General features: G+C 41.0%; 2 protein-coding genes, 1 long non-coding RNA gene and 1 other non-coding gene across 6 annotated transcripts in view; 2 read left to right on the top strand and 2 right to left on the bottom strand.

Annotated features, from left to right (window-relative positions):
• Nucleotides 1-1,580, top strand: part of LOC131248676 (uncharacterized) — a 1,756-nt gene extending 176 nt beyond the window's left edge. Inside the window, exons 2-5 of one of the 3 annotated variants that reach the window (XR_009172333.1) lie at nucleotides 29-115; nucleotides 917-982; nucleotides 1,069-1,161; nucleotides 1,272-1,580. This is a non-coding gene — a long non-coding RNA (uncharacterized LOC131248676). Of the gene's footprint in view, nucleotides 1-28; nucleotides 116-647; nucleotides 792-916; nucleotides 983-1,068; nucleotides 1,162-1,271 lie in introns of those variants that run through there. The other 2 variants (XR_009172335.1, XR_009172334.1) reach the window with 2 other exon arrangements.
• Nucleotides 1,581-13,114: 11,534 nt separating this feature from the next.
• Nucleotides 13,115-13,221, bottom strand: LOC131250262 (small nucleolar RNA R71). Its single transcript, XR_009173188.1, has one exon. It is a non-coding gene; the product is annotated as a small nucleolar RNA R71 (small nucleolar RNA).
• Nucleotides 13,222-15,286: 2,065 nt separating this feature from the next.
• Nucleotides 15,287-17,323, top strand: LOC131248675 (uncharacterized; the record flags this gene model as incomplete). The annotated part of the gene is made up of 4 exons (XM_058249061.1): nucleotides 15,287-15,370; nucleotides 16,097-16,292; nucleotides 16,494-16,850; nucleotides 17,097-17,323. Coding segments are annotated over 4 exons (864 nt in total), but the record flags the coding sequence as incomplete, so codon positions are not given.
• Nucleotides 17,324-36,211: 18,888 nt separating this feature from the next.
• On the bottom strand, nucleotides 36,212-36,937 carry LOC131248677 (brassinosteroid-responsive RING protein 1-like). Its single transcript, XM_058249062.1, has one exon. The coding sequence runs from the start codon at nucleotides 36,831-36,833 to the stop codon at nucleotides 36,303-36,305; it is 531 nt and encodes a 176-aa protein (XP_058105045.1). The 5' UTR covers nucleotides 36,834-36,937; the 3' UTR covers nucleotides 36,212-36,302.
• Nucleotides 36,938-72,089: the final 35,152 nt, after the last annotated feature.

Genomic DNA, 72,089 nt, shown 5'->3' on the forward strand with positions numbered 1-72,089 from the left:
TTTTCTCCTAACACTCCATTTTTTTTAGGTAGTTATGATATGGAAGACAACTACAAGAGCTTACGACTTAGCTGCTCTTAAGTATTGGGGACGAGCAACTCACATCAACTTCCTTGTGTGTTTTGGTGGCAATTGGATCTGAAATTTTGAGATTTTGATTCATTTGTTTCATGGCATTTGGCATTGGAATTGGGATGGTGCAATTGGATAAATATTACAAAGAACTTGAGGAATGAAGAACATAAATCCTTCAGTAGACATCATATGACCCCTAAGTAGATTAAAATCTCATTTTTCCATACACTAGCCAATGTGGAGTGAATAAGTGTTTGTAGAAAATAGCTTGGTAAAAGCCAAGCCAAAAAAGGCCCTTATAGGACCGTAAAGGCTTTTACATAAAAGTAACAGCGGCAACCGCTACACGTTACATGGTTATAATAGCTGTAATAGCCATTATGAAAAAAATGACCCGTAATTGTGGTTACGATGCCCATAATGGCCCATTATACCCCCTGTAAAGGCCATAAGTGTCTTTTATTGGGTAGATATAGTTTTTTTTTTTTTTTTTTTTTTAAAAAAAAGAAACTGGAAAGTTTGTCACAACCTGTATCATAATGATAACGGTGGTGGCCGTTACAGCCACAGTCGAAATACCTTGAATCTAAGACCTTGCCCAAGAGCACCTTGCTTTGAAAAGGTGGAGGCATTGTTTGGTAAAATCAAAAGTCTTGAGGAACTCTGCAGCCTAATAGATTGAAGAAGAAAAAGGGGAAATATTCGAGCTACACTTTGTATGGATAATATTATCCATTCTTCAACTCATTTTTGGTTTCTATGTATCAACTCTTTGTACCGTTTACCAGACCTTATTTCCATTTTATTTGAGCAAAGTATGTATATTTACCTTATGTGGCAGTTATTGGCTGGTATGCATTCACTGAACGCCGTGTTTCTTCTTGGAGATACTACTTTGAATAGCTTGGTAAGATGTTTTTTGTTGGCGAGCATTACCCAACTATTGATTCGAATGCTCATTGACTTGGCCATTTGGATTTTCTTTTGTTTTAGAGGTTCCCATGGTTCTGGATCTCCTAACTTTGTTTTGTGGACATCTATATATGTCATTTTCCAATGGGTCATCCATGCTTGTGTCTTACTTTTGTAAATAGACTGACTCTCTTCTTCTTCTTCTTCTTCTTTACTTTCTTTTTGCATTTCCTCACTTGAGGATGTTTGAGCTAAAGATTTTTACAATCATATCTACGTTACAGGTGGCCATACCCTTTTCTTGACTTGTCATCCCCTTATGCTCCACTATGGTAAGTTATTGCCTTCTGAAATGTATCTCTAATTTTTATGGATTTTTACAGCATAATTTCACAGGAATTTTGATTTTGCCAAATAATGCCTCCATGAATTGAAATACTCGAAAGGTACTTTTCCATAGGAAGAAATACAAAAATGCCTTCATTTATTTATTTATTTTTCTTTGAAAAAGCAATGAATATGAGAATTGTGTAGTCCACGTGGTATATGTATGACATCCAACCCCTCCAATATAGGCATTTGAACATGATTATCGCCAAACTAGATTATTGTTTTCATTTGATGTATATGCACTTGTTTCTTTTATTGTTGAATCTAAAATTTTTATATGAATTGATCTATCAAGGCGTGTACTAACATTGGTAAGAGACACCATTATTATTTTTCTTTAAAAAAAAATAGGAAATAGCTACAGCTAGTTGCCATAGCTCTAGATCTAAACATCGTAGCCATTTCTCACTTCGGCCTATAGCTACAGAGAAAGTTATACTTTTAGCTATAAATATTATCTGTAGCTGTTTGTAGACTTTGTTATAGAAAATGTGTTACGGATTATATCTGTAGCTATTAGTGTCTATGGCTAATCTGTAACTGACCTATGGTTATTGCACCCATGACTACGGTCATGCTACAGACTATAACCGTAGCCATAGGTCTTTGGCTGCGGTTTTAAGCTTCTAATCCCTTGTTTTTTCTCCCCATTCAAATTCTACCCTACCCCTCACCCTTGACAACCTCAAAACCCTCCATTCCTACCCCATTTCAACTCAAAACTCCAAAATCTGAATCTCCTCTAACCTCTCTCGCTCTTCTAAACACCCAAACCCTCTTTACTTTGAAACACTTCACCATTAGGTCTGAAAAGGCCGAGCTTAAAGTTCTAGAGGGGGGGGGGGGGGTTAATAGGACTATGCCAAATTAACAAATAAATGCGGAATTATAAAGATAAACAAAGATAGCATAATTATAAGCAACCTTAAATGCACAAGTATTGAGAGGTTGATATAAACTAAGTTCTAAAAATAACCTTACACCAAAAACCAAGGTTTATGATAGGGCACCTGATTTCTAGAACGTTTGTAAGTATCAAAAACAAACTGAGAAGGAGGCAAAGGAAATAATCTAAATTATTACAACATTCACCACAAGTGCATAAAAGGAAATTACAACATTCAACACCACACATACATCACCATAAGCATCCACCAAACACCGAGAAATATAGTGGTTTGTGTGTGTATACCAACTGTTTGAAAAACAGCCACACAACTACTCCAATCCCAATATCCTCTCCCACAGAATATTAACTTTCACTATCAAATAAGGTTTTCCAAGGTTCACCTTAAAACCTTCACAATTGTGTTTTTAAGATGGGCTAACAAAATTACAAAAACCCCACACTCTGAGATTTTCTAGCTTACCTCAGACAATATAAAAAATGAGGCTTTCCTGGAAGAATCTCACAAACCACAAAAGATACACAAAATTAAATTGTACTTATCTGAAGATTCTCCTTCTGATGAAGCTCGGTAGAACTAATCCGATATAGACGAAGATGTTCAATGTCCTGTCTCACAAATAAAAGGGTTCTAGGTCTAAATGATTTTTAGATTAAATCAACCTGGGCTAGCTCGATTTGATTTTGATCTCGAAGAGAGTAAAATCACAATTCCTTTCTTTAATGAAATAGAATTGAATGGAGATCACAAAATCACATACAAAAAGCTATTTAAGAGAATCTAAAACGAACACAATATAACTTAAGAAATATAGGAACTTATCTCTCAGAGTTATGGCTTGATTATGCTTGGAATGAATGAAAAACTCTGACATTCATCCTCTATTTGTAGGTGAAAATGTTGTTCACTCGACTGGTCTAAGGGTCAGTTCGACTGGTCGAAGGACCAACCATATTTCAAAATTTCTGGCGCGATAAGATAAGATCGTTACTCGACTGGTCGAGCAGCCTGCTCGACTGGTCGAGCAATGCACTTGATTGGTCGAGTGGGACCAAAAAACCTTACTGGACTTTGAGTCGAGCCTGCACAACTGGTCGAGCACTGTTCACTCGACTAGTCGAGGGTCCAACAGAAAATTTTAAAAATTCACAACAAATCTTGGACTGGTCGAGAAACTTCTTAGACTGGTTGAGTCAATGTTTGGACTAGTCGAACAAAGACTAAGACCAGTCGAGGAAATGACCTATAAACTTATGTAATGACCCAAATAAAATATGCAATGAATATGACCTAATCTATGGTCATTCTAGGGTCATTCATACCTTGTATGTGAGTTTAAACCATCGAAACACCAATCGCTTCAGTAACTCATTCACTTGAAATACATGAAGCTTGTGTTCCAAATCTTGAACTTGTGCTTAAGCTTGGGCTTGAGTCTTGATTCTTTAAAGTAGCAACAATGAGCTTTCAACTTGAACTTGAGCCTTAAACATTTGTTCTTGCACTTGAACTTGTAATCCTTGAACTTCGACAAGATTCTTCAACTTGAATACGTAGAAAAGTTTGGCGATGATGAAGATGACTCACAATTTATGAAGTTGATCTATCCATCTCATTAAAACAAGATACAGATTCTAAGTAGTTTAGCACAACAAAAGTTGACAACTCCAGGTGCTAGATTTACAAGATAGCATTTACAAGGTCATCTTGCTACAGGATCCCTCAAAATCCCTCATTCTAGACCCATTTCCCCTCAAAATCGCCATTCTTTAAACCCCTCTCCTTGTAAGGAAGAAGAAACCCCATCTTGAGCAAGGCAAACATGAAATTCAACGAGGCAAACTGGAAATTGAGTGAGGAAAACTGGAAATTCAACGAGGCAAATATGAAATTTAGCGAGACAAACTGGAAATTTAGCTAGGAAAACATGAAATTCAGCGAGGCAAATTAGAAATTGAGTGAGGTAAACATGAAATTTAGTGAATATTAAAGGAAATTGAGCGAGGCAACATGCAATTCAACGAGCATCAAAGGAAATTGAGCGAGGAAAATAAGAAAGTGAGTGAGGCAAACATGAAATTGAGCAAGACAAATTGGAATTTTAACAAGGCAAACATGCAATTCAATCAATGAGGCGAACTTGCAATTCAAGCAGCATTAAAGGAGACTAAGCGAGGAAAATAGGAAATTGAGCGTGGCAAAAAGGAAATGGAGCAAGGCTACCATGAAATTCAACGAGGAAAACATGAAATTCAATGAGGCAAACATGCAATTCAACGAGGCAAACATGCAATTCAACAAGCATCAAAGGAAATTGAGTGAGGTTAACATAAATTGAATGAACTTCAAATGAAATTGAACGAGCCTCATGTGCTTGTCTTATCTTGTAGGAAATAGGGCTGCAACTTGGGTTCAGTTTGACCCGAACCCTATTGAGCCAACATCAATCTGGGTCAAGTTTTGTTAATGGTCAATGCTACTGTCAATGGTCAGTTCATCCTGGTAACCTGGCAAACCTGGTCTGATGTGGAACTTCATTGGACCCACATTTCTTCTCAATCTGTTGTTGCCTTGATACAAGTTATTTTTCGATCCATTACATAGTTGTTATTGTCTAAACATGGGTTCTTAACTGAAGGGCATAGTAGGAAGTGAACTCAATTTCCAGTTTATCTCGCTTAATTTCTAGTTTGCCTCACTCAATTTCCTCTTTGCCTCGCTCAATTTCCACTTTCCCTCGCTCAATTTTCAATTTACCGCACTTAATTTACAGTTTGCCTCCCTCAATTTCCTCTTTGCCTCCCTCAATTTCATGTTTGCCTCGCTCAATTTTCAGTTTTCCTCACTCAATTTTCAGTTTGCCTTGATGAATTTCCTCTTTCCCTCGCTCAATTTCCAATTTGCCTAGTTGAACTTCATGTTTGCCTCAGTGAATTTCTAGTTTGCCTCGCTCAATTTCTAGTTTGCCTTGCTGAATTTCATGTTTGTCTTGCTTAATTTCATATTTGTCTCACTCAATTTCCTCTTTGCCTCACTCAATTTTCAGTTTGCCTCACTGGATTTCCAATTTGCCTCGCTCAATTTTCTCTTTGCCTCGCTCAGTTTCCACTTTGCCTCACTCAATTTCATGTTTGACTCACTGAATTTTCAGCTTACCTCACTCAATTTTTAGTTTGCCTCATTGAATTTCCAGTTTGCCTTGCTCAATTTTCAATTTGCCTAGCTCAAATTACTCTTTGCCTTACTCAATTTCCAGTTTACCTTGCTCAATTTTCAGTTTTCCTCACTCAAATTACTCTTTGCCTCCCTCAATTTCCAGTTTGCCTCCCTCAATTTCATGTTTACCTCGTTGAATTTTCAGTTTACCTCACTTAATTTCCAATTTGCCTCACTCAATTTCCAGTTTGCCTTGCTGAATTTCAGCGAGGCAAACTGGAAATTGAGCAAGGAAAACTGAAAATTGAGCGAGGAAAACTGAAAATTCAGCGAGGCGAATTGGAAATTCCGTGAGGCAAACTGAAAATTGAGTGACAAAAACTGGAAATTGATCGAGGCAAACTGAAATTGAGCAAGACAAATATGAAATTCAGCGAGGCAAATTGGAAATTGAGTGAGGTAAAGAGGAAATTGAGCAAGGAAAATAAAAAATTGAGCGAAGAAAACTGGAAATTTAGAGAGGCAAACTGGAAATTAAGCGAGGCAAACTGAAAATTGAGCGAGGCAAAGAGGAAATTGAGTAAGGTAAACTGGAAATTAAGTGAGGTAAACTCGAAATTAAGCGAGGCAAACATGAAATTAAGCGAGGCAAACTAAAAATTCAGTGAGGCAAATATGAAATTAAGCGAGGCAAATTGGAAATTGAGAGAAGCAAAGAGGAAATTGAGGAAGGCAAACTGGAAATTGAACAAAGCAAACTTAAAAATTAAGTGAGGCAAGCTAGAAATTGAGCAAGGCAAACTGAAAATTGAGTTCACATCGTATTGTGCCCTTCAGTTAAGAAGCCATGTTCGGAAAATAACAAGTACGTAATGGATCGGTAAACAACCTGTATTAAGGCAACACCAAACTAAGAACAAATGTGGGTCCAATGAAGTTCCACATCAGACCAAGTCTGCCAGGTTACCAGGATGAACTGACCATTGACAAAACTCAACCCAGACTAATGTTGACTTAGTAGGTAGCCCTATTTCCTACAAGATAAGACAAACACATGAGGCTCATTCAATTTCATTTGAAGTTCATTCAATTTCATGTTAGCCTCTCTGAATTTCATGTTAGCCTCGTTGAATTTCATGGTTGCCTTGCTTAATTTCCTTTTTGCCTCGCTCAATTTCCTGTTTGCCTCGCTCAATTTCCTTTGATGCTCCCTGAATTGCAAGTTTGCCTCTTTGAATTGCATGTTTGCCTCGTTCAATTTCCTGTTTGCGTCGCTCAACTTCCTGTTTGCCTCACTCAATTTCCTTTGATGCTCGTTGAATTGCATGTTTGCCTTATTCAATTTCCTTTGATCATCGATGAATTTCATGTTTGCCTCGCTCAATTTCATATTTGCCTCGCTCAAGATGGGGTTTCTTCTTCTTTGCAAGGAGAGTTGTTTGGGGAATGGGGGTTTTGAGGGTAAATGGGTCTAGGGAATGAGGGATTTTGAGGGATCTTGTAGCAAGATGACCTAATGGTGAACCATTTTAAGGAAAAGAGGGTTTGGGTGCTTGGGAGAGAGAGAGAGGTTATAGGAGACTCGAATTTTGGAGTTTTGAGTTGAAATGGGGTAGGAATGGAGGGTTTTGAGGTTGTTAAGGGTGAGGGGTAGGTTGGAATTCGAATGGGCAGCAAAAATAAGGGATTAGAGCTTTAAAAAGGGGGTCCCACACGTGTAGGGGGTCCCCACACAAATTGGGTGCTGGTGGGGTCATGTTGGACTGGTGGTGGCCCCGCCGCCCTCTGTTTACGCCGGTGGGGTCGCGCTGATCTGGCAATGGCCCTACTGCCCTCTATTTGTCTACGCTACCAATGTCTACGGTTATAATCCGTGGCCATAGGTCTACATAATGGATAGTGCAACTGTGATGATGCAAGGGTATTTTCGTCTGCAAATAGTGTATTCGTACTAAATGATTTAGTTTTGAAAAGTAAAGTTTGGGGGCGTTTAGAAAAGACAGTGGGTACAAGGTGGGGTTTACAGTTGGAAATTTCTCAAATAGAATTGGAATCCCTTGCTTATCGTGATCAGAGATGTCTTGCTTGTTGCAATGTGATTAAATGATCACTACCTACATTTAATGTAGTAGGGTCGGGTAATGTCAATGATGACATGGACCAATCACATTGCAACAAGCAAGAAATTCTTGCTTGTGACAAATAGAGGAACCGAACTCTTTTAAATATAATTTTTGTCAAATCGATGGTTAATAAAGGAAAATACCAAATTTACATCAATACAAAACCTCTGTGATCAAGCTATTCTGACATGCAAAATTATAATAATTATGGTTTTTCAAGTGTTTACTGTTGGGGAAAAATATGACAAGTCCGGACACCCAGTTATGGAATGGACCAACTCTACTGACATGGCCCGGGATTCCGAGGCAATAAGCCTAACCGAAGCAAAGTGCTAAATGTCTTAAGGAGAGACTTATCTCGGAATGCAAGGAATGAAAACCCTGACCAAGACTTATAGAGTCACGAGCCAAAGGCAAAGTACATAAGATGCATGAAGTTGATTCGGAAGACGAGGCAACGACATCTAAAAGGCCGATTAAGGCCTGAAGCTTAGAAGCCACCTGACGACCATAAAACCGATCTAGTTGGATCGATTATAAGGTCAGCTATCGGAGAAAGAGAGGATATTGATTACGGATCGGCTCCATCTCGCCTGACAGATGGCGAGCAACTTATTCCATAAATCTGACCCAGACTAACTCATTATTATAGTCGGTTAGGACTAGGCCGAGCATGGAAAAGATGGTGTAAATGGAAACGCTGTCCTGAAAATCTCGTAAAAGGATCCCCGATCCCAAGGATCTCGAGATCGGATGGAGACCAGAAACGGATTGAAATTAAATCTCCAAGATATCAGGAAGAGAATCCCTGCATGACGGGACCCTCCCATTCCTATAAAAACAGGAATCTCTAAGCTAAAAGGTACACAGAAAACTCCTGTCAAAACCTTTCATATACTGTCCTATCACTGACTTTAGCATCGGAGGGTCCCCGACTCTAGCCACGGTCTCTTTTGTCTCTTCCTTTTGCAGGTGGTAGGACGGCAGAGGATGAACCTGTTTTTTGCATCAACAAATTGGCACCATCTATGGGAAATGATACAAAAAGTCATTTCCAGGCTCTATCCAGTAGCTTCAAGTGAATTCCAATGGCGAGAACTAGAAAAACTGCTCAAAACGAGCCTGTTGAGGTCATTACTAGACCACCAGCACTTGAAGGTCCGTCGAGTACGAACGGAGCCCAAGGGCCTGGGAACCAACGAACAACCAACAAGGTCCTGCCCCCCCCCCCCCTCCCCGTCCAGCATCCTCCATTTCAACCAGGCAAGACCAACGGAACTGAGGAAACGGTCAATTAGATAAGGAAGTCTAAGAGCTCAGGACCGATCTGAACTATATGAAGCAAATGTTGGAGCAGATCCATCGCCAGCAAGTTCTGCCCCAATATGATAGTGGTCGGGTGAATGCTCCATAACAATTCGCCAACCCTCAGCATACTGCTCTGCGATCAGTCCCTCAGTCAAGTCAGCACCAAGGTCCGGCCGAGCCTTCGCCCACTCATTCTGTGACTACTCCGCTGCCAGTCTCTGATCTACAACATGAGATAGATCGAAGGAGGCGCAGCAGACCTTTGGCTGAGGGTATGGCCGATACTACGAACCCTGGAAAGCCGACCTCCAGGACTTCAGGAGGGAAGTATGAGAAGAGATCGCTGACATGAAGCAAGACCGTGATGCACATCCAATAAGGCCCGAGGCAAAAGCATCTCCATTCGTATAAGAGATAATGCAGGGTCGGCTACCGGAACGATTCCGTCTTCCGCAGATTACGCCCTTCACCGGCAAAACCGATCCAACCGAGCACATTGAATCCTTTCGAACATATGTACAACTGCACGATGCCTCAGACGTTGTGATATACCGAGCCTTCTCCCTCACTTTAGCCGACGTAGGTCGACTTTGGTTCAAGTAACTGAAACCAAAGTCCATTAGCACGTTCACAGAGCTCAGTGATGCCTTTCTCACCAATTTCATTGGCGAAAAGAAAAAGTTGAAGCCACCTGTGCACCTGAACAAAATAGTGCAAAAAGAGGGAGAGCTGCTGAAAGACTATTGTTGAGGGTCGAATATTGCATATCAAGCCCCAGTTATTGCCAGGATTTACAAACATAATACTGTTTATCGGCCTGATTTAATCATGTTTGTGATGCAGGGCGTATTCACGAGCCTGGACTGGGAAAGGGTACTAAAAGCATGGATTTAACGGTCTTAAGTCACCAAGGCAAGCCACGGACCCTAGGAGACCAAGATTGGTGGAATTACACACCAGGGATCCGAGGAAATAAAGCCGTTCACGTCAAAGAGGCTCGAAACTGGCGCAGAATGCAAGATCATAGGGTTCTCGCCATCCGATTGGCGTGAAAATTTATACATGGCCTGAGAACCATAAATGAACCGTACACATCAACTTTCAGCTCCTGGATCAATGTGAAAGTGGCCCAACGGACAGATTAGCCACCAAAACAGTGATATGGGGCCCACCTGTTATCAGGATATGCTTCAAAGTTAATCTTGACGGTTTAAATGAGATGGGACAACAGATGGACGGATCGGATTTCACATATACATCAATATGGGACCCACTTTGTATGCCAGGAGTGCACGGGCGACTGTGCACGCGCTGTGCACTGAATTAACACGAGCGGTCAAAACAGCGTTTGACCGCAACTCGCTGTACGCAATAGAGAATTCTCTGTTTCAGAAAACGGGTACCTGCGATCTTGTAGTGGGCCACCATCTGAAGTCTTCACGTAGATCTGGACCCTTCAGTAGTTTCTAACAGCGCAGCTAATGCGGACCTAAGAGAGAGAATTTAAAGAGGACAGCTTGATCGGTTTTCAACCGTCCAAACGTAGGACGGACGGTAGGGAGAAAAGTCTTTGGGCCACACCGAAATCAGTCCAAAACTGACCATTCCCGACTGGTTTCTCGAGGGAAAACCGGTGGACGGCTTGGATCTCTCATTTGAAACAGATAGTGGACCCCACCATCATCACAGCGTAATAGCTACGCACCCTGTTTTGCGTCTGGAAAACCTAAAAATTCTGGACTGTTTTGCAGATTTGGCGAGGATTGGTCCGACGATCTGAGCCGTCCAAAACCTCTCCAAGGAAGTGCCGAATCGTGGCAAGAAGACTGAACGTCTTAGATTAGTTTTTTTTTAGCCGAAAAGATGAGCCGACGCAAGTCAGTTTCCAAGCCGGCTGACTGCGTGCTGCGGAAGGAGATGACGCACTCCGCGTCTGACTCCAACTCGGTCGGTTCCTTTCAACCGACCTATCCAGCGATGCCCTCTGCTGATATAAGGAGGAAAATAGAGAGAGAAGGAGGGTGGGTGGCACGTGAGCAACGGTTTGGCTTGGACGATTGCACAAAAGAAAGAGAGTGGAGTTTGGTATTTCTTTGTTTATTTCTTTTTTTCTTTTTATTTTATTTTACTTTGTTTAAAGGATCCAGCCGCATCATGCCTGTGTGCGGCTAAACCTCTTAGCTAGGGCTAAGAGGTGAAGCCTGTAGCGAGATGGGAGATTATATTTTGTGCCTTTAATTTAAAATTCATAAACTGAATTTGATTTTAGTTGATTATTAAAGGAATATTTTTCTTAGTCTTTAATGGTCTGTTGTGACTGAAATTACAATGGGTTTGCAATGGCTTTGAGTATTTCTTTCCCCTTTTTATGTTTATGAAGTCAGGAAGCCCTGTTGTTCATCATTATTTCATGGGCATGGTAGGATGACAGTACCCTTCCTGATCTTCATACATTGTTGGTTGGTTGGTAATTAGTTTAATTCTGTTGTTTACTTTGTCTCCTAGGCATGGTTTGGTGATGGAATCCATTCTAATTCATATACCTTTCATCTCTTAAAAACTATATCAAAGGAAGTCTAGTTGATTTCCATGATTTTTGAAGCAGGCATAAGATCTCCCTGATCTCTACAAGTGGATCCTCTGAATCCCTAGTTTCCTTCCTCTGAATTCCTTAAGTTTAGATTAATCTCTCACCATTATTCATCAATTTACATTGGATTTAGATTACATCTTTTTGCTAGTTCTATATCTAGTTAGTTTCAGATCACGTACAAGTTTCAGTCCCTGTGGATTCGACCTCGATCTTACCGAGTTTATTACTACATCACAACCCTATACTTGGGGAGTGAACAAGTTTTTGGCGCCGTTGCCGGGGACTGACGGCTACGTTTTTCTGAAATTAATTAGTTTTAGAATTAGGTTAGGATTAGGATTTTACTAACTTTAGGTTAAAGGTTTTTTACTTTATTTTATTTTATTTTTAGGAACTATTATTTTATTTTTAGAAACTAACCTGTTTTCTTGATTTTGTAGGACCCTGACATGAGTTTCTAAATTGGTAATTCCTTCCTAATTTCTCTACTTTTTCTACTCTTAAAATTAGGGCTTAAATTTTAGAAATTTTCTAATTCTCATATCCTCCTATTTGTAGGAAATAGTTTATTTTTAGAACTTTCCTCTTTTGTTTTTAAAAACTAGGTTAGTTATTCCCCTTTTTAGGAATTAACTTTCTATTTTTATTTTTAGTAACTTTCTAATTTTAACTCTTTTAGAATCTAATTTTGTTTCCTAATTTATTTTTAGAATTTTTATTTAGAAACTAACCTTCCTATTTTGTAGGCCTTTAAGATAGAAATTTCTAATTCGGTAAGCTCCCTCCCTACTTTCTATTTTTCTGTTCTCTTTTAGTAATTTACTTTCTAGTTTAGGACTTCCCTAATTTGTTTTAGAAATTTTCACTTTCTTTTAGGAATTCCTTCTTTTAGAAATCAGTTTACTGCTATCTTTCTTTTAAAGGATTGTTCTTCTCTTTTTTAGAATCTAACTTATTTTGTTTTATTTTGCAGGTTTTTAACTTAGGGACTCCAATTTGGTAATTTCTTTCCAACTCTCTTTTTCTTTCTAGATTTTCTTTCCCTTTCTTAAGATTAAGTTTTGAATTTAATTGAGGGCTGTGAGTGTTTCATGCCCAAGTGGGTCCGTGACAACACTCGACGTCTCTTGACTGAAGGAGGATTGGTTGAGGGGTTGACTATCCATCGCAAGACTAGACACCACTCGAAATCCCCTGAGTTAATTGAAGTTATGGCTGAAGACCAACCTCCTCTACTTCCGCCCAAGGTGAAGGATTCCCAAGATGAGAACGAGATGCATCAGGCACCCCCGCCTCGTACTTTCCGAGATTATTTACAACCGGCGGGAGTGAGTACGCCCTCATGCATGATTTTTCCTGAAAACACAGGACAAATGGACATCAAGCCAGGAGTTATCCAACTCCTTCCCAAATTCCATGGACTTGAATCAGAAAGTCCAAATTTACATTTGAAAGAGTTCGATGAGATTATAGCTACATTATGTTTTCCTAATGTATCTGAGGATACAATCAGACTGAAACTCTTTCCTTTTTCCTTAAAAGAGAAAGCTAAGACGTGGTTACATTCACTGCGTCCTTGATCCATTGGCACATGGAACGACATGCAGAGGGAATTTATAAAAAAATTCTTCCCACATCATAAAACGATTACCCTCAGAAAAGCAATCATGAACTTTGCCCAAAAGGAAGATGAAACATTCTTCCAACGTTGGGAAAAGTTCAAAGATTTGGTCAGTTCATGCCCACAACACGGATTTGAAACGTGGCGCATTACAATTTTTTTCTATGATGGACTGACATCTTCCATGCGCCAAATGGTCGAGACAATGTGTAATGGAGAGTTCATTAATAAAGATGTTGACGAGGTATGGGATTACCTCGATAGTCTTACTGAAAAAACACAATCATGGGACTATTACCCAAAGTCGAACACCACGTCTAGGCCGACTCAATTGAAGGAGAAAGGTGGATTATATCTCTTGAAAGAAGGGGATGATCTCAAGTGTAAAGTGACTACGCTCATAAGGAAAGTTGAGGCAATGGAAGGAAAGAAAGATAAGGTTAATGAAATTGTTTGCGGCATCTGTGATTGCAACATTCATACAACTGAAAATTGTCCTACAATACCTGCCTTTTGAGGAGTGTTGAATGAACAAGCTAATGCCATAAACAACTATCAAAGACCTTTTACTAGACCTAACTCCAATACGTACAATCCTGGTTGGAAAAATCATCCAAACTTTAGTTGGAGGAATGGACAAACAGCTACCCCTCAAGGTTTCTTCAATCAAAATCCAAATCAAGTGAAACTTCAAGAGGAACCGGTTCAAAATTTCATACAAGAGCTAGCTCAGGCAATGCAGGGAATTACAGATTTTATGCAAAAGATAGATTCTCGTATGACGGTTATAGAAAAGGGGATGCTTCCTGCACAACCTCTCCCCAATCCTAAACCGCAGTACAAGATTAATGATCCCAACTCTTCAAATCAAATGGGGCACGCTAAATCCATCACCACTCTTAGGAGTGGAAAGATCATTGATAAAACTCTTCCGGTTAGGCCCGAAAAGCCTCAAGAACCAGAAGAGGACAACAATGATAGATCCAGTGATGCCCCACAAAAATTAGAACTGGAACTTCTAAAGAAGCCAGTTGCTCGGTTCCCCCAACGGTTGGTTTTACCAAAACCTCTCTCTAACTCTCAGGATATCCTAGAGGTGTTGAAACAAGTGAAAGTCAACATTCCTCTACTTGATGTCGTGAAATAGATTCCCTCATATGCCAAATTTCTGAAAGACTTATGCACGACCAAAAGACGGCAAAGTATTCAAAAGAAAATTTTCTTAACTGAGAAAGTGAGTGCCATCCTAAAGCAAGACGTGCCACAGAAATTCAAAGATCCCGGTAGCCTAACCATATCATGTGTAATTGGGAACCATCGAATTGATCACGCACTTCTTGACTTAGGAGCAAGCGTCAATCTGATTCCCTACTCGGTATACAAACAGTTAGGTTTGGGTGAATTAAAACCCACCCTAACCACATTACAACTTGCTGATCGCTCTGTTCGTGTACTAAGAGGGATAATTGAGGATGTGTTGGTCCAAGTTGATAGATTTTACTACCCTGTAGATTTTATCATCCTGGACACTGAACCCATCAATAACATAAGCACTCAGATCCCCGTCATTCTTGGCCGCCCATTCCTTGTCACTTCAAATGCAATTATCAATTGCAGGAATGGTGTCATGACTATGTCTTTTGGGAATATGACATTAGAGTCAAACATCTTTTTCAATAACGACAGAAACTTAGAGGAGGATGACGATTTCCACGACATTAACATGATTAACTCTTTCGTGGAAGATACGACACCTCTAACCTTATCCTCCGACCATCTAGAGATGTGTCTGGCCCACTCCCATGATTTTGATGATGACATGATTAGGGAGACGTGCGCCTTGCTTAATACTGCACCGGTACTTGAAGTTAACCGGTGGAGGCCACAATTTGAAGAATTGCCACAAACAGATGTAGTGCCTCTACCGTCTAACCTCAAGCCGCCGAAGCTTGACCTAAAACCTTTGCCCTCTGATTTGAAATATGCCTATTTAGGTCAAGATGAGACATACCCGGTGGTGATCTCTGCCCACCTAGAGAAAGAACAGGAGAGTATGCTCATATCTACTCTCATTGAGCATAAAGGAGCCCTGGGATGGATGATAGAGGACCTCAAGGGAATCGATCCCTCGATTTGTACTCACCACATATATCTTGAGGATAATGCAAAAACCGCTCGGCAACCACGACGTAAACTAAATCCAAACATGAAGGAAGTGGTTAAGGCCGAGGTTCTTAAACTATTGGACGTAGGCATCATATACCCTATATCTGATAGTCAATGGGTGAGTCCAACTCAAGTGGTCCCTAAGAAGTCTGGAATCACCATCATAGCCAATGCTAATAATGAACTCGTGCCAACTAGAGTCACTACTGGTTGGAGAATGTGTATTGACTACAGGAAGTTGAATACCGTCACGAGGAAAGACCACTTTCCTTTACCATTTATTGATCAGATCCTGGAAAGGTTAGCTGGTCATTCCTATTACAGTTTCCTTGACGGGTATTCGGGCTACAACCAGATAGAGATAGCCCCTGAAGACCAGGAAAAGACCACATTTACATGTCCCTACGGCACCTTTGCCTACCGAAGGATGCCATTCAGACTATGTAATGCCCCTGCCACCTTTCAGTGATGTATGCTGAGTATCTTTTCTGATATGGTGGGGCAATATCTAGAGGTCTTCATGGACGATTTCTCTGTTTACTGTCCATCTTTTAGCAAGTGCTTGGAAAGTCTTAAATGTGTGCTGAAAAGATGTGAAGAAAAGAACTTGGTACTTAATTGGGAGAAGTGTTATTTCATGGTTCAGAAGGGAATTGTCCTTAGGCATATCATCTCGTCCAACGGAATCGAGGTAGATAAGGCAAAAATCAATCTTATCTCTAACCTACCTCCACCCAAGAACATTAGAGACGTGCGTTCCTTCTTAGGACACGCAGGATTTTACAGGCGATTCATAAAGGACTTTAGTCTCCTCTCTCATCCTTTATGTAATCTTCTTCAAAAGGATGCTTCGTACGAATGGACTGAGCAATGCCAAGAAGCTTTCACCAAGCTTAAGGGCACGTTAACCACTGCACCTATCATGCAGCCACCCGACTGGAGCCTTCCTTTTGAGCTTATGTGCGACGCTTCTGATTATGCTCTTGGAGCGATTTTAGGCCAGAGAAAAGATAAGAGACCCTACGTCATCCATTACGCGAGTAGGACTTTAAATCCGGCCCAAGTGAACTACTCAACTACGGAAAAGGAACTCTTAGCTGTAGTGTTCGCCTTGGACAAATTTAGGTCCTACCTGATCGGATCCAAGATCATTATCTATACAGATCATGCGGCACTGAAGTATCTTCTTTCTAAGAATGATTCTAAGCCCCGCCTCATACGATGGATCCTTCTACTCCAAGAATTTGATTTGGAAATTAAAGATAAAAAGGGAGTAGAAAACATTGTGGCCGATCACCTTTCTCGCCTTAATACCTCTGATTCCCTTGAGAGGACCCATATCAACAACATGTTCCCTGATGAACAACTGTTTAGAGTCTCTCATTCACCTTGGTTCGCTGATATTGCTAATTATCTTGCTACAGGTGCCATACCGACACAATGGACTGTGCAAGATAAGAAGAAATTCTTCACCGAGGTGCGCAACTTTTTCTGGGATGATCCTTATTTATTTAAATATTGCCTAGACCAAATCCTAAGGAGATGTGTACCAGACGATGAGCATCAGAGCGTCATCTCCTTCTGTCACTCACAGGCCTGTGGTGGTCACTTTTCTGCTAAAAAGACCACGGCCAAGATTCTGTAGTGTGGCTTTTACTGGCCCACTATGTTTAGGGACACTCATGAGTTTTGCAAAGCTTGTGAGCGTTGTCAGAAATTGGGAGCATTGTCCTATCGAAATATAATGCCTTTGAATCTCATCCTTATCATTGAAGCATTTGATTGCTGGGGCATCGATTTCATGGGACCATTCCCCCAATCGTTTGGAAATCTGTATATTTCGCTCGCCGTGGATTATGTCACTAAATGGGTTGAAGCGATTCCGTGTCGAACTAATGACCATCGCACGGTCATTAAATTCCTAAAAGAAAACATCCTTTCTCGATTCGGAACGCCTCGAGCCATCATTAGTGATGGGGGCTCACACTTTTGTAATAAACCATTTGAGAGCTTAATGAAGAAATACAGTATCTCTCATAGGGTGAGCACCCCGTACCACCCACAGACAAGTGGGCAAGATGAGATTTCTAATAGGAAAATTAAACACATCTTGGAGAAAACGGTTAACCCTGATCGTAAGGATTGGTCAATCCGATTGACCGATGCCTTATGGGCATACCGTACTGCTTTTAAAACCCCTATTGGAATGTCTCCCTTTAGATTTGTCTATGGGAAAGCTTGTCATTTGCCTGTGGAGCTGGAACATAAAGCGTACTGGGTGATCAAAAATCTTAATTTTAATCTGGACAACGCTGGATCGCTACGCAAACTTCAATTGAATGAACTTGAGGAAATCCGGAATGATGCGTACGATAATTCGAGAATTTACAAGGACAAGATGAAAGCATTTCATGACCAACACATTTTGCGAAAATCATTCACGCCTGGTCAAAAGGTCCTTTTGTACAATTCTCGATTACATCTCTTTTCGGGTAAGCTTCGATCTCATTGGACCAGCCCTTACATTGTTGTTACTGTTTTTTCCCATGGAGCCGTTGAGATAAGAGATCCCGATAATGGCAAGGAGTTTAAAGTCAATGGACATCGATTGAAACCATTTGTTGAGAAATTTGATTCAGAGGACATGTCCATGACCCTGACTGCTCCTGTTTACCAGGATTGATTCCCTAATCTGATGGAGGTATAGGTAAGTTTATTCCTTTCATAGGACTAGGGTAGTTGCTTTATTTGTCTAGCTGAAGACGGTAAACTTAGCGCTCCTGGGAGGCAACCCAGCTCTTCATTTCATTTCTATCATTAGTTAGTTCAATGTTTGTGGGTAACATTACTACAAACCCTCACGAGACTACAACTCGTCCACTAGGGGCAACCTAGGGGTTTAAAGACTTGTTGCATATGCTAAAAGCAATCGAGAGCACCTACGAAAGTGGTATAGGTAGGATTTTATTTTTTTGTTATTTTTATGTTGCCTTCTCTTTCGTGCTGACCGACGCCCATGCTACGATCTCTTGAAAAGTGTCTCTCGATTCATCATCCAGGTACTATCTTCCCATCACTTCATATTTACTTTTCGTTGTCCCAAGTGCATTGCACGCTCATATCTTTTACATTGAGGACAATGTAGATTTTAGGTTGGGGGTGGGAGATTAGGTGACCTAATCAGCATTTTCTTGGTCTTGAACAAAAATTGTGAAATTTTTTTAATTTTTCTGGACTTTCTTGTGAATTCGAAGGGACTTTGACAGTCATCTAGGGCACTTGGAATTTCAAGATACATGATGTTGGAAATTTAAGATGCCTGGATTCAGTGTCTATTGGATTGCATAATTAAGTTTGAATTGTTAATCTAGAATTAGAAGTTGTACACATTGATTGAGTTATGATCTCACATATCACATCTCGCTTTCACATTAAGGTTTCAGTTTGATATTGAAGGATTTACTTGGTACTCACTAAGCATGAAAGGAACCGGCCTGAGAAAATTAAAAGGATTGGGTGAATAATCTTTACCATAGGTTTGCTCCCTATAGGTGAAGGTTCAACTTCCCAAAGTAGCCAGCGGAAAGGGGTGGGCAATGGTCTTCATCATAGGTTTGCTCCCTATAGGTGAAGATTTGATTCCTCCCCTTAGCGGTATTTTTATGAAACAAAAATACATATCAAAGGTCGATTAATGAAAAGATGATCCGTGAGGAAAGTTTGAGTTATTATGAATTATCTTAGTGTTTACCGATAATATTATGAAATTAAGAAGTGAACCTTAATGATAAGCTGAGATTACACGATACACCCATGAAACTCAATATTTAGAATCGTTCTAATTAATGGATTAATATTTAAGCTTGATTATGAAGTTTACCGTGAGCTTGATTTCAGGAGAAAGTAATGCCAACATTCATGAATCTTAGAATTCGAGTATCTGAATTGTTTTTCATAAATCTCTTGAGTTGTAGAAATTGTCCTGTAATTCTCAATTTATTTTTCGCATACCTTACTCGGGACTAGCAAGATGCTGGTTGGGGGTTGTGTTGAAGGTCGAATATTGCATATCAGACCCCAGTTATTGCCAGGATTTACAAACATAGTACTATTTATCGGCCTGATTTAGTCATGTTTGTGATGCAGGGCGTATTCACGAGCTTGGACTGGGAAAGGGTACTAAAAGCATGGATTTAACGGTCTGAAGTCACCAAGGCAAGCCACGGACCCTAGAAGACCAAGATCGGTGGAATTACACACCAGGGATCCGAGGAAATAAAGTCGTTCACGTTAAAGAAGCCCGAAACTGGCGCAGAATGCAAGATCATAGGGTTCTCGCCATCCGATTGGCGTGAAAATTTATACATGGCCTGTGAACCATAAATGAACCGTACACATCAATTTTCAGCTCCTGGATCACTGTGAAAGTGGCCCAACGGACAAATCAGCCACCAAAACAGTGATATGGGGCCCACCTGTTATCTGGATATGCTTCAAAGTTAGTCTTGACGGTTTAAATGAGATGGGACAACAGATGGACAGATCGGATTTCACATATACATCAATATGGGACCCACTTTGCATGCCAAGAGTGCACGGGCGACTGTGCACGCGCTGTGCACTGAATTAACACGAGCGGTCAAAACAGCGTTTGACTGCAACTCGCTGCACGCAACAGAGAATTCTCTATTTCAGAAAACGGGTACCTGCGATCTTGTAGTGGGCCACCATCTGAAGTCTTCAGGTAGATCTGGACCGTTCAGTAGTTTCTAACAGCGCAGCTAATACGGACCTAGGAGAGAGAATTTAAAGAGGACAGCTTGAACGGTTTTCAACCGTCCAAACGCAGGACGGACGGTAGGGAGAAAAGTCTGTGGGCCACACCGAAATCAGTCCAAAACTGACCATACCCAACTAGTTTCTCGAGGGAAAACCAGTGGACAGCTTGGATCTCTCATTTGAAATAGACAGTGGACCCCACCATCGTCACAGCGTAATAGCTACACACCCTGTTTTGCGTCCGGGAAACCTGAAAATTCTGGACTGTTTTGCAGATTTGGCGAGGATCGGTCCAACGATCTGAGCCGTCCAAAACCTCTCCAAGGAAGTGCTGAATCATGGCAAGAAGACTGAACGTCTTAGATTAGTGTTTTTTGGTCGAAAAGATGAGCCAACGCAAGTCAGTTTCCAAGCCGGCTGACTGCGTGCTGGGGAAGGAGATGACGCACTCCGCGTCTGACTCCAACTCCGTCGGTTCCTTGCAACCGACCTATCCAGCGACGCCCTCTACTGATATAAGAAGGAAAATAAAGAGAGAAGGATGGTGGGTGGCACGTGAGCAACGGTTTGGCTTGGACGATTGCACAAAAGAAAGAGAGTGGAGTTTGGTATTTCTTTGTTTATTTCTTTATTTCTTTTTATTTCTTGAAAACTATATCAAAGGAAGTCTAGTTGATTTCCATGATTTTTAAAGCAGGCATAAGATCTCCCTGATCTCTACAAGTGGATCCTCTGAATCCCTAGTTTCCTTCCTCTGAATTCCTTAAGTTTAGATTAATCTCTCACCATTATTCATCAATTTACATTGGATTTAGATTACATCTTTTTGCTAGTTCTATATCTAGTTAGTTTCAGATCACGTACAAGTTTCAGTCCCTGTGGATTCGACCTCGATCTTACCGAGTTTATTACTACATCACAACCCTATACTTGGGGAGTGAACAACTATATCAAGCGCTTCAATTTCAAATCGCTCCAAGTTTGAAAACATTCGGACGGAACAACACTCAACTCGATCATGCAAGGCGTTAGAGACAAACCATTTCTGGCATCCCTGGACAAGAACCCACCTACTACTCTTGTCGAGTTCAAGGCCCGGTCAGATAAGTACGTGGATGCCGAGGAAACCTGGATCATGCGCGAAGCCACCCAAAATGCAAAAGTCCCGGCCAAAGAGTCAGCAAAGAAAGAAGTTGACTCGACTAGTGAAAAGAAGCGTAAAGATGATTGAACGCGTGATGATCATAAGTCGGGTCAATGGCCCGACTGCAAGTTTTTGACGTATACCCCGCTCAACAAGCCGCAAGAGCAGGTTTTGATGAAAATTAAGGGCGAAGGATTCGTCAACTGGCCAGATAAGTTCCGAAGCAACCCGAACCAACGGAGCAAAAACAAGTACTGTCATTACCATCGCAATCATGGGCATAATACGAGTGACTGCTACCACTTAAAGGAAGAAATTGAGCGACTCATCCGAGAAGGTCGTCTTAGAGAGCATGTCGAAAGAATTGGGACAACGAAAGAACACCCGGGTGATAACCGACCTACGGAGGAAATCCGAACCATTGTCAGTGGTCCCTGAGGCGAAGGTGACTCAAACAATGCTTTAAAAAATCATGCCAGGAGCATTAGTCGACCTGAGTCCGAAATCCTAATCTTGGTTCGGCCTTCAAAAGAAAAGAGAAGGGAAAAATACTGCATTTCATTCACCGATGAAGACGCTTGAGGTATTTATCACCCGCACTATGACGCATTGGTCATCACCCTCACTATAGCGAACCGTAAGGTATTTCACATTCTCGTAGATACAGGGTCATCCGCCGATGTACTATTCACTCAAGCATTTGATAAAATGGGTGTTGAACGTTCAGCGTTACGGCCGGTTCACACCCCCTTGATTGGTTTCTCTGGTGGATGAACACTCCCCGAAAGAGTAATTTCATTGTCACTCACTGCTGGTAACTCTCCGCACCAGGTGATAGTAATGGTCTACTTCCTGATAGTCGACCAACCATCGGTCTACAACGCTATACTCGGTCGACCCTCTATGAGCCTTCTCTAAGTTGTGGTATCAACATACCATCTCTCTATGAAATTCCCGACTGAGTCGGGAGTAGGAGTCATAAAAGGCGATCAACAGAATTCACGGTGTTGCTATGCCACAGCTATGAAAGCTCCGGCCGAGGTAACCACAACTGAATCATTGGACCCTCGGGCCGAGACATACGAGCGAGGCCAGCCAGTAGAAGATCTTATTCTAGTACCCTTGTTCGAGATAGACGAATCCAAAAGAGTACAGATTGGCTCATCTCTGCAATCACCTCTGAAAGACAAGCTGATATCACTACTCCGACAATACGTTAATGTATTCGCATGGAGCCATGAAGATATACCAGGGATCAATCCTTCAATGATGACTCACCGACTCAACATCGATCCGACCTACAGATCGATCCGATAGAAACGACGTCCGCTTGGCCCTGAAAGGTACGCCATCATTGAAGAAGATGTCAGCAAGCTCCTCAAGGCTAAATTCATCGAGGAGATCTATTATCCGGAATGGGTAGCCAACTTCATCCTCATGAAGAAAGCCAATGGAAAGTGGCGAGTCTGTATTGACTATACTGACTTAAACAAGCCTGCCTAAAGGATAGCTTTTCTCTCCCAAGGATCGGTCAACTGGTGGATAGCATGGCAGGGCACGAACTTCTTAGTTTCATGGGTGCTTATTCTGGATACAATCAAATTGTAATGCATCAATCAGATAAATCTAAAACTACCTTTATCACCGAAAAAGGACTTTATTGTTACCGTGTAATGCCATTTGGTCTAAAGAATGCAGGAGCGATGTACCAACGGTTGGTAAACAAAATGTCCGCTCGGCATATCGGCCAAACCATGGAAGTATACATTGATGACATGCTCGTCAAAAGTATACATGCGGCTGATCATATTGCCGACCTAGAGGAGATGTTTCTCATTCTTCGCAGATACCAGATGAAGTTAAACCTGAGCAAATGTGCCTTTTGGGTCAACTCGGGTAAATTTCTCGGATTTCTGGTTAACCAGCGAGGAATCGATGCAAACCTAGAGAAAATAAAAACATTACTTAACATAGAATCCCCAAAAATGATCAAGGAGATATAAAGGCTGACTGGATGAGTAGCCGCACTTAACCGCTTCCTCTCCCGAGCCACCGATAAGTGCCTCCCGTTCTTCAAACAACTTAAGGGTTGGCAAACGGTAGAGTGGACGAAAGAGTATGAAGCAGCGTTCTAGCAGTTGAAGTCATACCTCGGATCTCCGCCTGTCTTATCGAAACCCGAGCCTGGGGAAGCTTTGTTGTTGTACCTGGCGATTTTCGACACAGCATAAGCTCGACGTTGATTCGCGAGCATGAAGGAAAATAATTTTCGGCGTATTATGTCAGCAAAGCATTGTTGCCGGCAGAAACAAGATATCCGCCTCTAGAGAAGGTGGCCCTAGTCTTAGTCGTCTCCTCGCGATGACTTCGGCCATATTTTCAAGCTCACACTATCGTCGTCATGACCGACCTCCCACTGCGTCAGATCCTTCAGACACCAGAAGCTTCTAGTCAACTAACAAAGTGGGCGATCGAGCTCAGTGAATTTGATATTCAATACAAGCCGAGAATAGCGATAAAAGGACAAGTTATGGCCGACTTCATCATCGAAGTTACACCACAAGCCGATCCACTTACCGAGCTTGGAACCGAACAATTGATAACTGCTTCTCCCGAGTCATCGCCCGTCCCAATCCCCTGGAAGGTTTATGTCGATGGCTTATTCAACTATAAGGCAAGCAGGGCAGGAGTCGTCTTGAAAACTCCCGATCAAACCTACATGCAATATGCCTTAAGACTTGGATTTCAAACCTCAAACAACACAGCAGAATGCGAAGTCTTATTGCTCGGCCTTTGACTAGCAGCCAGTTTTGGAGTTACTCATCTCTACGTATTCAGCGACTCGCAGTTAGTCGTCAATCAAGTCACTAGCGTATATCAAACATGCAAAGAGCAACCGAAAGCATATATGAGGAAAGCCAAAGAGTTGATCGATAGTTTTCAACAATGTATTATGACTCGGATCCCTCGAACAGAAAATGCTAAGGCCGATCTACTGGTAAAACCTGCCTCTGCCGATGAAGACGACATACACAGGTTCGTTCCGATCGAGTACGTTGCTAAACCGAGTATTGACGACCCGGTTAGTTCGACCGTACATTCAATTGATTCGGAACCTACTTGGGTCGACCCGATCGTCCAATATCTCGGCAGTGGAAAGTTGCTCGAGGATCAAGCCGAGGCCCGACGGTTGAAAATCTGAGCCTCTCGTTACACCATACTTAACGGGGTATTGTACAAGAAAGGATTCTTCGCTCCTCTGCTACGATGCGTAAATCCCGATGAAGCCGATTATGTGTTACGAGAGATCCACGAAGGAATTTACGAAAATCACTCGAGAGGACGATCACTCGCACATAAGGTCCTGCAACAAGGATACTACTGGTCAACTATACAGCACGACGCTCAGAAGCTCGTCTAGAGCTGCGACAAATGCCAACGATTCACCGCCGTTCCACGACAGCCTCCTGAGGAACTAACTCCTATGACCGGCCCTTGGCCATTCACACAATAAGGAATCGACATCATCAGACCACTCCCTTTGGGAAAAGGACAAACCAAGTTTGTTGTTGTTGCAGTAGACTATTTCACAAAATGGGCCAAGGCTGAGCCATTGGCTAGGATAACCGAACAGAAAATCACAGACTTTGTTTGGAAGAATATTATCTGTCAATTTGGGATACCTCAAACCATTATTGCCGACAACGGGAAGCAGTTCGATAATAAGCAGTACTGGGAGATGTGCGATAATCTCGGAATCAGAAATGTCTACTCGTCCCCCTATCATCCTCAGACGAATAGACAGGTCGAGGGAGTCAACAAGATCATTAAACAGGACCTCCGAACTAAACTCGATCAAGCTAAAGGAGCATGGGCCAAAGAGCTTCCAATAATACTATGGGCATACCGAACCACTGCTCGAACGGCTAAAGGAGAAACTCCTTTCTCTCTTGCGTATAGATCGGAATCCGTCACCCCGGTCGAGATCAGATTGCCTTCAGCCCAAGTCAGTTCGTTTGATGAAGAAGACAATGAAGAATTGCTAGCTCTCAGACTCGACCTCATAGAAGAACAAAAGGAAAAAGCTTGGGTATAGATGATGGCTCGGCAACGCCAAGTAGCTCGGTTCTACAATGCCCGAGTCAAGGTTAGACGCTTTCAAGTGGGAGACATGGTCCTCTGCAAAACATTCATAAATACTAAGAAAGTTGGTGCAGGCACACTGGGACCTAATTGGGAAGGACCCTATGTCATCTCAAGCACCATCTGACCTGGAACATACCGGTTGGAAGATCTAACCGGGCAACTACTACCCCATCCTTAGAATGCCGAGCATCTAAAGATCTATTATCCCTAGGTCGGCCGTTGAGCACTCGCGAAGACTCAGTTAAGCAAAGAATGAAAATCATGTAAGTTGAGCCAAATGAATGAGAAAGTCGAGTATATTCATTCGTCAGTATGCATTTTACATCAGGTTACATTAATTTCTACTTTGAAATTATATTGATGGAACCACAAAGATAAAGGTAAAAAGAGTCGGCCGCAATACGCTATGTCCGCTCATAGTTGCAGTGTTGTTGAGCCCGCCTGGTGTGCTTAAAGTGCTTGAAGCTTGGTGTGCTTGAAGTGCTTGACATCTTCAAACCAGTTCTAAGGTTCATCAGGAGCTAACACAGGAGGTGGCTAGGATTCAGCTGCTGCCGCCACTCGGAGCAACCTCTGGCGCCACGTCAGGAGTAGCCTCAGAATCGACCTCGATACCAGCCGCAGCATCAGAAGACCCGGCTGCCTTGGCCTCCGAACCCTCGGATCCAGAGGCATCTTCGTCAAATCCCGAGAGATCAAGGTCGGAGAAGGCTTCCTTCATCAATCCGACACACTTGGTGTAACCATCCTGATACAAGCGATCCTGTTCCTCTAGATACTCTCGAGATTCAAGAAAGAACTTTACGGCCTAGTCCCTGGCCTCCTCTTTGGCTTTCTCAATGGTAGCCCTGGTCTTAGCCTTGAGCCGAGCCAACTTGTCCTCTGAAGAGGCATGAGCATGACAAATTTACCGACTCTCCTCTTGGGCCTCTTTCAATAGCGAGGCCACATGAACACACTCAGCCTTACCGTCCTCGGTGGCCTTCCTGGCAAGCCCCATCTCGTCGGTCATTATGCCGATCCGAGTCACGGTAACTTCAAGTTTTGCTTCCACCTCCACTACCCATTTTCGAGCTGCTTCAGCCTCTGCCGCCTGACTCTGAGCTTTAGCCAAATCCATCCTAGCCCTGAGCAAACAAGGAACGAACTGCAAAAGAAAAAGGCAAAGTCAGATTAAAATCGAAGGAATTAGTAAGACAAGCGAGAAGTCCAAATCTTACCTCGAGGAGAATCTTTGCAGCATGAGAGAAAGTCCGCGTCTGGGGAGCTTCGAAGAGGGCAGCAAATTCTTTCTCACTCCCATGCGAAATCGTCCAAGGGACCATGTCCGACACAACCCGTTGGAAAAATGACGCCTCCTGTTGAGTCGTCTCCCCTCCTGAGGGTTCCCTCTTCTGCTTTGGAACCGGCTCTACAAAGGGTCCTAACTCAGGGGCCACCTGAGGCTCAGGAGCCACCGCGTCTGCCACTCCCACCTCTTCCTCTAAGTTGAGGATTATTACGATCGGGATCACGGTCGGGACAGCCGGTGTGGCTTGCCCCTTAGCCTTCGAGACCATCTTCGGTCTCTTTGGAGGGTGAGTCAAGGCCAAGTCTAAACCCGAGTCAAGAAGACGCTCTAGCTAGAGAAGTGTCTTCCAAGACCGCTCTTTCGGACTTAACGCCTTTCGGTGCTTGATCCGAGCTAAAGCACCGGCTCCGAGTTTCGGCCTTCGCTTGGGAATATCTACAAGACATATCCTATCAGACTCAAAAACATGACAGTATAAGGAGATAAAGGGAAAAGTGCATGCCGAGTCACCTGCTTTAGAGAACGCCCGAGGAATGCAAGGTTCAATAAGTCCTGACTCGACAGTCTCCCAGCGGCCACACGCCCAGAACCATCTATCTCGCCAGTGCTTGTTAGAGGTAGGAGGGTCGGTTATCAAAGGCCCACCCTTGTTCTGCGAAGCACACAAAAAGTACCAGCCGGATTACTACGGATTCAACCGGACTTGATACAAATGGAGAAACTCGTCGATAGTCAATGGGGGCTGCTCTGTCTCAGCCCACAGCATCGAGCATCCGAACAAGTTTCTCCACCCCTTCGGGACTATCTGTCCAGGCGCTATCTGAAGTCGGGAAAGCAAATCCTGAGCAATGCCTTGGAAGGGCAGACACAAGCTGCATTGTAAAGCGACCTGAAAGATTGCGACCATCCCAGCCGGGAGACGGTCGGGTAACTCACTCGGCAGGGGAAAGCGAAGGATGACCGAGTCCAGGGACATGTTACCCGACCTTAATCTTATCCATATCCGCCTCAGTTAAAACCAAGGGAACTGGACCCTTCTGCTCATCTCCTACCTCCCCTCCCTCGGCCGCTGACTCAACAGCTTTTGCCGATCTCCGGGTGGAGACTGACTCACTAGCCCCTTCGATCTCTTTATCCTCTTCCTCCATTTCCTCCACAGGAGGATTAGGTCTACCAGGGGCAGTCGACAGTGACGCCTCTCCACGAGAGGGACCCACCGAAGCAGAGTACTCTTTCTGAGTACTGAAAGGCCTCGTTGGCGCCAATGGCCATCTTCATTAGCAGCGAGGGCGATTTCGAGACATTCCAGAAATGTCTCGCTTCGCCCTCGTCACCGGAAGTTCCCTCCTGGGGGCTCTAGGAACCATGCATTGCCATTGAAATTCAAAAAGAAAGGGAGGGAGAGAGTTTGAAACTCACTGGAGATATCGATACAGACCAGAAAGGGAGCGAGTGTGAAAGCAAAAATCAAAGAGGGAGAATGAAAATGGCGAAAGGTGGGAGGACAATGAAAACGGAAATCGGAAGAAAAGAGGGCGCGTGTGAAAATGAGAAAGGGGCGTCCCGCTCCTCCTTTTATAGCCCTGCCACATGGCAAGGGCATTTAAGGAGTTGAATTGACGGCCGTTTCGACTCCCCTGCCCGACACGTGGCATGCGCCGACTGACGGAGATATCGCCCTTGCCACACATCCAAAGCTCATTAGCCAAAGAAACGCTCTGACGGCTTCTCGCGCGTGTGGCCTCGATCATTGAATCGACGCATGTTCAGGACAACACACGACTCCTGCGAACATTAAATGCTCCATCATGATATCGATCTCCGGTTCGAGCAGACACAACATTCTTTACTCCTTAACCTCAACACAGCTGATGCAGGGAGCAAGGGGGCTTACTGTTGGGGAAAAATATGACAAGTCTGGAGACCCGGTTATGGAATGGACCAACTCTACTAACATGGCCCGGGATTCCGAGGCAATAAGCCTGACCCAGGCAAAAGAGTTAAATGCCTCAAGGAGAGACTGTAACGCCCTGAAATTCGGGGGTCGAACATAACTCAGCTCCCGAGTTTCAAAACATCACTTATGCAACATATGTAATAATGAATGTATGTTGTCTGTATTAGTGCATAACACATGAAGTAGATTAAGCCAAAACTGTAAACATAATCCAGGAATAGGTGAAAGACGCAAGCAGAAGACTAAAGAAATATATGTATATGTATAAGTCCCTGTGATATGTATGCTCTGTCAGGTCATAATTATAAGTGTTTGTTTCAAAATATAAGTATCAAAATGAAATCATCCATTACAAAATAAACCCAGAATCTCCGTAACTCAGGACACGGCTCACATGAACTCGCCTGAGAACTGTATAAAAGAAAACGCGTCCTCGTCATCCTCATACTCCTGCTCTGCCTCGGGGGTCGCATCATCATCTGCATCTAAGACAGAGTCTGGTTAGTGTCGAAATACCGTCTCAGAATGTGGGAGTGAGTGATCAACTCAGTGGAACTATACAGTAAAAGTTAACATATTATCAATTCAATCAAGCAGTAATGATAAGGCAATACAATCAAATACGTCCTAATTACTCTTGTTAATGCAAGGATGTATGTAGAAATGATGCATGCTCTTGCCTGCACTCCCTCAGTATCTTCATCTTACGGTACACATGACAACCTCCCGCAGTGCTCCATGACGCCAAAGCACATGCAATGCGATGCATGAATATGATTACCAAGTTGTTATTAGTCCTTTTCATATAGCAGGATTGGGAAGCTAAGGTACCTTCCTCATATCAATTCCCAAATGGTGATCCATTCTAGGGTCGTTAGTCCTAGATAATCTCATACGATATTGTGGTTCTAGGTCACTGCAAAGGGCTCGTCACCAATCAATGCATGCCTATCATACCTTAGTTACTACCCTAAGATTCGTTGCCTCAACGCAGTATCAAGGTATGCTCAAGGTCACTACAAAGGGCTCGTCACCAATCAAGATAGGCCGACAGCACGAATATAGTATCCCATACCACCATAATCGGCTCACGAGTCTGAATTGCTCACTGGTCACTACGGGGAGGTTCGTCACCCCAGCGTAGGCCGACAGCTCAACCACGGTGTCCCATACCACCATGCCTGGCTCATGAGTCTTATCGAATTAAGGTACCATAGTTAACGGGATTGTACTGGTAAGTTTGGTACCCTATATTCAAACAATAGCGTCCATACATGGTGCACATCCACCGGGACAATCGAGTTACTTGATGAGCTCGACTAGCACGAGCACACGTTGAGTTGAACGACATGAAGTGCACAAACACTCCGTGTGGCCAAACCACTGCCGACAACCCTAATACGACTCGGGTTCGTCAAACACGTCCTACGTGGTGAAAACAACATCGGCCACGAACTCAAGGTTTGTTACCGATTCTCTGGACTATTTCATAATCCCAAACACATTTAAGTATAACAGATATTCATACCAGTAATTCAGAATAGTAATGGATCAACAATTCCAATCATACAAGCATGTGAGCATTTGTTGAATATCAACTTAACATGAATTCATACGTAAGTAACGTCTAAGTTAAACAGACAAAGAATATAGATTGCATCGAGGAAATCATACACATCATTAAGATAGTTGAGAATCTCTTCTCAATGCCCATAAAAGTACAATATATGACACACTTATTCATTCAGACATTTCTACAAACACTTAGGCTACATATTCCAACATACATGACGTATGTTGATGATAGCTCACCTTAGGACAATTCCTCTTGCCAAGGAGTTGTTACACATTCAACTAGCATAAACATGCGACAATTAATCATGGCAACCACATGCTCATATTGCATACGTATACGATACTTTCTACATATACATGGAATACACAAATCTTAATATAGTTCATATATATCAGAAACGCAATACAAACATCGCATTTGGCATGTGAAATTGCACCCACAACAATAATAAACCATTAACCGACATTGAAAGCCTTGAAAACCATAACCTATACGAATATAGTCCGCACCTTAAACCAGAAAGTGCGCAACAGATCCGATTCAGACGATAAGTCTTCGTCAACGGCGACTAGATAACCTAAGGTAGGATTGAAATGAGCTACATCAACACTTAGACTATTCTAAGCTCCAAAACAGGTTAGGGTTTGATTGACTTACCCAAGAACGAACTGAGAATCGCCGGAATAACGATTCAGATGGGATGGTTTAGGTACGTAGAGTAACAGGGAAAAATCTCAAGATGATTCACCAACTTCTCTCTCACTTTCTCTCTCTTTTCCTCTCTCTCTCTTAGCTAAGGTTTGGAAAATTCGTATGGAATTTGAGAGTGAGGGTTTAAGGTCTTTATATAGGCCTAATATTGATGAAAATAGCCCCAGGGCCAAGGTATACTTAGGTTATAACCAATTCAGGTCTATTTCGGTCCAACGGAGCACTTCTGGTGGTCCTTTTTCTACGTGCGGTCGGACTTAAGCTCACTGACCATGGATCTAGGTCAGGCTGAGTTTTTGTACCGATCGGATTTACAGATCAGCCGTGGCGGACCAGTTTCAATTTAACGGTCACCGAAACTCGATCAGGTCCACCGGCACTTTGACATGCATGGGCCATCTTCCCTGATCCGAGGATAAATTTAGGTCAGATTCTGACGGTCAGAATGCTTAAAATCGGCACGCAAGCGACACGACTCAGATTTCTTAAATTCATATTTAATTTCTAAATAATTTCACCTTTCTTACACTCCTCACTCCGGACTCAAGCAAATCATCTCAGGACATCATCTGGACTTGATCTTTGAGGTGATTGTCAAGCCCAACAAGGTGATCATAATTGTCTAAGATCATCGCTATTGGACTTTCGACGCGTGGTCCAAGTCCGATACAAAGTTTCCAAGTACTCCCGAGAGCAACTGAATTTAGTGTTGAATCCTAGATTTCAGGGTAACATAGCGCTAACGATTCTACAGGTTTTGGGTCTTACAGATCGAATTTAAAGTGATTGGTGCTAATTTCACAAGTAATCAAGTTTAGCGCTAGTTAACCCACATTTAATTCTAAAGAATTTGAGGTAGTACTCGGGTCTTTGCACGAAATTTTCTGGGTCATTACAGAGATTTATCTCGAAATGCAGGGAATGGAAACCCCGATCGAGACTTATAGAGTCACGAGCCAAAGGCAAAGTACATAAGATGCATGAAGTTGACTCAGAAGATGAAGCAGCGACATCTAAAAGGCCGATTAAGGCCTGAAGCTTAGAAGCCACCTAACTGACCACAAAGCCGACCTAATTGGGTCAGTTATAAGGTCGGCTATCGAAGAAAGAGAGGATATTGATTACAGATCGGCTCTATCTCACCCGACAGATGATGAGCAACTTATTCCATAAAGCTGACCCAGACTAACTCATTATTAGAGTCGGTCAGGACTGGGCCGAGTAAGGAAAAGTCGGCATGATGGAAATATTGTCTCGAAAATCTCGTAAAAGTATCCCTGATCCCGGATGAAGACCAGAAACAGATTGAAATTAAATCTCCAAGATATCAGGAAGAAAATCCTTGCACGACGGGACCCTCCCATTCCTATAAAAATAGGAATCTCCAAGCTAAAAGGTACGCAGAAAACTCCTCTCAAAACCTTTCTTATACTGTCCTATCACTGACTTTAGCATCAGAAGGTCTCCAGCTCTAGCCAAGGACTCTTTTATCTCTTCCTTTTGCAGGAGGTAGGATAGTAGAGGGTGAACCTGTTTTTTGCATCAACATTTACCATCACAACGGGCAAAACAAACATGCCTTAAGAAATTCTATTTAGGAAATACACAATAAAAGGCTTAATGAAAGGTTCATACAACTCTTCCTGGACCTGAACACATGGAAGTTGATAGTTCTGTATATATTCTTAGTTGGTGGGAGTCTTTTCAAAAATCAAAATTATTTTCGAAAAATCAGATCCACCTCATCTATATATTGAAAAATCCAAGATGCGAACTCCAACCATGAGACCATCTTATCATATGCTCCCTCCAAAAGCAATGCATGTTAGGATCTTCGGTAACAACAAGTGAAACCTACACGACCTTGACTACTTTTTCAAGGGCGCGGGCGGTAAAGGGGGTGAAACCGGCATCCTCCGGTTACCGACTTTGTGCATGCATCTAAAATACAATCCGACAGTGGAAACCTGCCTTGTATGAAGGCTGTGATAGGGACATTGTATCCACCAAAACCCGTGCAGGACGGGTCGAAGAATGACAGGATCCTTGACCAGAGACTTTGCACAGTCTACTCAGGTTTTAAGTTTTGAGAAATGGGGACCATGGTTTGGTAACTCAGATCTGGCCGAATGTGGACCACTGCTCTATTTCTCTTCTCAAGTGTCCGGTCATAGGATGCAAATTGAAAGTCATGATTCCATGTTACATGGTACATGCCTGACCGTGGGGCCTACCTTGATGTATATTGTATACATCCAAGCCGTCCATTTATTTTGTCATCTCATTTTAGGACATGAATTGAAAATTGAAAAAGATTCAAGGCTCAGTTGGATCATATCACAGAAAACTGGGTGACCATTAAAACTTATTCTGAGCCACAAAAGTTTTGAATCAAGCTGGCATTTATATTTTTTCTTCATCCAGATCTGTGTGAACTTATCAACCGGTTGGATGGAAAATAAATGGTGTGGCCCTTGGAAATTTTAATGGTAGGCACGGATGTTTCCTACCGTGTGATCCACGTAAGATTTGCATGTGCTTTATCTCAGGGCTCATGCAGTCTTAAAATGAGCTGGAAATACGGATGAGGACACGGATTAGGTACTGACAGGTTGAGTAGGGAGACTTGGCTACTCCCCCTGCCATCAGCCAATGGCTGATGGTCGGTGCTCTGTGGGCCCCACCATGATGTATGTGTTTCATCCATGTTGTATATCTATTTTTCTAAATCATTTTATTGCATGAGAGAAAAAATGAGGTATATCCCAATCTCAAGTGGTCCACGTTACAGGAAACAGTGTTGAATGAATTTTGACCATTAAAAACCTTTCGGGAGCCATAAAATTTTTGGATCAAGCTGATATTTGTTTTTTACCTTCATCTGGGTCTGTATGACCTAATCAACATATTGGATGTCAAATAAACAGTACAGTGGGCCTTAGGAGGATTTTAATGGTCCATATCCAATCACTACTGTTTTCGTATGATGTGGTCCACCTGGGATTTATATTCTTATCATTTTTTTGTATCAAGCGCTAAAATGATCTGTAAAACTGAACTGAATGGATTAAGTACATATGTCATGGTGAGGCCCACGTAGCACCGACAACCGACCCAAGGCTGGTGGCAGGGGGAGCAGCCAATCCGTTCCCGGAGACTTGCAACTGAAGTGACGTCACCAAGTTCGACGGCCAACCATGAGAAATGTGTTGTATCCACACCGTCCATCCATTTGGAGAGATCATTTTAGGGAACGAGACAAAGAACAAAGAATGAGGCAGATCTAGAGCGGTAGTGGACCCACCACAGAAAACAGTGGGGAGAGTGACTACCACCGTTGAAACCTTCTTAAGGTCTACCATGATGTGTATTTGAGATCCAACTGTTCATAAGTTAAAACAGACAAGAACGGAAAACAAAAATATCAGCTTGATTGAAAACTTTTGTGCCCCTTTGAAGATTTTAATGGCGGGCGTCACTCTCCACACTGTTTTCTGTGGTGGGGTCCACTATAGCTTTGGATCTAAATAATTCTTTGCATCATGCCATAAAATGATCGCTCCATAAAAATGGACGGTGTGGAAACAAAACATTCATCATGATGGGCCCACAGAACTTAGTGACGTCACTTCAGTAGCAGTCTCGCTACTCAACCTGTCAGTGGCTAATCCGCGTCCAACGGACGGCGGGATAGACATGCAAAATATACATCAAGGTGGGCCGCACCGCTGTTGGGTGAGGCAAGTAACGCTTCCATTCACAGAAGGCTACAACATACTTATGGTCTGGTCCGTCCGGATTGCCGAACCATACGCCGCACTCATCCGAACTGAAACCTTGACATGTAAAGCGTCTTATTGGTACCAAGCGCCTTCCGAAGCTGGTATGTATCAACCCATGCGTACCAATATTGGTGCTCTTTGGGCCCCAATGTATGTTTTTCATCCATGCCGTCCACCCATTCTTCCATATCATAAAGTGATATGATCTCAAAAATGAGGTTGATTTAAATCTTAAGTGGACCGCACCGTGTTGATTGAACGCTTACCATTAAAAACTTCTTAGGGACCACAAAAGTCTTGGATCAAGCTGATATATATTATTTCCCTTCATCCAAGGCTTTATGACCTAATCAACAGGTTAGATGTCAAATAACCATTACGGTGAGCCCTAGGAGATTTTTAATGGTGGATATTCAATCACTATGATTTTCCCACGGTGTGGTCTATATGAGATTTAGAACTACCTCAATTTTGGGATCAAGCCTAAAATTATTTTTCAAAATGGATGGACAGCATGGATAAAACACATACATCATGGTAGGGACCACATAGCACTGACCACTAGCTACCTCGCTACGCTGGTGGTAGCGTCATCAGCCGAACGGCGTCCGGGGACCTTGATCTACGTTCGCATAGGAGTTAACCTGGGAGATTGATTCTTTGCGAGTGGCCCACCTTAATTTATCAAATAATAATACCTCGTACCACATATTTCCAGTGGGCCATTGACCCACTGTACTTGATTAGACCAAAAGAGGCATGATACATTTCACTCAAAAACTCATAATAGATTGGGGACTTGGTAGGTGGGACCCAAATGCAATCATGCATCTCCTACCCTGGAAAGAAATAACCTAATTTCAGCCGATTGGTCAACCAGAGCAACCTACTTCTGACGCGGGTTCACATTAGCCAATCAGGCTCGGCCTAGAAATTTTGGCCATTTAAGTAAATAGACTAGCTTGGGTAGTCTTGCACTCTTGCCCGGGTGGTAGACTCTCAGGAGTTTCAACTCCCGGTCAAGGGTTCGAATACCCATAGGTGGTGAAATTCCACCAGCGTGAGTGTGTGGGGTTCGTGTGCGTGTGTTAAAAAAAAAAAAAAAAAAGTTATCAATGGGTTGGTCTGAATGATCGAACCCACACAAGACCTAGTCCCGCGGCTAACAATGTATCCTAAACTCATGGTTTTAAGACTCAGACGAGTCCCATTCGACTCGTCCAAGTCGACCTAGACTCCGTTGAACCTGATTCGGTTCGACGCCATGATCCAACCGAAAAATTTACCCTGATTCGAGACCCGACGAGTCGTCCAAGTAGCTGAGTCTTTTAATAACGCACCCATGAATTTTTTTTTAATTAAGCACATGTGCATGCACGTGGATGGACGCTTAAGGGTGCAATTTACTGTGTAAATGTGCGTGCCCCATGTGCTCGCATGTTCACACACGAGTTTACACGTACTAGACATCGATTAGATGGAAAACTAAATACAACTAAAAGAATTAGAATAAATAATAAAAAATTTCCATTGGAAGCGTTTGGCTGCCAGCATATGTATAAAAAAAAAAAAAAAAAAAAATTTAAAAAAATTTAAAAAATTTAAAAAATACAGATATTTACATGGTTTTTTTTCACCGCCACCACTACCAAACAGCATTGAATTCAATTCCCATCTCTCATTAAATCGTCACCAAAAAGAAAAGAAATCCTCTCCACCAACCACCAGTCTCCACCCTTCCTGTTCTCATCCTTCTCCGGCAACAGCTTAGATCTACACATGGGGCAGGTCACTTGCCCTTGGTCCACCCACTTATCCAAGCACCCCACGTGGAAAACATGTGTGCAATTGCACAGCTCTCTGATCTCATGGCGCATCTCCAGATCACTCAAGCAGACGGCGCAGATCGTCTCATCGTGCTCATCCATGCCTGATCGCTCAACGAAATCGGTGAATTCTACGATCGGGAGCCTCCTCTTGATCGACTCAGGTGTGATCGGCGGCGACGATTGCGAGAGGCAATAGACGGTCGGGTAACCGTGATCGTTCCAAGAACTGGATTGATCGGTCGGATCGAAGAGGCCAAGATAGAAAAGAGCCAATCTGAGCATGAGCTTGAGCTGGGCCCACAGGTCTAGAAGTTCTACAAGAGGTCGTGGCAGTATAATGCCATAAATAATAGAAGGGAAACCCATTAGAGAAATTGGAGCTAGAGATTGACAAGGAATGGTTAGAAGGAGAATAGAAGAAAAGGGAGAGACGTTCTCTGGCTTCTTAGTATGAGTAGGAGGGGAGAAAGAAGCGGGGTGAGTCGTATTTATAGACACTTTGGTAGGTTGGAATTATATTTATAAAATGCCACCTGTTGTTGTTGTTTTTTTTCCCCTCAATTAGACATTACTACCCTTAAAAAAATATATTTATATGTTACCACCTAATAAGCATGAGAAGTCTTTTTTATTTTATTAATTTTTATAAAAATTGTTAATTTATGTTTAAAAGTAATGAAAATACATCTAAAAAATGATAACGTTTTGATATGAGTCATTTAAGTGTAGAAGAATTTAAGATTAGATAATGATTTAAACCGTTTAGCAATATAGACCATTCAAAAGTAAGCAAGTAGTTCAAAAATATATAACTATTTCAAAACAAAAGGTTATAATCTAAATAATTGAAGACTAAGTTAACAATAAGCTTGACTATTTTAAGATGGTCCGCGACCAAACAAATCAAATCTTTCATTAATATATATATAGTGATACAATCACTTTTTAGTAGTATTTTGGGATTTTGACTGCATTGACCTCGAAGTTTGGTCAAATTACCTTGGGAGATACGACGTTCCAAATATCCTAAGAGTGGCCTTCTGACAACTTTTGGATAAAAATGCTCATGTCCTTGATTTAGAAGTCGTACGGTCATGGAGTGAATAAGAAGTTACCTTCTGTTTCAACCCCCAAGAAAGTGACGGATTGGCTACTCCCCCTGCCACCAGCTAATGGTTGGTGCTCGGTGGTCTGTGGGCCCCACCACTATGTATGTGTTTCATCTATGCCGCCCATCCTTCTTGCCATGTCATTTTAGGACTAGGGCCCAAATATCAGCTCGATCCAGTGCTCGTATGACCCACATAATAAAAAATAATGGTGACTATTGAAACTTTTCAGGCTTACCGTGATGTTTGTTAGGAGTGTACACTGCCCATGTTAGGACTTTTTAGGCCCACGGTGAGTTGGCTGACAAGGTGGATGGATCGGATCACCCCATTATGGGCCTTAAGCTATGGTACCAATGATTGGTAGAAAAGGAAGTGAACACGTGGATACCATGATCCATGCAACATGACAACCACGACTCATATAACATGACAACTACGACCCATGCAAACAACGACCCATATGGGCCCACATTAATATATGTGTATGATCCATGCCGCCCATCCTTTTTGTCGTGTCATTTTAGGGGTAGGGCCCAAATATAGGGCTGATCCGATGCTCGTGTGGGCCACAAAGTAGAAAATAATGGTGACTTTTGAAACTTTCTAGGCTCATTGTGATGTTTGTTAGAAGTGAACATTGCCCAAGTTAGGACTTTTTGGGCCCACGCCGAGCTGGCCAACAAGGTGGATGGATCGGATCACCCCATTGTGAGCCTTAAGTTATGATACTAATGGTTTGGTAGAAATGGAATTGAACACATTGACCACGATCCATACAACATAACAACCACGACCTATATAACATAGCAACTACGACCCATGCAAACCACAACCCAAATGGGCCCACTTTGATGTATGTGTATAATCCATTCCGCCCATCCTTTTTGTCGTGTCATTTTAGGGCTAGGGCCCAAATATCAGCCCGATCCAGTGCTTTTATGCCCAATAAAATAGAAAATAATGGTAATTGTTGAAAGTTTCTAGGCTCACTATGATGTTTGTTAAAAGTGGACATTGCCCAAGTTAGGACTTTTTGGGCCCATGCCAAGCTGGCCGACAAGGTGGATGGATCGGATCACCCCATCATGGGTCTTAAGCTATGGTACCAATGGTTTGGTAGAAAAGGAATTGAATACATTGAAAACCACAATCCATACAACATGACAACCACGACCCATATAGCATGTCAACTACGACCCATGCAAACCACGACCCAAATGGGCTGCAGTTGTATGGATTGCAGTTGTCATGTTATATGGGTCTTCGTTTTCCTATTATATGGGTCTCAGTTGTATGGGTCGCAGTTGTCATATTATATGGGTTTTAGTTATCCTGTTATATGGGTCTTAGTTGTATGGGTCCAGTTGTCATATTATATGGTTCACAGTTGTCCTGTTATATGGGTCGCAGTTATCCTGTTATATGGGTCGTAGTTATCCTGTTATTTGGGTCGTAGTTTCCTGTTATATGGGTCGCAGTTATCCTGTTATATGGGTCGTAGTTATCCTGTTATTTGGGTCGTAGTTTCCTATTATATGGGTCGCAGTTGTATAGATCGAAGTTGTCATGTTATATGGGTCGCAGTTGTCCTGTTATATGGGTCGCAGTTGTATGGATCGCAGTTGTCCTGTTATATGGGTCGCAGTTGTATGGATCGCAGTTGTCCTGTTATATGGGCCGCAGTTATCCTATTATATGGGTCGTGGTTGTCATGAGTCGTGGTTATCATGTTATATATGGCCCACAATGGGGTGATCTGATCCATCCACCTTGTCGACCAGCTTGTCGTGGGCCCAAAAAGTCCTCACTTGGGCACTGTCCACTTCTAATAAACATCACAATGAGTGTGGAGAGTTTCAACAGTCACCATTATTTTTTATTTTATGGCCTACACGAGCACTGGATCAGGCTGATATTTGTGCCCTACTCCTAAAATGACATGGCAAAAAGGATGGGCATTATAGATTATACACATACATGGCAACTACGACCCATGCAAAGGAAATGAACACGTTGAAAACCACGATCCATACAACATGACAACCACGACCCATATAACATGGCAACTACGACCCATGCAAGCCACAACCCAAATGGGCCCCACATTGATTTATGTGTATAATAATCCATTCCGCACATCCTTTTTGTCGTGTCATTTTAGGGCTAAGGCCTAAATATCAGCCTGATCCAGTGCTTTTATGGCCCACAAAATAGAAAATAATGGTAAATATTGAAAGTTTCCAAGCTCACTGTGATGTTTGTTAGAAGTGGACATTACCCAAGTTAGGACTTTTTGGGCCCACACCGAGCTGGCCGACAAGGCGGATGGATCGAATCACCCCATTGTGGGCCTTAAGCTATAGTACCAATGGTTTGGTAGAAAAAGAATTGAACATATTGAAAACCACGATCCATACAACATGACAACCACAACCCATATAACATGGCAACTACGACCCAAATGGGCCGCAGTTGTATGGATCGCAGTTGTCATATTATATGGGTCTTAGTTTTCCTATTATATGGGTCTCAGTTGTATGGGTCGCAGTTATCATGTTATATGAGTCTTAGTTGCCCTATTATATGGGTCTCAGTTGTATGGGTCGCAGTTGTCATGTTATATGGGTTGCAGTTGTCATGTTATATGGTTCGCAATTGTATGGATCGCAGTTATCCTGTTATATGGGTCATAATTATCCTGTTATATGGATCGCAGTTATCCTGTTATTTGGGTCGCAGTTGTCCTGTTATATTGGTCGTAGTTGTATGGATTGCAATTGTCATGTTATATGGGTCACAGTTGTCATGTTATGTGGGTCGCAATTATATGTATCACAGTTGTCCTATTATATGGGTCATGATTATCATGTTATATATGACCCACAATGGGGCGATCTAATCCATCCACCTTGTCGGTCAACTTGCCGTGAGCCCAAAAAGTCCTCACTTGGGCATTATCCACTTCTAACAAATATCACAATGAGCATAGAGAGTTTCAACAGTCATTATTATTTTCTGTTTTGTGGCCCACACGAGCGCTGGATCAGGCTGATATTTGTGCCCTACCCCTAAAATGACATGGCAAAAAGGATGGGTGACATAAATTATACACGTACATGACAACTACGACCCATGCAAAGAAAGTGAACACATTGAAAACCACGATCCATACAACATGACAGCTACGACCCATATAACATGGCAACTACGACCCAAATGGGCCCACAATGATGTATGTGTATAATCCATTTCGCCCATCCTTTTTATCGTGTCATTTTAGGGCTAGGGCCCAAATATCAGCCTGATCCAGTGCTTTTGTGGCTCACAAAATAGAAAATAATGACAACTGTTGAAAGTTTCCAAGCTTACTGTGATGTCTGTTAGAAGTGAATATTACCCAAGTTAGGACTTTTTGGTTCCATGGCAAGCTGGCTGACAAATTGAGCCAAACATAACAACAGGACATTCTCAATAGAGTTTTTTTAACTCGCTGGGTGCCCGTTGAAGAGAATTGTTCTTCATATTGTATTATAATTACAGTCATGGTTCTCATGTTATATGGGTCGTGGTTGTTATGTTATGTGGGTCATTGTTTCCCATGGAGTCGTAGTTGTTATGTTAACATGGGTCATGGTTTTCATGTGAATGGGTCGTGGTTATAATGGGTCGTAGTTTTCATGGGTCGTGGTTGTTGTTTTTATGGGTCGTGGTTCTCATTTTCATGGGAATAAAAAGTTGGGCCTGGGGTGAGCTGTCAGACAAGGTGGACGGAACGGATCACCCCATTGTGGGGCTTAGGTTATTGTACCAATGTCTATCCTTTCGTTTGATAGTAAAGGAAATGAACATGTAACAACAGCGACCCATATAACATGACAACCACGACCCATATAACATGATAACTACGATCCATGATAACTACAACCCATAAAACATGACAACCACAACCCATATAAGATGACAAGTATGACCCCATGGAAACCACGACCCATATAATATGACAACCACGACTTTTATAACATAACAACCACGATCAATGACAACTACAATCCATGTAACATAACAACCACGACCCATATAACATGACAACCACGACCCTTATAACATAACAAGCACGACCCATATGGGACCCATATAGCAATTACGACTCATATGGGTACTCCATTATAACCACGACCCATATAATAAGACAATCACGACCTATATAACATGATAACTACGACCCATGACAACCACGATCCATTTGACATGACAGCCACGACCCATACCTCATGACAACCACAACCCTTACCGCATTACAACCACCTGATGCGACCTATGCTACTATACAGATATCATTTGCACAACTATGGCGTGACTTGCACCAACTTGGTGAGTATATGAGATAAACGATATCTACTTATGTCATGTAATAACTTTCATATCGGTAAGGATCTTATGTGCACTAACTTGGTGAGTACATGAGATAAACGATATCTATGTATTTCATGTACTAATTTTGATGGATGGTAAGGATTTTACAACTACGACCCTTACCACATTATAACCATGACCCTCGTGGTTGTCATTTTATATGGGTCATGGTTCTCATTTCCTGCTCCCAGATTGCATGAAAACTACGACCCTTACCACATTACAACCACGACCCTCACGGTTGTCATGTTATATGGGTCGTGGTTCTCATTTCCTGCTCCCAAATTGCATGACAACCACGACCCTTACCTCATGACAACCACGACCCATATAACATGACAACGACAAGGGTCATGGTTGTAATGTGGTAAGAATCGTGGTTCTCATTTTCTGCTCCCAGATTGCATGACAACCATGACTCATATATGCACATAAGATTCTTATCGTCCATCAAAGTTAGAAAAGTAACATGCTCATTCGTACCAAAGCTAGTCTAGCATTTTTAGAATATAAGATGACTATTGATAGACTGCAGGAGCGGGAAATGCAGGCTATATGGGTCGTGGTTGTTATGAGGTAAGGGTTGTGGTTGTCATGTTATATGGGGTCGTGGTTATCATGTTATATGTGTCGTAGTTGCCATATGGGTCGTGGTTTGCATGGGTCATAGTTGCCATGTTATATGGGTCATGGTTGTCATGTTGACTGGATCGTGGTTGTGGTTTTTAACGTGTTCACTTTTTTTTTACCAAACCATTGGTACCATAACTTAAGGCCCACAATGGGGTGATCTGATCCATCAACCATGTCGGCTAACTCGCTGTAGGCCTAAAAAGTCCTGACTTGGGCAATATCCACTTCTATCCACCTTGTCGGCTAATATTTGGGCCTTGCCCCTAAAATGACATGGCAAAAAGGATGCGCGACATGGATTGTGGACAACATGGATTATGGACGACATGGATGCCTTACTCCTAAAATGATACGGCATGGATTATGGATGGCATGAATGCCTTACCTCTAAAATGACACGGCAAAAGGAATGGGCGGCATGGATTATGGACAACATGGATGAAACACATATATCATGGTGGGGCCCACAGAGCACCGAGCACCAACTATTGCCTGGTGGCAGGGGGAGTAGCCAATCCATCACTTTCTCAAGAGAGTAGCCACTACATCTCTCTAGGACCGTACGACTTCTGAATCAAGGACTGAGGCATTTTCGTCTGAAACAATATCCATAGCTTGTCAGAAGGCCACTCTTAGGATATTTGAAAGGTTGAATCTTATTAGGTAATTTTCCCAAACTTCGAGGCCAGTACAGTAAAAACTCAAGTATTTTCATCATTTTTCGAGATAAGTCAATGGACGTTATTTGAATTTGAGGAAAAGTATTAAAATAAAGTGACCTGTCAAAATATGGGCGGCAATGTCTACAAATTAGTCTTTGGTGGTTCTATCTAATTATTCATAAGTTCGGTGGAGTTTTACAAAACTTCCCTCCCTCCGACAAAAACACTTTCTTCGAAAGCGTCGAGCGTACGCGGAGTTGGGCGGCTTTTGAGCTTTGGCTGGAGAGCTTTGATAAGCGAATACAATGATGCCATAGAGCTCATGTACAACTCCTCATATGGACCAGCGTGGCATATAAGTCCATGATCAAATCCATCCATCAGGTTTTTCCGACCTTCTACATGTTTTCCAATAAATACGTTTGATCAATTCATCATATGGAGGCCCCACTATTTGGAAAAAGGTGGATGGGTTAGGAAGCTCTGCAGAGTTTTTCAGTGCCGTACATTTTTCAAGCGTATGAAGATATGATCGAACTGATTTTTGCGGTTTTAGGAATTAATATAGTGATTTATTTTGGATGGATGGAATGGATATTGAATCTATGGTGCTATTCTGGTACTTATATGGGTTGTACATAAGCTTTATTGAACACGTATCTGGGCCGAGGAAAGCTCTTGCCGCTCGAAGAAAGGAATCAGCTTTGTCTTTTTAAGGAAGCGGACTGCCTGTGACCCCGGGGAGACAGAGATAGATGCCTATGGCGGGGCTGTGTGGGGCCCAAATATATGTTTGTGAAAAATCCACCTCGTCCATCTGTTTTTAAATATCAAAATAGTTTGCGGATGTAAATATCAAGGATATCCAATACTCAGGTGAGGCACACCAAACGAAAACAGTGGAAAATGAAATTTCCACCGTTGTAAGCTTCCTTGAGCTTACCATGATGTTTATATACCATCCAAACCGTTCATAGGGTTATTTCCATTCAGATAAACTGTATGTACAAATATCATAATGATATAAAACTTCTGTCACACCCAGTAGTTCAATCCCCACTGTTTCGTGTGGTATGGCCCACATGAGTTTTGGATCTACCTTATTTTTTTACTCTTGTCCTAACGTGGTCTTAAAAAACAGATGGAAAGAGTGGATTGTTAACGGACATCTATGTGGGCCCACACAGCCCTTAGCATAGGAATATCTCTATGCCCGGAGTCACACGTAATCCGCTTCCTCTTTTTTTTTAAAAAAAAAATAGGAAATGTTCATTTGGCTTTCCCCACATCATGGTCTCTAGCTGTTGTGGGGGCCACAGAACCGTCAGGGCGGGTCATATAATAGAAAACTTTGTGAAAATGCAGAAAAACCCTCTAAAATCAAGTGCCCGGGTCCACATTATTATTTTGATTGGCCTGATTTTAGGGAATCGTCCACATTATTATTTTGATTGGCCTGATTTTTGGGGATTCCCTATCGTGACAGTGGGGAGATATTATTGAACCGGTTGGATTCCATACCCATATCACGTGGGCCTGATTTTTGCAGTGCATTCACATCATAGTTGGATGAACCCGTTGGACGGGTTAGATGTCATACACGCATCACGTGGGCCCACAAGAAGTAGCTGTTGCCCTACAAAAAGTAAAGGCTATGGTGTCCTCGAGATGATAAAATCGTTAGGGATTTTATTTATGCAGACGGTCCAAAGGGCAAGACCAGAAGCCGGCAAGACAGTCGATAAGTGACTATACCGATTAGTAATTGCACACACGAGTTTCCGTGGGAATGGCTGCATATGTGTACTAAATTTAGACTGCTCTTTCGGTGAGCCCAAATTCACGGAGAATCAGATACTTCACATGAACCAAACTTTTTGGTTTGAGCTGATACCAGAAATGGGCGGTCAGCATTTCTCCGAACCAAACTTTTTGGTTTGAGCTGATACCACAAATGGGCGGTCAGCATTTCTCCTGCAAATTAGCAGCTAGGTGATCCGAACTAGCCCAAACCAAGCTTCCTATACCTCTACCCTAACCCAACCCAACCCAACCTTTGGTTGGGAATTCTCAACCCAAGCCCAATCCAAGCGAGTTGGGTGAGGTGGATACATACTAATATTCCGTTATTACATTAGTTTATTATATTTCAATACACATCTTACTTTTTGTAACTATGATTTTATTAATTATATATATAATTGTTTATCATAAAGAACTTCATTTTTTTCTAAACATACAAGCTAAAATATATGACAACTACTCTAAAAGTCGTGTTATATAGCATGCAATCTATTTGGGACAAAGAAATTCAACATATCTTGTTAGCTTGAGTCATAAAAATAACGTGGACCAATGAGACCTGATGGTACTAGAACACTCAATTATAATTTAGAAGTAACTTATATATCGATCGGGTTTGGGTTGGGTCGGGCAACCCAAGACCTCAACCCAAGCCCGACCCAAGTTTCATCGGGTTGGTGTTTGTATAGCCCAAGCCCAAGACCGGACCCGATACATCCTGCCCGAGTCCAACCCAATGTCGGGTCAGTCACGAGTCGGTCAGGTTGAACCCACCCAACTTTCAGCCCTAACAACAAGATGTTCTACCTTGTTTATGGCCATTCCTAGAATAATCAATCTAATAATAACATGTGTTGTTACATAAAAAATATACATGTAGTATGCAGAAAGATTTTAGAAAATATTTAAAGTATATTTTACCGGAGCACAACTAATGTTGAGCTAGATATTTACACGTCATTTGATGATAGGGCACGGTCAAGAAATGCGAGGGACAGAAAGTAGTCAAACGAAGAAGAACATTTGGAAGAATGTAAAGAAGCAAAAGGACTTAAAAGATTGATGTGGTAACGATTCAGCTGCCATAATAACTAAAGTAAATAACAGAAATGGATGCAGAATATATGTGTAGCGGAGAAGCTTATTAATAGAATGTGAAATCAATAGAACAAATCATCTCATACCAATCAATTTATCTTTCCTTATCATAGCTTTAGCTCAATCTTAGGAGTAGCGATAATCTTTAACTATAATCTGAGTTTACGCTCATATGCTGGACTATTTCCATTTCCATACCAACGGTTCTTCATTTAAAAAGGATCCTTGCAGTCCTGCCCTGCGGTCGATTGTGAATATTCTTTTCTTTTTTTTTGTGATTGTTTCTGGTTGCCTAGTGTACCAAAAGTCCTTTCATACAGATGGCAAAGCGCAACCCATCTTTGGAAGAAGAACCCCATCCTCTGATAGTCGCCTGATAATCTCATAACAATCTTGTGCGAGTGGCTAAATAGGCGACCGATCTTCTTAGATCTCAGTCATATACGATCGCATTCGACATATCTGTCTATCTCGACGCTTGGTGTCAAAATTGTTCTGTTTGGATGGAGCTGCACTATCAATTCTGTCATGCCCGCACACACCACATGTGACCAAAAAATAAACAGAGAGCCAACATTTTTTGGCATGCCCGATGAGACAAAAATCCACTAGGCTATCGTAAATATTTATTATGCACCAATGCAAACTAATCCGATGAGGTCGTAACACTTCCGTGGCTACTAAACCTCCTGCACATGAAGAGGAAACGCAGGTGCAACCAGTGCTTGAATTCTTGATGAACCCGACACCTAACCTTCTAAATCTGGACATGGAATCTTCGTTTCGAACTGATCCTCTTGATATAATGCTGGTTGGGATATATGATATGCAATCGGGGATTCAACATATTGCAGAACAGTCACGAGCTTAGGCCGAGCAATCACGAATTCAAATGGAAACTTTTATTAGGTGGATGACTAGTCAGAGTAAGAGCTTGAATCGGATTATAGCTATTTTTATTGAAAGAGAACCTACTGTGCCTTAGAAATTTGTGCCGCAAATAATTGTTGATACTAGTTCTATAGAAAATCTGGCACCAATATTGCCAGCATCAATAGTACCACAAGCACATGTATTATAACGGAACATGCATCCTGCTCTAGTATAAGAAGTGCAAAATATTCCTCAGCTTGTTGAGGTTAGATGACCTAAATTGGAGAATATGAATTTTATTCATATGGTCAACAATCAGAAAATACATGAGGAACAACCTTTTCCTTAGAATATCCCTCACTATGGAGAACAACACCCTATAGGTCCTAAGCCACCTCTTATGGTCAAACCTTGTCATGTGGACCGTGACTAAAGTTTGCAAGTGGTCAAGGAGGTGGTAGGCCAAATTCTTGGCCAAACTACTACTCCCTTCTGTCATAAACCATATCCTGAATAGATCGACCGGTAATATACATTACCGAGAAATTATCAACCTGATTTTACATTATTCACATGTGACACTAGTCAATCGACCATAAAACACATGTCATTAATAGTAGTAGCTTTCACTTGGTACTATAATTTATTGTTAAATTTCGTTCAGAATTGGCAAGAAATGGAAAAGAAGCTTCAGGGCTAGTTCTTTTACAAGGATGGGGAAATTTTTATAGTCGACCTTTTAAGTTTCCGACAGTTGCCAGGAAAATCGATTGAAAACTAAATCGCTCAATTTAAACGAATCAAAAGCTGATGTAAAGTAGTCATGACTGAGGCTGAATTTGTACAACTGACCCAAGACGGTCAAGAATTTAAACTCCGTAAAAAGTTCATCGAAACAGAGTTTACTGATCTTTATGATTTAACTAAAAAAATATCCTGGTATGAAGCTGTTCTTCACGAAGGAACGAGGCAGAAAAATTCATCAGTCGGGACATACTATTATGACCCTAATTATGATGTGGCAGTGGCTAAAGTAGAGGTGAAACATCCATTTATTTGTTCGATGTTGGTTAAAATAGAAGCGACTGCACTGGCCACACAAAAAACTTAAAGGAAATACATTTCATATCATTCATGCTGGTGAAATCTTTGATATAATGCTAGTTGGAAAGTTCATTAAAAATCTCATCAATCATAAGATACCAACAACTGAAGAATTGAAAAAGACTGAACACTTGAAATGACATGAAACTCGGTCTCATTCTACTAACAAATGTATTTTTTTAGGAATGTTATCTAGGACAATATCAATTAAGGATTGCTAAAATTTTGTAAAAAAGGAAAAAGAGGCAATATTGATTGACACCTATTCTTTTCCATTGAACATGAATGTCCACGATCAATCCTTAGTAGTTGGTTCGACCGTAATAAAAAATTGACCTAGGGTCGAACAATGACCAAGATGCAGGACGACAACCTAAAAGCGAATGCAAGATGACATGGCGATCGGTAATGAGTGTGGAAACACAACCGAAAGCAATAACACGTACGTACTGTGAACTACACTTATTCAACTAATGCGCAAGACCAATTTGGCTAACCAAATAGTTTCCTTGACTGAATATCTAAGCAAATGACCGAACTAAACTATAGTTGAGGAAAGAAATGAAAGAGGTAGAATCTTGTTAGCATTCCATTAACCACCATCGACCAATTCCAACATTAGGATAAATGATGGTTACACATCTCTCTTCCTAGTAAGGAGTCTGGAGAAGGGTTAGTCATCATAAGTTTCTAACCATACCTGAAGGAATGACTGCACCCAGAAACAACATTGGCAAAGGCAACAAATTGCTCAGTGACGAGAATTAGTTTATGTGGAGAACAAAAACTAAAAAAATGGTAATGTAGGTAATGTGACATGACCGATGCCAAGGATTTCGCAATTAGAGGATGAACATATAACTGTGAACATAATAGACTTGACTATGCGGTTCCATCCTCACAAGTTGGCTGAGAACAGTCAACAACCTAACAAGGAATGTACTGACTTTGAAGGATTTGCCGAGTACATTAGCGCTGAATGTTTTTTGGGCGATGATCTGTTGATCAAAGAACTCTTGACAAAAGCATATTCGCTAGAAGAAACTTCACCAAATCTTCAGAAAAAAAAAAGAAAAAAGAAAAGAGAAAACCTCAGTCAACAATATAGAAGAACGACCAAATTTAAAAATGAATGGGGGGCAATGTCTGAATTCTATGATACAGTTTCGATCATTTTCACCAATTGTTTTGGATTGAAATATGGTACTTGTTTACCATTGAGCTTTCAAGTTAAACCTGCATAGCTGAGTAAAATAGAAGGAGAAGTGGAGCAACTTAGTCCTCCTATAATCATACAGCATAGTTCCTTTAACTTTGAAGAAAAAACTAGGAGTGTGTTGACTATTACGGTCGAGCCAAGCATACTGTCTGAGAAAATAGTGATAGAGAGACGCACTCACACTATGCCACTTAAATTTTAAAACCGTTATACATCTCTATCCATTTAGAGGGATGTGCAGTTACTAGAGTTTTAGTCAACAATAAAGTGGCTGTGAATATTCTTCCGACCAGAATGATGGCCAAATTGGAAAAAACTCCTGATGATCTAATTTTGACCAAAGTCATGGTCATTAATTTTGCTAGAGGGGTGACACAGGCACATAGTGTCCTGCCAATCAACTTGATGGTGGGAACCAAGAAAGTGTTGGTAGCCATTTTTGTGGTCCACACTTCATCAAATTATAATTCCTTATTGGGGAGGGATTGGATACATTCTTTCTCATGCATCCCATCATCTTTACACGAATTCCTAATTTTCTAGAATTAAGATAAATTTGAACTGGTGGTACCCATCAACAAACCGTCCTTAACCACATCCAATGCGGTTAAGGCCTATTTTTATGGAGACAACCTTGGTTCGGTACGTGTTACTGGAAGGGATAAGTATGGACGTCCAACTGGTATAAATGGAAGAACCAGTCCAAAAATCATAATGCAAGATATTGCTACTTTGCTACGATTAAACAACGATTTGCCGAAGGTTATAATACCCTTTCGGGTAGCTCCACGCTGTATTATTGAAGAAGTCTTGTGATGATTCAGTCATCAGTTAAGGGAAGAACGACTAAGATCACGGCTAGAATAAAGCGGCTTAAAGATAATCTGAAATAGTATGGTGACGGATGTTTCGTCAATATGGCCAAAATTGCAATACATGTCGATGAGATAACCAAGAATGGTATAGACTTAAAGGATCTTAAATGAGCCCTAGAAAAATTGGACACTTCTTAGGCTCAAGTCGGATTTATTTATATTCTTTTAGTTACTGATGTTAGATATGATATTTTATGGTTTATAGTTAAGATATGTTAAAGACGATATTTGATATTATAGTTGTATAAAAGTCCCAAATGGGTGGACATAATTGATTTTGGAGTTTTATTTTATAGTTGTGAATATGATGGAATAAGTGGCAACAATGGACGTGTAATGATGTGGATGTTTGTAAGTTTTTATGGTGAGAATATAGAATACACTAAAATGTGCCTCATAGTAACTATTTAAGTGAAATCATGTAAACGTGGTGTACGAGTCATGGCCCATAACTTGGGTCTGAGGGTGCGCACTTTGTATTCGAAGTGTAGAGTGTAACATCTGTGCTGCATGAATGTATTTGTGTATGTTAAACATGATGTGTAATATTTGATGGAGAGAGTAGATTTGACAATGATATTAAGATGGATCTCATAGGGTTAGATTGTTCCACATGGTGCCAAAAACAGGTGTTGCAGAAGATTCAAATCCCAGCATAGGTGGCTATGAAAGCTTTGATGGTGGCTTGTGGACCAATCAAATCCCAGCATATAGGTAATGACGTTATTTTATGGAAGCAGATTTCATGTGGCCTACAGAGCAATGAAATCCTACCATATAGGTGTAACACCCGACCCTCCGGTACTTAGGTATTGGATGTCCTTGGATGTTACTAGAGATTTTTTTAATTAAAATATACAATTGCATGTGTTCTTGTGCATATAAACTTGTAGGTTTAGAGGCTATGGGACAAAGCTTAACCTAGGAACTCGTGGCTTAATTGGAGTCCATATGAGGGCTAATCAAACCGTTCATTAGCACATGCATGACCTAGACCTTTGAATCCCCAGTTTATTTAACCTTAAGATTGATTCTAGAGAATCCACATGAAATCACTCAAAATTGAGCATTCTAAACAAAGGATTAACCCATAAAACACATAAGTTGGAACCTTAGAACCTTGAGACAATAAAGAATTCCATTTATGAGAAGCAATCATGGTATGTTGGTTCGACCTGTAGACCTGTTGGTCCAATCAATTGTGCAACCTTGGAAACTTGTGAAATTCATGCTTTGTTGGTTCCTGTCGGTCCGACCAACAGTCGCTAGATAGTTGTGTAATTGAAACCACCAAACCTGAGATTTTGAGCTATAAAAGCCCATTCGCTCTTTTCTTCTTATTTTCAGCTAGAGAGAGAGAAAATGAGAGAGAAAGAAGTAGAGAGTGAGGAGAGAGAGAGAGAGAGAACGGAAGTGGATCATCGCTCTTAGTTGTTTCCGCCCTTTAACTTTGTGTTCTCTCTTCTTCATTCCCAAATTCATAGCTGAGGAGAGTAAGGCAGTGTTATAAGGGAGTTGGCAGCTTGAATCCACCAGCGCAATGCATTGCATGCCTCCGATCGACGCGTGTATGTCGTGTAAGCCCTGTCCGGTGTGTGCATGTCGAGTTTCTGAAGTTTAAATTGTAGGTAGCGGCTGCCTAGCCACATGCATGGGTTGTGTGATGGTGTATCAATGTTAGATCGCCCGTTTGGGCTCAAGTTCGGGGCCATGCCGCCAAGTCAAGTTAAATCCGTAGCTAGGTGAGTGAAGTTTCCCCTAATTGACTCCTAAGTCGAGATTAATTAAAGTGAATTAGAACTAACTTTAGAGTTTTGATGTTAGAACATGATTTTCCCCAATCTTCAATCATAGGAGTCACCATAATCACAGCACTTTCTGATTGGATCACTTGAGATCCTAGAAATCCTAAATTGAAAGGTGAAGATCTACCCTTCAAGATTTTTTTTTTTTTTTTTTTTTTAATATTTTAGTTTGGTATTGATTTCCGTATATGCATTGTATTGATGTTTGTATGTATAATCTATTGTGTGCACTGTTATTTTCCCTACGTATCGTTGCTTGGACTTATGAATATGGTTTATAACTCTTAAATCCATGCTTACATGTGAAATTCATGCATAATCTCCTTGAATATAAATACTAGCATGCTTTCTTTTCTATAACATGTGCTAGGTCGTCAATATGCTTAGCATTATGGATATGTTGTTTGAATTTTTCTTTTCGAACTGTTTAGGTGGTTGTATTTTCCACTTTGATGAATTATATATGTAGTTTTGTTGACCTCTTTATGAATTGTATGTGGCTTTTGATTTCCACTTCATAAATTGCTTATGGCTTTAAATTGCCCATCTTCTATGAGTTTGATGGAAACAAAACTAGAATAAGTGGCTTGTCCTGTTTGATGAATTCCATCAATTTTATATAATTATGCCCTAAGTGGTTTTCGAGATGAACCCTTTTTTGTGTTCTTTAATTGGACTTTTCTGCTTAAGTGACTTTTCTCAGGTTGAACCCTTTTGTGTGTCCATAATAAGACTTTTGATGGAAAATATCATTGCATTATTATGTTGCTATGTATTTGGAATGGCCACTAATCAAAGGAATTACTTGCACATTTGATTACTTATAAATTGAATTGCTTGTAGATTGAATTACTTGTAAATTGAGTTATTGTAAATTGAATTGGTTGTAGAGTGAATTGATTGCAAAATTAAATTGCTTGTAATTTTGGTTGATAGTGATTGGGCTTGATACGCATCCAAGGCATGAGGATATTACCAAACAGTTGGTCAGTATGTGCATACTGTTGTGTATTTTACTGACTCGCTAGTCACTATGGGCCTTCCTTTTGCATGGATTTTACTAGGTGACTAGTCACTATGGGCGTACCTTTGAGTACTATGGGTGTCCTTTAGCGTGGATTTTACTAGGTGGCTACTTTATTATGAGTGTCATTTTGCGTGGATTTTACTATACGGCTAGTCAGTATGGGTGTGCCTTCGTGTGTTTTATCGACTGACCGGTTTACTGTGGGCCATTCTCGTGCCGACTGGATGTATGTCTCCATCTTTAAGACTAGGTCATACATCCAGGTGTTTAGACAAGACTTAACTTATGAATTATTTGATATATTACGAGAATTCATTTATATATTGGCTTAACATGTATAACTTGTATGCTAGAACTTAATGTTTCTGTTGAATTATATACTTGGCTATCATATTGCGTATGCAATCTTGCATGTATTTCTTCACTATGTTGGCCTCTAACACCTTTTATTCGACATATATAGATGATCCAGAGTAGCGCAACTTAGTGTAGCGTTTGGGTATGCCTCATGGAGCCTTATGGAGAGGTAGGAGTCGAGAAGCCACGAGATAGGATGATTGGGTTATGCGAGCCTGCCAATAGATTTTAGATTTCCCTTTGTTGAATGTGTTTCCTTTTCACTATTAGATTCTTTGACATCCTGGATATTGTTAGTTGTGAGGTTCCTATGGGTACCTTTTGGACTCATACATTTTGAATATTACCCTGATATTTTATGATTTAGTCATCTTTGCTTCTTTCTTGATACCTGCTACTTTGATGTTTGCTACTCTGATTTAGTAATCTTAACCGAATGTAAATCCAACTATGAAGACACGTAAGAAGTAGGCCCATGTGCTGAAATTGTGGTAATGATCGCTTTAGTAGAAGTGGGAATAGGTCAAAGTGTCCTAGAGGGGGGTGAATAAGACTTTATAAAGTTTATGATGATTTAAAATCTCATTATCATAATCCTAATTTAACAAACACTTATCAAGATGACCTCAATTTAACTCTAATGGCTTCCAAGCCAAATAGAGGATTCAATCATAAGACTATCCAGTATTTAAGCAATATGCAATCTTAGTCTATGATGAATGAATGATACGACTGTATGGGTGTGCGCGATGTGATTCTTATCAGTTCTAAATAATCATGTTATCATGTATTATGAGAACATTCAAAGTAAACACAAATAGTAAGGCTAAAATATCAATCCCCAAACACAGTCGTTTATAGTGGTTCGGCTATGTTCCTACTCCACTTCCAGCGGAAGCACTCAACCCTTGAGTGTACTGGATCTCACTAAAGGAGGTTTTAAATCAGATTCACCTCTAACCTTCACAACCTACACAAGGTTGACTTTATGACCTACATAAGGAACCTAAACATGTCTCCATGAGACACAAGTTTATGCCCCACACAGGAGCAAGGGTCAACACATAACACCCGGGTTTTATACTCTACACACGAGCAAAGGATCCACATAAGGAACCTAGGGTTTTAGGTCACACAGGCCAAAGATCCACATAAGGAACCTATAGTTTATGTCCTACACAAGAGCAAAGATCAACACATGACACCTAAGTTTTAGGCCACATAGGCCAAGGACCTACACTAAGAACCTAAGTTTATGCTCTACAAGAGCAAGGGTGAACACACAACACCCACACATACTCTCCCGTCGGAGGCCTCCTATGAGGACTTGAAAGGGGTGAGAATCACTTGTGACCCAATCCTATATAAAGGAATGATCAGCAGGGTCTCTGGACTCTAATGACTTACGGATAAGTAGATGAGCCCCGTTCAGCACGTTGAGGAAGATCTCCTCCTTTGATGACGAAGAATCTTCAGCTCCCTTGAACCGCAACACTTGAAGATGTACCAATAGAGGTGACGAGTTGGGTCAAGGTTATCTTAGAATCTACTCTTATAAATATTACCTATTAAAGCAATGGAGAGATTCCAAGGTTTTAGGCATTCAAGGGATCTCAACTTAATGATTTGTCATTAAGGTGGTAGCTGGAAGATCCTTGAAGACAGAAGTTCATTCCCCAATCCACTCTATTGAATATCAATGATGAGGGTGGATTGAAGAATGACCTCCCATGAAAAAAAGGACTTAGGGTAGATGATATGAGTTACTCTCTCAAAGCTCTCTCTATTTTTCTCAATAAAGCAACTAATAGCAAGCTCTCCTTAAATAGGCAAAGAGATCCAATAGTAATAAAACAGTCAGTTTTTGACAGAGTTCGATATCATCCAGCCATCTTTGATATCATCGAACATATACTTTCGAAGACATCGAGAGAAAGATTGATGATATGAACTCTACTGACAATCACAATTGAATCTCTTATACACAGCTCGATCATATCGAACATGCTTCAATGTCATCGGATTTCAAACTCTGATTTTATCGAACCACGGTTCAATTCCTCGACAATGAAAACATGAGAGCAGGTTAAATATGAGACAGCTAGCTTCGATATTATCGATACTCCCATGATGTCATCGGATTTTAAATGTCGATGATATCGATACCTAGTTCGATTCATCGATCTTTTATAGAAGATTTTCCTATAAGCTCGCTAGACATTCCATTGTCCGAATTCGATGCCATCGACCTAGTTTCGATATGATCGATATTTGAATATTGATATTATCGAGGGAGTCTCGATTCCATGAACATTTAAAGAGGATTTTCCTAAAAGCTTGCTGGACTAGTTTGGTCCGAATTCGATAACATCGAAGATACATTGATATCATCAGAGTTTGATTTCTGAGGATATCGAGGCTCTCTTCAAGTCATCGACAAATATATGATTTACCTTAACAGCTTACTGGACACAAACTAGCTAGAATTCGATTATATCGAGCCGTCTCGATGATATTGGAATTCGAATGTCGATGATATCGATTCTTCCATCAATTCATCGAGAATTTTGTCTAGAGATCAAGTTGGTTGCTGGACACAAGAGGTCCTCAATTCGATGATATCGAGTGCATTCTGAGGACATTGATAACAGGTGTCCGATCACATCGAGGTTATCTTGATATATCGACAAAAGCTGAAAACTTAGAGATTTTCCTGATTTGTAAAATAATTTTCATACTTTAAACCCTATGTTATTCTATCCATTTTTAAGGGTTTTATATACCCGAGTGTTTTGGGACATGGGATATGAGGCTAAGTTTACCTTTGACGAGTTCGGAGCACACATCCAGTTGAGGCAGATGCTTGAATGATCTTCTTATGGGGCTCACTTGACTTGCTGACTCAACACCTACGCTAATTGACAAACTAGGACACTTTCAATCTCCCACTTTGTCAATTACGTGACAAAACACCTAAAACCACCTAGAACAACATCCTAAATTGTGTATACATGATCCCTTACACAATTTTACAAAGGTACTACAAATTCATACACTTTAACTTAAGTAGCTACTCCCCTGCTCCCCCCGTCTTCTTTGCAGCTGCTCCCCCTATCACCTGTACCACCATACATACATAGATACAAGTAATTTTCCTCATGGTGGGATTTTTTCTCCCCCTTTTTATCACTCATTGACAAAGGATAGTATGTACCAATAATAAAACAAATGACTGAAGTTGACAATCAATATACTGGGAGAATCATTATCATTGAGGATTCAAGAAGCATATAGAAATATAATAGTTCATACACATGATAAGCACAGATGCATTTGAAACTAGAAGAATGAAATTATCACTAAGTACTTATATAAATCAGATCATGAGAGTATAGGAGAGGTGAAATCTATCACCATTCAGTATTCAATCCTCATATAAAATCCTGTAGACATGATTCATTCTCATTGACAGTCTAGAAATATCATTAATGATCAATCAGAAGTAAAGCTCAGAAATAGTAGCATTCATTCAACGAGCATTCAAAAATAGCTGCCCAAGCTTAACAGCATTTAAGTATCTAAAACAGACTATCCAAATATCCATCCCATCCATGGGCATAGTAAAACCAAAGTATTTTCCTCATTCAAAGGATGATCAATCAAAAACAAAATTCAATCCAGAGACAAAAATCATTTTGTACAAAAAAAAAGGTCCAACCATGGACACCTTCACTCCGACTTCTTCCACATCACTAGAGTGCACGAGTTGCTCAATCTGTCAGCAGATTAATGATTTATTGTGTAGCATGGTGGAGTGCATCAACCTTGTCCTCGATCCCAGTCAGACGCCTTTCGTAGTTGTGGAGACGCTCGTCAATCCCGACTTATCCATTCTGTAGATGGTGTTCAAGTACATGATACCGACGGTTTGTGACTGAATTAGGACTATGGAGTGGCGTCCGATTAGATCCCCATGGCGTTGGCGTATTCAGCTGCTAGCTGCTTTCTCCCACAAGGGGAGGACTATCCGGATAAGAATAGGCGAAGATGTACACCTGTTGAACTACATCATGGTCGAACCATACCTCTGGGTGTACTTTATCGAACGTAGGCGGCAAACCCACCTAATGTGCTAGCTTACATATGAGGGACAAAAATGGGAGTGTATCAAGATGATCCCCTTTGACTATCCTAATCAATTACTCTAGGATAAGGGTCGGTAGGCACACAAGAACCTCTTGATATACGTCATATAGGACATTGAGCACAAAGGGGTTTAGTCCAGTTTCTTATGTGTCACATAGATATACATTCGAACTAAAGATACTGGGAGGATTAATTTGAACATGGTTCCAAGATATTTAACATGAAGTACGTTTTCATCATTCCTAGGGATTGTAGCATCTTGGCATAGTGCACACATGATTTCTCCCCACATTCCCAATCCACTCAGATTTCGCTTAGTGACTAGAATTCGAGTCACATCTGTGTCTAGAAGACGTATAAGAACGACTGGAGTAATTAGTTTGGTTTGTTGTACAAACTCCAGATGAATACATGGCGGATAATCCCAAATAATGTGGCAGCTAATGAAAAATTGCTGAATCATTTCATATTGGTAGGGACCACCTAGACTTAGTATATTCTGCCATCCTATTGTTTCTAACAGAAGGTCCACCCCCATATGGCTCAATAGCACTGTTGAGAACAATACGATCCACGATCGTGACTTGTTCCCAATTTGATCTGTTTAGAGGTGTCCATTTCCTGTTGTTTTTACATTTTTGCCCTTCTTGACTTTTGAAGATTTAGAGGAAGAGAGATCCTTACCTTTCCCTTAACCATTTTCTTTCTCCTTTTGAACTGGAAGACAGCAAGGGAATGGAGAGGGCCAGAGAAGATGAAGACAAATTCTTGAATTTTTCATGCTCCCACCTTCTTTTATAGCAGAGTATCGACAACATCGAAATCGGTTCGATGTCATCGATCTCGGGCTCATAAAGTCATTGAAGACCGTGTCAATGACTATTGGAAAAGACCAATAGATATAATGATCATTGGGGAAGTCCAACGGACACTTGTTTATCTTCCCGAGAGCCGTCGATGACATCGATGGTGCATTTCGATGTCATCGAGTTTTAAATCTCGAGGACATCGAAAAGGGCTTGATATCATCGAGTATGTCAAGATACAACATTTCTATTGACATAAGTAATATGGCTAATTCATGAAGATTTGCTTATATTGTTTATGAATAATTAATCATACAATAATCATGAGAAACTCAGTTCAAAGATTTGCCTATTTAGTTCATTTTGATTGAGCTTTTCATCAATTTGCACATATTCTAATTGATTTCTAGAGATCACTAAACCTGTTTACATCAAGAGGCTTAGTTAGGATATCAGCGAGTTATTTTTCTGTAGACACATAGTCCAACACAATGATCTTAGGATCTGCTTGATATCGAGCACATGCTCCAACACAAAAAGATATATCTGGATTACTGGCTGTGAGATATAATAGGCTTCCTATCATACTTCAATATAGGTTTTGATCTACACTTTTGTAATTTATGTCTTTGGAGAGTTTGAGTGTGGTGCTCAAGGGAGTATGATAGGTACGACCAGACTCAAGTCCAAATCTTCTCACTAAGTCTTTTGCATACTTGGTCTGACATACAAAGATTTCATTGTGCAATTGCTTCACTTGTAAGCCTAAGAAGCAATTCAATTCATCGACCATACTCATTTCGAATTCAGACTTCATGAGATCAGAAAAGTTATGAGCAGTATCTTCACATGTAGAACCAAAGACTATATCATCCACATAGATCTGAGTAATAAGCAATGAATTCTCTATCTTTTGAGTGAATAGTGTTTTATTTACACTATCCCTACAGAAATTATGGTCCAAAAGAAATTGCGTCAAACGTTCATACCAAGCACGTGGTGCTTGTTTGAGACCATAAAGTGCTTTGCTCAATCGATAGACATGATGAGGGTACTTAGGGTCTGAAAAACATTTGGGTTGGTCCACATAAACTTCTTCATCAAGTACCCCATTCAAAAATGCACTTTTCACATCCATTTGAAATAATTTAAATTTTAGTGCACATGCAATGGACATAAGAATCTTGATTGACTCAAGGCGAGCTACAGGGGCAAATATTTCATCAAAGTCAATGCCTTCTACCTGTGAATACACTTGAGTTACCAATCTTGCTTTATTTCTAATAACATTACCAGATTCATCGGATTTGTTCTTGAAGACCCATTTGGTTCCAATGATATTTGTATCCAGTGGTCTAGGAACAAGTTACCATACCTCATTTCTCTGGAATTGTTGAAGTTCTTCTTGCATAGCATTTATCTAATGTTCATCTTGAAGAGCTTCCACAATATTTTTGGGCTCAATCTTTGAGGTAAAGTAAAAATGACTATAGAGATTTTCTATTTGACGTCGAGTTTTTACACCATCATTAGGGTCTCCAATGATTTTATCTAGAGGGTGATCCTTAATGATGGGTATGTTAGATGATGGTTGAGGTTCATTAGATGAGGGAGTTTTGTTATCTGATTTTCCTAGAATGCATGAGTCCACATCATCTTCTAATTCATTTAAAAGGCTTTCTTTTTCATGGGGCTGGTCATCAACCACCAAATTGACTAATTCTTGAATGGTTAGGGTCCTTAGATTGTATACTCTATAAGCACGACTATTCAAGGCATACCCGAGAAAAATACCTTCATCACTTTTAGACTCAAATTTTCCTAAGTGATCTCTGTCTTTCAGAATATAACATTTACTGCCAAAGACACGAAAGTATTTCACACTGGGTTGTTTTCCGTACCATAGCTTGTATGGTGTTTTGTTCAAACCTGCTCTCAGATATATTCTATTTATTATGTAGCAGGCTGTATTGACTGCTTTACCCAGAAACTCTTTGCCATATCCTCACCATTCAACATAATTGACCCCATTTCCTGTAGTACTCGATTCTTCCTTTCAACAACTCCATTTTGCTATGGAGTCTTTGGGGCTGAAAATTCATGGCGGATTCCTTTCTCATCACAATATCTTTTAAATCGTTCATTTTTAAATTCACCACCATGATTACTCTTAATACGATTTATGCAATATCCTTTTTCATTTTGAAGTCACTTTACCAGAATTACAAATTCATCGAAGGCATCAAATTTTTCTCGAAGGAAGGCAACCCAAGTAAATCTGGTGTAATCATCTACTACCACCAAGAAGTATCTTTTTCTACCATGACTTTCAACTTTGGTGGGACCAACTAAGTCCATGTGTAGCAAATCCAATGGCTTTATTGTTGCTATGGTGGTTGTCTTTTTGTGACCGACTTTTATTTGTTTACCCTTTAAACAATACCACATACAACTTTTTCTTCATTTTTAATCTTTGGGATGCCTCTAACCAAATTTCTTGAACTTCACTTGGCTAGGTTTCGATAATGAATATGTCCCAACCTTTGGTGCCGTAGTTTGGACTCGCTCTTTACAGCCATATGACATTTTGTGGATAATACATTCTCATTACTACTTTCAATAACATAGCATTTGTCACTTGTGCGTAAACCTTTCATGATAGATTTTCCTGTATGATCTAAGATTTTACACAAATCTTTTGAAAAAGCGACCACGTGTTCTTTATCACAGATTTATGAGATACAGAGAAGATTATGTTTCAGACCTTCCACACAAAGAACATTCTTAATTTTAGAGAGTCTTGGTCCAACCATTGTTCCTTGCCCAATTATTTTGGCGGAGCTCCCATCTCCAAATGTGACAGATCCACCATCAAATTCTGAGTAGTCATAGAAGTGGGTCTGATCGTCAGTCATGTGTCTTGATCATCCGCTGTCAAGATACCACTTTGAACTGTTACCGACCTTAAGAGTAGTATGAATTACTAGACATTTGTTCTGCATGTTTCATCTTCAGAAAGGCTTAAAGATTCAAACCATTTTTTATTTTGGATATTTGCAGTAATGTCAACTGTTTCCTCTAAACCTACCATGATTCCCAACTTCAGTCAAAATCACTCTCTAGGAGGTTAAGCCCTTAAGAGAGACCCGCTCTGATACCAATTGAAATTGCGGTAATGACCACATTAGTAGAAGTGGGAATAGGTCAAAGTGCCCTAGAGGGGGGTGAATAGGACTTTATAAAAGTTTATGATGATTTAAAATCTCATTATCATAATCTTGATTTAACAAACACTTATCAAGATGATCTCAATTTAACTCTAATGGCTTCCAAGCCAAATAAAGGATTCAATCATAAGACTATCCAGTATTTAAGCAGTATGCAATCTTAGTCTATGATGAATGAATGATACGACTGTGTGTGTGTGTGGGATGTGATTCTTATCAGTTCTAAATAATCATGTTAGCATGCTTTATGAGAACATTCAAAGTAAACACAAATAGTAAGGCTAAAATATCAATTCCTGAACACAGTCGTTTATAGTGGTTTGGCTACATGCCTACTCCACTTCTGGCGGACGCACTCAACCCTTGAGTGTACAGGATCTCACTAAAGGAGGTTTTAAATCAAGTTCACCTCTAACCTTGACAACCTACAAAAGGTCGACTCTAGGACCTACACAAGGAACCTAGACATGTCTCCACAAGACACAAGTTTATGCCCCACACAGGAGCAAGCGTCAATACACAACACCTGAGTTTTATGCTCTACACATGAGCAAAGGATCCACACAAAGAACCTAGGGTTTTAGGCCACACATGCCAAACATCTACACAAGGAACCTAGAGTTTATGTCCTACACAAGAGCAAAGGTCAATACACAAAACCTAGGTTTTAGGCCACACAGGCCAAAGACCTATACTAAGGACCTAAGTTTATGCTCTACAAGAGCAAGGGTCAACATACAGTACCCACACGTACTCTACCGTCTGAAGCCTCTTATGAGAACTTGAAAGGGGTGAGAATCTCCTGTGACCCAATCCTACACAAAGAAAGGATCAGCAGGGTCTCTAGATTCTAATGACTTACAGATAAGTAGATAAGCCTCGTTCAACACGTTGAAGAAGATCTCCTCCTTTGATGACGAAGAATCTTCAGTTCCCTTGAACCGCAACACTTGAAGATGTACCAATAAAGGTGACGGGTTGGGTCAAGGTTATCTTGGAATCTACTCTAATAAATATTACCTATTAAAGCAATGGAGAGATTCCAAGGTTTTAGGCCTTTAAGGGATCCTAGCTTAATGATTTGCCATCAAGGTGGTAGCTGGAAGATCCTTGAATACGGAAGTTCATTCCCCAATCCACTTTATTGAATATCAATGATGGGGTGGATTGAAGGATGAACTCTCATGAGAAAAATGACTTAGGGTAGATGATATGAGTTACTCTCTCAAAGCTCTCTCTATTTTTCTCAATAAAGCAACCAATAACAAGCTCTCCTGAAATAGGCAAAGAGATCCAACGGTAATAAAACAGTCAGTTTTTGACAGAGTTTGATATCATCAAGCCATCTTCAATATCATCGAACGTATACTTTTGAAGACATCAAGAGACGGATCGATGATATGAACTCTACTGACAATTACAGTTGAATCTTTTATACATAGCTCAATCATATCGAACATGCTTCAATGTCATTGGATTTCAAACTCCAATTTCATCGAACGACAGTTCGATTCCTCGACAATGAAAACATGAGAGTAGGCTAAATATGAGACAGCTGGCTTCAATATTATCGATCATCCCACGATGTCATCGGATTTCAAATGTCGATTATATCGATACCTAGTTCGATTCATCGATCTTTTATAAAAGATTTTCCTATAAGCTCGCTGGACATTCTATTGTCCGAATTCGATGTTATCGACCTAGTTTCGATATGATCGATATTTGAAATCGATATTATCGAGGGAGTCTTGATTTCTCGAACATTTAAAGAGGATTTTCTTAAAAGCTTGCTAGACTAGTTTGGTCTGAATTTAATAACATCGAAGATCCATCGATATCATTGGAGTTTAATTTCCAAGGATATCGAGGCTCTCTTCGAGTCATTGACAAATATATGATTTGCTTTAACAGCTTGCTAGACACAAACTAACTAGAATTCGATTATATCGAGCCGTCTCGATGATCTCGGAATTCGAATGTTGATGATATCGATTCTTCCATCGATTCATCGAGAATTTTGTCCAGAGATCAAGTTAATTACTGGACACAAGAGGTCCTCATTTCAATGATATCGAGTGCATTCTGATGACATTGATAAAATGTGTCCGATCACATCGAGGTTATCTCGATATATCGACAAAAGCTAAAAACTTGGAGATTTTCCTGATTTGCAAAATAGTTTTCATACTTTAAACCCTTTATTATTTTATCCATTTTTAAGGGTTTTATATACCTAGGTTTTTTGGGACATGGGATGTGAGGCTAAGTTTACCTTTAACGAGTTCGGAGCACACATCCAGTTGAGGCAGACTCTTGAATGATCTTCCTATGGGGCTCACTTGACTTGCTGACTCAACACCCACGCTAATTAACAAACCAGGGCACTTTCATGTGCGACCTTTATTCCATAGTATTGTGATCAAGCAGCGAAAATAGGAACATCATAAGGGTTGACATAAAGGTCATTTGGCATCGTGGATTCAAGGGGATTTAAGGGGGTTTCAAATCCCCTGGTTGTTTGGCAGCATAAGGGTGTGTTTGACCGGTTGCATTAGGTGGGATTAGAAGGGATGTAACTAGTTTTAAGGTAATGATGATGTTGTTGGTGGATGGGATAGAGTTCCACGGTATTGCAATATCCCGAGACGATTTTGGGAGTCTGTTTGGATATGTTGGAATATCTTAGGACGACAATAGCGATTATGTTTGGATGGGGCATGGGATTGAAGTAATCTGGCAGGTGAAATAGGTCTCCGTGTTTGCCTCTATGGAAGTTTATCCCAGGAGTTCTCTTTTAGATCAAAATGCATGCTGCGTGACGGTTTGCCGGATGCTGAAATTCTCGAAAAAATGGTCTACAGTGGACCACACCAACCGAAGCAGTCCGGGCATAGCTCTGTGGGGGCCACCGATTTGGCACTATGGTATCCACGCCGTCCAATATAACTGACAGACCATTGAAATGGTGTTATTCACAAAATTAAAGCAGGTCCAGATATCCAGTGGACCACACCAAATGAAGCAGTGGTGATAGAATCACCTATCAATGAAGTAGGTCCAGATATCCAGTAGACCACACCAAATGGAGCAGTGGTAATAAAATCACCCATCAATGAAGTAGGTCCAGATATCTAGTGGACCACACCAAATGAAGCAGTGGTGATAAAATCACCCATCATTGAAACCTCTCTAACATCCGAAGGTGTGGTGGATAACACCGATTAAAATAAACTATTATTGATCGACCCCACCAAAATTTCAACAAGTAGTATGGATGGATGATCTCTCTGGGCGGATAGATTGCGTGGATACATAGCGGAAGAAGGATTGGGGTATGTGCGTTTCATCCAATCCATACAAAGTGTTTTACAAATGAACATTACCAGTTGCTAGAAATCGTCATCACATTTGCATTCCAAAAATAAGTTAAAAAGTGGTTTTCAAAGCAACGAATACCTACCACTTGTACATAAGTTTAATTAAAATATACAAAGCGAAGAAAAGAACCAGAATGGCTGTCACAAATGCACCCAATCTCTCTCCAAAGGACACGGCGGCGTCATCAGTCAACGTGGCCATAGAAACCATGGCTCGGGTCATCTGTTGGATAGATGAAGTTGACGAATGAAGGATGTCAACCTCATCACAATATGCGGCAATATATCCCGCATGAGATCCTCGTCCAAGTCTTGATTGAACACTGGTATTACCGAAGTGACTGCCCCAACACACAGACGCTTCTTTCCCATTCTTGAAGGCTCGATGTCTACTGCCTCTATATCCTTCAACTTCTACTGTAGCATCATCCCATGACAAATATATGCCTAGTTGACGCCCAATGAGTATGATGTAGTACTTTCTTTCCTCATCTGCATTGACATGTCCATTATCGGAATGTATACAAATGTAATTGAATATAAACGCGTATAAAAATTATGAGGCAGTATCCAATCGACTAGAAAGAGTAGTGTTCGTGATCAAATGTATTGAAAAAGATGTGAGTACGTACCCTTTCTCCGATGGAAGTGTGTGGTCCTATCTGTCTTAATGTGCATCCAGCAAGCATATGAATACATCTATTAAAGTTATTACGTGTCCAAAATATTCATGAAAACATTATTCAGTTTGGTATACACTGTATACCAAATATACCAATCCTAAAGTGAAAGCACCATTTAAAAAAGTTATTACAGGTCCACATGGAAGAAAGTGTAAGAAACAGGGCATAGTCGAACCAACACCTACATCCCCAAACTTATCGCAAAGTGTTTTCTTCAACCACTCGACATAACGCTCAAGTCGAAGACTGACAAAGAATGATGCCAGCTTTTCGTCCCTACTCAAGAGCTGACCAACATCGATGAACTCTGAGTTGGTCAACCCTTGCACCTCATCGAGGACATCAAGTACTTTACTAGTACGATTTACCTTTTTGCCTAGGTCAAAATCACGTAAAGCCTCTGCAGCATTTTTAAGAGAGATGCCGAGTACATCATAGGGATGAGGAAGCTGCATACGTTTCTTTGATGTAGTCCCACCCCAGTTACTATCAGAATCCGATGTATGGTTAGAGTGCCGCGGAACATTCGATTTTCCATCGAAGGAGTGTCCGATGAAAATTGATTGTTCCCTATCGAGTTTGCTAAGTTATCTTCCAAGAGGTCAATGGTATCGTCAAGATCATCTTCGAAGTCTGTCCAGGCCTCATTGAGATCTCATTGAATCCGAGAGGAGGATGCAACCATACTCCTACTTCCTTGCACATAAAGTCCTGTGGCCTGATCGGATCCGACGATAACTACCAAGTCATCCATTCTCTCGACTCTTTTGCCGCGGAGTCTTTCAGCACGCGGGTGAGACTGCAATGGGCTTATTACACCTAAAATCATTTCAATAGTTGCAGGTGTAACATGTGTGTCACCTATACTATCATTCTATTGGGCACATGGCCCACTAATGATGATCAGCACCGTCCAAACATTGTCCATGTAAATCAGCACCGTCCAAATATTGTCCATGTAAATCAACGATTAAAAATCATTGGTTAGTCACTCAGACATGATCTTGTTCTTGTGGGCCATCCGAGACTTGGAATTTCATAATTTTTGAGCAAAACATATATTTCAGTGGGCTTATTACAACCATTGTGTCAAAAATTACATATCTCACTAATTAGAGATATTAAAGTTGATTTAGTAATTAAATTCAAACCCCCAGTAAATATACCATGCATAGCTACTTTTGGATTAAAATTGATTCACAATTCAGGATTCCAGACACATAGGAGGATTTCAAATCCGGGGGGTTCCAAATCCAAGCTCCCAAACAGGCCTTCGTCCTTCATTTTATTCACACTCACGAATTCAAGACCTATTCATACTAGGGCCTCGGGTCATGGGGCATGATAATAGGTAATGGCAGTATTTGATGGAAAGCAATCCCGCGGACCAATCAAATACCACGGTATATGTAATGGCAGTATTTGATGGAAGTGGATTGCCTATTGCCAGTAAACCAATCAAATTCCACCCCATAAGTAATGGCAGTATTTGATGGAAGCGGATTGCATACGACCCCAGGAACAGAGATATTGTTGTGCTCGGGGATGTATGTGTGGGACCTACAGGAGTATCTGTGATAATTCCACTACATTCTTCTGTTTTGCAAGACTGCAACGTAGGACATGAGTCTAAAAATCAGGCGGATCCAAAACTCATGTGGGCCATACCACGAGAAACAGTGGGGGTTTCAACGCTGGGTGATGAAAGTTTTGAATCGAGATGACATTTGTACCTACGGTTTATCTCGGTGATAAGTAACCTTATAAATGGGTCCTGACTCTTACTCCAGTGTTAGACTCGTGAAATCCCACCATGGCGTGAGTGTGTGGTGGTGTGTGTGCGTGTGTAAAAAAAAAAAAAAAACCTTATAAATGATTTATATGGCATATAAACATTATGGTCAATTCCAGAAAGGTTTCAACGGTGGACATTTTCATTTTTCGTTTCGGCTGTTTCATTTGGGTGGCCCACTTAATTTTTGGATATGCTTGATTTTTAGATTTCTATTCTATTGTTCTCTTTAATAACAGGCGGATCGAGTGGATTCGTCACCGATATATTTATGGACCCACATTGCCCCAGGCACAGGTATATCCCTTTCTTGGGGTCACAAGCAATCCAGTTCCGGTTTTGATTGGCTCTACAACAGATTACTTACAAATCAAATATTACCATGTCACGCCACATTGATACTGAACAGAGTACTAATCCACTCATATGCAGAACCATTTTGCCGCCCCAGGCGGATTGGGTACTACTCGGTCTGTCCCTAGAGAATTGACTGAGTTTTAAGGGGCCAATTCACATCATCCATCCATTTTGCTATATAAATTTTAGATGTAATTCCGAAAAAAGAAAAGAAAAGAGAAGAAGCTAGGCTCAACCTCACCATTAGAAATCAGCAGTGGCAATGATGCAGTCACTGGAACTTAGGTTGATGCTCATGGTTGAAACTGTTGATGTAGTTTTTTTCGACGGACCCTCTCTATCTAACCCATTCAAACTTGCACAGAAAAGAATGAAGAACAAAGGAAACCTTGGCTTGTACAGGGAACCCTCCGATGCTTAAGTCAAATGTTTGGGTTTTTAGTAGGGTAAGATCTCTTTGGAAAAGAGATACCAGTTGAATATTAAAGTATGAATACGTGCACCTTACTTTGGTTGGGGATACCTCCATTTATAGGAGAGGGAGAAACCTGTTTAGGATTCCGTTCAGGATTCATATCAGATCCCGAAGTTCTTGGGATTCGATCTAATCCTCCGAAGATTTTGGGAGAGATCTTCGGGCTATCAGAGAGATCTTCGGATTGTTGATCTAAAGGATAGGTCGTTTATCGACCTTTTCCATGGAACAGGCATTTTCCTTCTCTTGAAGGATATCCCGACCTATGGTTGAGCTCTTGTCGAGATATGATTGAGTTCTGGTCGAGCTTCAACCAAGTTATTGCTGAGTTATGGCCAACCTATAGGTTGATAATTGGCTGAGTAGACTCACAATTGCCTCCTCTTTGAGTGTCCTTACAGTTATACTCACCCAGTTTCTAGATATAGACACTCATTAGGGCTTAGATCCCAAAAAAGGACCAAGCTGTTTAGTAGAATTGATCCATTGTGTAAGTCGACTTATCCGACTTAATTATTTTTTCACTCAACAGAAACGTTCCTAAGGCCCATTTTATGTTTATTTGCCATCCAACCTATACATAATGTCACATGTCACATAGACATAAAACAAGGGAAAACACAAATATCAACTTAATTCAAGACTTCTATGGTCTTTAATAAATTTTCAACAGTAGACGTCTAATCCCTTCTATGTGGTCCACTTAAGCCTTGGATCTGGTTAATGTTTTTAGTTATACCCTAAAATAAGATGGAAAAGATAAATGTACGGTGTAGATAAAACTCATGCATAAAACTCATGCATCATGGGGGCCCTAAAGGCCTCTGCCTGTGACGACCTCAGGAAAGGTAGTACCCAATCCGCGAACGTCCCGCACTCTTAACACGGTGCAAAGGGGACGCGGATTGCCTACTGAGTGAGCCAGCACTCACGGTAAATTCTATGGGGCCCACCGACGACGTATGTGTCTTACACACATCGTTAATCCAGCTCATTGTAGGGCATGAGCCAAAAATGGAAGCATATCCAAAGCTCAAGTGGACCACATCACAGAACCGTGTCCATGACCTGCATGTACACGTGTGCCTATATGTTTTCCATTCATCAGCGCAAAGGGAGACTGCGAGAGGACTGGTTAGAGAAAATGATCAGTTGTCGATTGATCCGAACATGTGGCACAAACGATAAGCATGCCTGATATTGTTACCATTTGATACTATTGGTGAGGCCTACCTATCCAATGGCATGGATGTCACATGAAGGGGCATGTTGGCAGAAAATACCTAGTTGGATTATTATAAGTCAGCATAGTCCTCTTCGACACCATACCATACTCCTGGCTGCACTTGAGAGCTTCTCTAGCCGTGTGAGGCAAGAAAGGAGGTAAGCCGAGCGAGCCAGGAAAGGAGCCAAGAAGCCCGGTCAACGGTCCGAGTTGCCTTTTGTGACTTCCACGCGTCACCGAGTCGGCAATACCGTCCAGGACCTGATGCTGGTGGCTGCTGACTCGTCATGTTACGGTCTTTAATTACTGACGTGGGAACGCGATCTTTCGTACTTCCTTTTCGTCCCTCTTTCCTCACCCACCGCATTCGCTGCACGCGTATGACAGATCCGACCGTTCAAGTGACGATGACTTTAGATGGTCCATGGGCTAAGAGTGAGGCCAGTTACTTCATCATATGATCCACACATGTGCTAGGTAAATTGACGGTTAGATGAAAAGATAACTAATGGTCCATGGTTGACCTGGGATTCTAATATGTGCATTGACAAACTAAGATATTGTCAACAGATGTCTTAAATATGTAATTTAACAATTTGTCAGTGAAGGGTTCAATGTTACCGAGTACGCTTTGATATTATTGAAATCGATTTGATGTTATTAAGATTTTTCGAATTTCTTTTAGTTGGTTATTGGACATATTGGGTGCTTTTTCGATGACATTGAGGAGGGTTTGATGACATCAAAGATCAAAATTTAATGTCATCGAAGACGGCTCAATGTAATTGAAAAAAAAATTCAATTTCCATGTTTTGTTGCTGAAACATTTTGATATTATTTCGATGACATCAAAGTAGCTTTGATAACATCGAAGTTTAAGTTTCGATATCATCAAATAGTTTCGTGCAAATTTTTACAGAATTGTGATTTTACGAGATTTGTTTTCTATTTCAATTATGATTCTTCCAAAGGCTATATATTTGGTTGCAATCAAGATTAAGAGGTATCCAAGAGTTTTAAATTCTTTCTAGAGTTTCAAGGGTGTAGCTCAGGTTAATTTAAAGTTGTTCGGATCGATTTATCTCTCTACTCTTATAATTTTTTGCTTTCATAATAATATTTATTGCTTTGTGTTGTAGTTTTTTTTCCCACAATGATTTTTCTATATTATTATTATTTAAATTATTTTTTTTTTGGGTTAGCTTGTTAGATGTCAGTACACACATTCCATGTTAGTCACCCCTACTAGGGACCGATACCAAGACCTCAAGTGTTGAAATGAGGTATCTCCACTCAGCCTGCCAGTTGAGCCATAGATTTGGGTGTTTTCTATATTAAATTCAGTATGTTTATGTTGTACTCGCTTGATGTGATTAGATTACTCCATTTAATTTATTTCTGTATGCTTCCACGGTCCCATAACAGATATGGGTTCCATCCTATGTACATTAGAAGATTATTGCCTTTAATATCTTTGGCCTTTTTTGGCCCGGATGCAGACCATTGATATTTCATTCCTGACCGTATTCTTGAGGAGCACAAAAAGAATGATTAGGATATTTTGTTCTACAGACCATCCAAAGTGGGTCGTATCTGATCATTGGTTTGGATCAGTTAATCTCGGGCCGTTGTACTAACAAAAAACCCTAGTGGACTACACGCATTCTCTGATCAAGCATCGTACAATACTTTAAAAAAAAAAAAAAACAAAAAAAGAAAAAAACAAAAAGGAGAAACTTTGGCCACTCATCCACCATTAAAAATAAAAAAGAATTTTAAGTGAGGAGACAGACGAATGCCGACCAAGCTTTCTTTTAAACGGAACGAACTTGAATTTATTAATGAGAGATCACAAACGTCTGGTAATCATATGGTGGGCCATCCATGGTAAGAAAGATTACGATTCCCAATTTTGATATGATAATACAACTTATATTAAAATGGGTACGCATCTACATATCTACTTTATACGAGTGGTTAATACCACTAAGCTTAATAATAATAATATTAATTTATTGTTATGGTTTGTTAAGTCACACGTGTACAGGCAGGTCATGGACACGGCACACACGTACCACCATGGCACATTGGCACTTGATCTAGTACTCCATTCATTTGAAGGATACTACTACGCATAAGATCGCCTCAAAGAATCAGGTCCGTACACTCGTCAGGTGGGCCACAGTTTAACCGAATGAATGTACGTCTGCAGTTTCCTTACCCATCGAACTGTTTCTAAAATGGTGGTCAACATTTATTATTGACTACAGCATACATAATGTCGCACCTACCTGATGGACGGCTTAAATATTGCACCTGTGGGTCGCCATGGTACGTGTGATGGCGTCTGCATGACCTGCGTTGGACACGTGTGTGGGCTGAGCAAAGCTCCGTCAAGTCGCTATACAAAGAAGCTTTTTTAGGTTGGATCATCTGAATACAGACCCCCTTCCCATTCCTTATGTTTGGCATTGCTTTCATCTAACATAAATATCTAAGAGTCACAAACCGTACAATTGAATGGTGGCCCACCCCTAAATACTTTTGCTG

Source organism: Magnolia sinica, chromosome 6, assembly GCF_029962835.1.
Source record: "Magnolia sinica isolate HGM2019 chromosome 6, MsV1, whole genome shotgun sequence".
In the NCBI taxonomy this organism is placed as follows: domain Eukaryota; kingdom Viridiplantae; phylum Streptophyta; class Magnoliopsida; order Magnoliales; family Magnoliaceae; genus Magnolia; species Magnolia sinica.

Coding starts and splice junctions, on each gene's coding strand:
- LOC131248677 (XM_058249062.1), bottom strand. CDS start 36,833: ATGGGTTTCCCTTCTATTATTTATGGCATTATACTGCCACGACCTCTT.